This window comes from Silene latifolia, chromosome Y (genome assembly GCF_048544455.1).
Source record: "Silene latifolia isolate original U9 population chromosome Y, ASM4854445v1, whole genome shotgun sequence".
In the NCBI taxonomy this organism is placed as follows: Eukaryota; Viridiplantae; Streptophyta; class Magnoliopsida; order Caryophyllales; family Caryophyllaceae; genus Silene; species Silene latifolia.
In genome coordinates, this window is record NC_133538.1 from 404,621,238 (window position 1) to 404,693,326 (window position 72,089).

Here is a 72,089-nt window from a genome sequence, read left to right on the forward strand (position 1 = left end):
GTCACTTAATTTGATTTAAATGGGTGGTTTGGATAAAATTAATCAACATAATTAAGGAATTGTGTCATGTATGTTAAATTTATTTTTAGTTGATGCATTTTTTTAGTTGAATGAATCGATTGAATGGTTTAATTTACGTATTTTTGCAATCGGTTGTAAATTGTAATACTTAGTGTGGCCTTAGTCAAATTATGTTTTCGTAAAGAAGGAAACATGATTTTTTATGTAATTATGAGATCTCGAATCTCCTTTATTTTTTATTTAGTTTTGGGTTTTGAAATTAGAGTGTAATAAATAGGTTTATTATGTAAATTTTATTTATTGTATTTTTCAAAAGAAGACTAAAGATGGAGATTGGAGCTCACTCCCGCTACATGGATCAAGATGGAACATCAAGACAAGCTTCACGGGTCCAAGGATGGATTCCAAACTTGTATTTAATGTTCATTTTGATAGGATAGGCCACAATAGGACTTTTATTGTTTTACGTTTTTATTCATATTGCTCTTCATTCACATGATAGTTTATGCATCATATTCCGTCTAAAACCAAACCACTTACTACTAAAATGCATGAAAATTGACTCATATAGGTTGTATGTTAGTTTTCATGGACATACATTTGTCACTTTTTATTAAGCCATCACCTTAGTTTATTCATTCTCGCATGCTAGATATTAGTTCACTTAAAATGAATTAAAAAAAAAGGTTGATGGGATCTTCCTCTAAAACGGAAATTGAGATTAGTCTTTATAAAGGCAAACAACTATGAATCCCTTCTTCGTCGGTAGGCATAATATGACCCCTTCTACGTAGGGTAAGTAGTTGTGTTGACTTAGTTTACCTCAACATCATAGTCCGAAGAGTTTCTCGTGATTATGATGGACTAAAGATTGAATTTACAGAAATTTATCGACCGAGAATTCTAACGGTAGAATTTTCTAAAAGGTTAGCTTATCAATTTACAAAGAATTGAGTCTTGGGATCATTTATATAATTCTTGAGGGAGGTCAATTGTATAAATGTTTTGAGTCTTCGCGTTATGACAGAAGTTCATTAGACTTAAAAATATAAACGATGCACATGCTTATTATTTTTATTCTTCTTCTCGCAGTGTAGAACACGTTTATTTTGATAATACTGTTACAACAAAATGTCTGGAAATAACGCAATCCAAATGCCTAGTGCCACACTTAGACGCGAGTCCTGGCTGAAAATATTCATGGACCAGATGAATCAGTTCACACGTCTGAAATGTAGGAGTCAACGAGTCACTCGCTTATAGTGACTTCGTTATGGAAGCGGGTGCGATAAAGAACGTACTCATCTTTGCAATGGAAACCAATTTGCAGAGACGCTTCATTGCCCAAGGTGCGAACAAGATTTTCACCACGCTCACTAACGAGTTGTCTAAAGCACCGAGAATCGTTACATATGAGCATACCTGTCGCTTCTTTGATGCGAAACTCCAGAAGGGCCAACCGGTTAGCGCACACATTCTTCACATGATTGAGAATGTCGAGAAGCTGGAGGCACTTGATTGCAAAATCAGTGAGAGCATTGTCATTGGCCGAATGCTTCATTCTCTTCACGATGGTTTTGCCCTTTTCAGGGCGAACTACTACATGAATGACTTGAAAAAGAGTCCTCATGAGCTACACTCCCTTCTCGTACAGACCGAGAAGGATATGAAATTGAGTGGGAGGATGAAGCAGGATGTTCTCACGATTTACAACAAGGATAAAGGTAAGGGCAAGGCTCATGGCGACCTAGCTGTAGGTAAGCCAAAGTTTAAGAAGCCAGGAAACGGTAAGAGTGCGCCTGGTGAGACTAGTGGCTCACCGGGCAAGGCAAAGAGCAAGGGCGGTGACATTGAGTGCCACCATTGTCACAAGACTGGACATTGGAGGAGGAACTGTCTCGTCTACCGTGAGGACATCAAAGCAGGCCGCGTCGTTTCTGTTGGTATGTCATCTTATATTCATATGATTGAGATTAACCATGCAAGTTTCGGAACTTGGGTACTTGATACTGGTTGTGGTTCTCATCTGTGTAATCATTTGCAGGGCCTAAAGAACATCATACCTCTCGAAAAAGGTGATGTGGACTGCGAGTCGGGAATGGAGCACGAGTTGTCATTGCTTGTCTCGAAGGAAACATATGTAATCCAACTCCCTAGTGGTTTTGAGTTATTTTTAAATAACTGTTACTATGTACCCAATTTGTCTAAGAACATTATTTCTGTTTCCGTACTTGCTAAAGACGGTTTTACATTTTCAATAAAGGATAATAGCTGTATTTTCTCTTTCAATGAAATGATTTATGGCAAAGCAGTTTCCATGAATGGAATTTACATCTTAGATCAAACCACGGAAGTATTACATATGAATAATAAGAAATTAAAGGTTGGTGACAAAGATCAAACCTATCTATGGCATTGTCGAATGGGACACATAAATGAGAAACGCGTGAAGAAACTCGTCGATAATGGGACTATTCCCGCATTCGATTTTTCTACATATGGCACGTGTGAATCATGTCACATTGGCAAAATGACTCGAATTTCCTTCAAAGGTATTAGAATGCGCGCTAGTGACCTATTAGGACTCATACATACTGATGTTTGTGGACCTATGTCAATTACCGCTAGAGATGGCTATAGATATTTTATCACTTTCACGGACGATTTGAGTAGATACGGATATGTCTACTTAATGAAGCATAAAAGTGAGTTCTTTGAGAAATTCAAGGAATACCGAACAGTGCTGAACCAACTAGGAAGAAAGGTTAAAGCACTCCGTTCAGATCGGGGTGGCGAATATCTTTCAAATGAGTTTGATCAACACCTTAAAGACTGTGGAATCGTTCTACAGTTAACTCCACCTGGAACACCTCAATTAAATGGTGTGTCCGAACGGAGAAATCGAACCTTACTTGATATGGTTCGATCCATGATGAGTCACACGGTAGTGCCTGATTCATTATGGGGTTATGCTCTTTGTCACCGCTCTTATACTTAACCAAGTCCGACTAAAGTCATGCGACAAGGCTCCATATGAAATGTGGAAGGGAACGGTCCCTAACTTGTCCTTTATTCGGGTTTGGGGCTGCGAGGCTTATGTCAAGTGGAGACACGAGGATAAGCTCGCCCGATCGATCGAAGACATACTTTATAGGTTATCCAAAAGGAACATTTGGTCATTACTTCTATTCGCCTACCGAACATCGAGTTTTTGTTGCGGCTAGTGCGACGTTCTTAGAGAAAAAAATTCTCTAGAACAAGACGAGTAATAAAACCTTCGAGCTGTCGGAGATTCCAGAACCAACAACCGAGGAACGGATGGAGGAAGTTGTTCCTCCAACTGATGATACGGTTAATATTCCTGAGGAACCTAGGAGGTCGGGTAGAGTCTCTCATCCTCCGGACAGATACATTGGTATGGTCGAGGAGAATGACGTCTTACTCCTAGAGAGTAATGAACCCGTTACCTATAAAGGTGCTATGACCTGTTCCGACTCAAAGCTATGGCTCGAAGCCATGAAATCCGAGATGGAATCCATGTATGAGAATGACGTATGGGATCTAGTTGATTTACCTAATAAGGTAAAACCTCTACAGTGCAAATGGCTTTACAAAATAAAGTGTTCTGTAGACGCGCAACCAGATACCTATAAGGCACGACTAGTGGCAAAATGTTTCACTCAAGTGCACGAATTACATTATGATGAAATTTTTGCACCTGTAGTCATGCTACGTTCTATTCGGATAATCTTAGCGATTGCCGCTTTTCATGATTATGAAATTTGGCAAATGGATGTGAAAACCGCCTTCTTAAACGGTTATTTGGAGGAAGAGTTGTACATGGTGCAACCCGAAGGTTTCATAGATCCTGAACATCCTAAGAAAGTATGCAAGCTTAAGCGTTCCATTTATGGACTTAAGCAAGCTTCTCGGAGTTGGAATCATCATTTCGACCAGGTGATAAAAGAGTATGGTTTCACTCGATCGGTCGAAGAACCATGCTTATATATCAAGTCGAGTGGGAGCAAGATTGTATTCTTGATATTGTATGTCGATGACATACTCTTGATTGGGAATGACATTCCTCTCCTATCTTTGGTTAAAGAATGGTTGAAGAACCATTTCCAGATGAAAGATCTGGGTGAGGCACAACGCATTTTGGGAATCCGTATCTACCGAGATAGATCACGACGGACGTTATCACTTAGTCAAGAGTCTTATTTGGATAAGATTCTTGAGAAGTTCAAATGACCAACTCCAAAAAGGGGAACCTTCCAATGACGATCGGGATGCGATTGAGCAAGTCTCGATCACCCACGACGCTGAAGGATTGAGCGCATGAGTCGTGTCCTTATGCGTCTGCAATAGGATCGATCATGTATGCCATGATATGCACACGTCCAGACGTGGCATATGCATTGAGTATGACGAGTCGGTACCAAAAGACTCCAGGTGAAACACACTGGATAGCTGTCAAAAACATCCTCAAGTACCTACGGAGGACTAAGGATTGGGTATTGACTTATGGAGGCGATACTAAGCTATGCGCAATCGGTTACGTAGATGCTAGCTTCCAAACGGATCGAGATGACTCAAAATCTCAGTCCGGGTTCGTCTTCACTCTTAATGGTGCTGCGGTAAGCTGGAAGAGTTCCAAACAGAGTGTTGTAGCAGATTCTACTACTGAATCCGAGTACTATGCCGCTTCGGAGGTAGCAAAGGAAGCGATATGGATGCGTCAATTATTACAAGGAATTCCGGTAGTTCCTAGTTCGAATGACCCGATCACCATCTATTGTGACAATAGAGGTGCCATCTTCCAGGCTAAGGAGCCAAAGTCTAGCAACAAATCTAGACATGTACATCGGAAAGCTCACTTGATCCGTGATTACGTGGAGCAAGAAGATATAGTGATTGACAAGATTGCGACGGATCATAACATCGCGGATCCTCTCACTAAACCGTTGAATTATGATAAGCATGTAGGGCACGTTATTTCCATGGGAATTAAACATGTTCCTGAGTTGTAGTACTTGATTATGGATTTGATACATTATCTTTTTCATATATTATTTATAACTTCATCGTTTTATTATAATATTTTGTTTTTCATGTGGATTGTACTGACAACATTGAACGCCACAAAGTGAACTGAATTACATTATATTTGTTTTTGGTCCTTAATCGCCAATGTGAGTTGATAAATCCGGCTATTATATTGTGCAGGCGATTGATGATGGGTTCAACGAGCCATAAGTCAAACGGTTGACTAATCGATCACAGATGCGAGATTATAACGATACCTCGTAGGACAACTTTTTGTGACAACGTAATGGAGTCCTAAATGTTTAAAAACATTTGGTGCCAGGTCGTGGATAGGACATCCATTGTGTTCCTAGAGTCGAGTCTTTTGACTATCGACTGTCTCTTGAGATTAAGGCAGTTTTTGGGTGACTTTGGTTTCTTTCTCACGGTCTGCTGTAACTGGAGGCTAAGTAGATTTTTTCTAGGTCATTTCATACTGTGCTTACATCTGCAGAATTCGAGTTGAGGAAAATATCCAACCCTTATCAGGTATAGTTATTTCTCAGGGCCACTCGAGGAGTTGTAACTGAAATGCATGGCCATGCTCGAATGTTGATTCGTTTATCAGTTAAGTTACTCTCTAGTCGGGGAAACCACTCTTGATAATGATCGCTTGTAAAGTACGACCTTTGTGAATACTGATTTGCAAATTGTTTTACATTGAGTGGGAGAAATTTTAGGATATGAGAATTGGTTATCGCACATACACTTGTGAGGACAAGTGGGAGTTTGTTGGAGCTTGTGTCCTCCACAAATTAGTGTGATAACATTTGTAAATCTCTTACAGGTTCACAAGGGTATACTTCGTATTTTAATCAGTTGATTAACGATTACCTAATAACGGTTGGCTTGCTAGAAAGTTTGACGTTATTATCATACAGATGGCGGTGATCAACTGGTCCCTAAAGGTCACACCTATAGGATGTGTTTGAGAGATGTGGTTATAGAAATATAATTACATTGATGCCTTATATGACTAAACAGTTAGTCAATGTGTTGATGAGACAATTATTTAATGAAGATTAAATAATATTAGTTGAGACGAATTAACTGTCAATTCGTAAATTGAATATAATAAGTTATATTTAATTAAATGTATGTAATGTTAGCTTGGACGAATTAATCTGTTAATTTGTAATTAAATGTAATCGGTTATATTTAATATCAACAAGATGAATGTGTCATAGTGGTAATAGTGAGGGTACTCAAACCAAGAGGTCATGGGTTCGATACTCACTAGATGACAATTTACACATTTTATACATTTTTGGAATAACCGAAAATAAGAAGAAAATTATCATCTTATTTTCGGATATGAGCCGAGAAAAAAAAAAAAAAAGAAAATCCTACCCTAATCCATTCCTATACACAGTTTATAGGGGAGTGGGGAGAGGATTTTCTAACCTAATTTTTTTTCTTAAGCCATTCTTGCCTCCCTCTCATCAGAAAAAACACAAAAACCTAAGATTATTTAGTTAATTTTTGGATCGATTCTAGCATAATCAAAGGGCATATCTCATATCGTTTTGGGTGCAACTAATAGGCGAATATCTACTTTGATATTGTTCTTAGGCCGTGTTTGCTAGGACCGAAGGTTATTTCTAAATCCTATATAATTTTGTTTATGCAATTTAAATTTTATGACTAGTTTCATCATTATAATTCGTTATAGTCCTTATATTTAAAGGGATGCATACAGATAAATCCCACAGCAAGTGACTCCACACAGCCAGGGACGCACCCCGAAGAACACAGACAGATACAAACAATCACAACTACTAATCAACAATCAAAACCAACAACGGTCACAAGACTCGTATGATAACAATCAACAATAAAAAAGCATCACCAACACATTATGGGACTAATACTGAGTAGGGAAACCCTACCTGGAAAGCAACACAGTCAGACGATCTCAACAGCTTTTATCAAAAAGCCTCTTCTACGAATCCTCCTCCTAACATAACATCACATACATCACTAACCACACAAAACCAACACAAATCCCCAATTCCCAAAATTAGGGTTTAACAAGACTTAATTAAATATAACGAATTCGGTACGTAGATCTTACCCTCGACGCAAGGATCACAAAGATGTAAAGAAAGGTGAATTCCGACCTTCCAAGCTCCGGGATTTGTCAATAATGCAATGAATGCGAAGTACGTAGTTGAAATCTCTTTTGAAATTAATTAGGTTTGTAAAAGTGTATTATGAAAGTGACGGAAGTGTTTATATAGTAAATCGCATTATTAACAAAACCCGACAAATCATCCCCCCGTAAACCGGCTACTCGATCGAGTAACTGACGTACTCGATCGAGTACCAAGGCTACTCGATCGAGTACCCAACAGGTCAGAAACTATTTTAAAACGCAAAACACACTTACTCGACAGAGTAAGGCCCACTCGATAGAGTACCCAGAGACTCACAAAACCGTAGTATTACATTGGTATCCCTCCCACCTCACATCTTTCAGCCCACAATCATCCACAGCTGATTGGAAATTGTTCATCTGCCATTGTGCTCTACTTCCTCCTTTCATCTCGGTCGAAAAGAGAATCTCATTAAAATCACCCACACACAACCATGGTAAATCGGATTGCCCACTAAGGAGGCGAAGCAAATCCCACGATAAAAGCCTATCTGTGACCGCCGGCCACCCATAGAACCCCGTCACTCTCCACTCCCTCTCACCCTCACGGACCACAACAACAATATGATGGACTGAGGCCGATTTGAAGCTGCAATCAACTTCTTTTTTCCTCAAAAGAGCAAGCCCTCCCGCTCTCCCCATACTATCAACCTCAACCCCAAAATACCCATCTAATTTTTCCCGAACCGTCCGCATCTCACGACCACACAACTTCGTCTCGCACAAGAAAAGTATGGCCGGGGCTTCCTTTCGTACCAAGGCACGAAGATTATTTACAGCGTCGGGATTGCCCATGCCTCGACAATTAAGGCTTAGAAGATTCATTGGGCCCAGCGGGGTTGAGTGTCCTCAACCTCCGCCTCAGATATAAAGATGTTCCCGTCAGTAGTAAGCTTTAACTTCTTTCTTCCCTTTCCATCAGCTCCTCCTCACGTACTCTTTTCCTTCCCTCCGGCATCACTTCCCCACGGTGCTGTTTTATCACCTCACTTGCCCGTCTAGTCCATTTCTTGGGGCCTAATTCAGAACCTTGGACCTCACCTAACATATTACCCCTACCCCCATCATCATAAAACCTATGCTCAGGTTGAGCAATCACCGGGTCAGAACTCACTTCCCCCTGCACCTCACTCTCCCTCCTCGCCCCTTCCCCCTCTTCCAGTAACCCCCCCTCCTTTCCCTGATCAGCATTGTCCCTCTGGAAATTAGCATCATGGCACACCTCCTCTCCCTCCATGGAACGCATATTCATTATCCCCATATCCAGACCCTCCTCGTCAGCTCGTTGCAACCCAGCAGGCCTCCCCTCTTTTTTCATCCTCAAGTCTATGGCGATAGCTTGAAGTTTATCGATCATAGAGGCAATATCCATCTCCCTATTACTCCTACCCTCCGCCTCAAACTCAGCATTTAAGTCTCTCCTAGCACGCCCTGGTCCCTCAGCCGTATGTTTAGACACCTTCCACGGAGAGGCACGCAACCATTCGCCAAACCTCAACTCGCCCTCCCCGTACGGACCATTGTCACAGTCCTTCTCACCATGCCCTATCAGACCACATCCGTAGCATTAAAGCGGTAATCTCTCGTATTTAACATCAAAGTTAATCACCCATCCTCCCCTCATCCTAATTGGCACTATAGATTTCAACGGTTCACGGACATCGTACAACACCCTTATACGCACAGCTCTATCGATCTCACTGATAGGCCCAATATCCCTCGCAATATAGGTTTCTAGTGACGCCCCTACCTTTTGTAAATTCGACTCACTTGACCGCCCTACAATTGGTAGGTCATAGACCCGTGTCCAAATAGGTAAAAGAGAAAGAGGTACGTTAGTAAGTTTGCCTTCTCGATTCGGCTCGTTGAAGCACCATAGAAATTTGTCGAAGTGCCATGGTTGGCCCTCCAAAACCCTAGCTTTATCACATTCCGTTCCAAACCGAAAAACAAATAATTTCTCCTTGATATCAATCGCATTCCCTATTATTGGCTTTGTCGGATTCCACAGCCGAATCATTGACTCAATCGCAGCCTTCGCATTAATCGATTTAGTCACCCAAATTTTTCCAACCAGAAGCAGCCGTTCGTTCCCATGGCTCTCATCGAAACCTTCCTCCCACTCGAAAACCCCACCCTCATCTGAGATAAATTCCCCCACCGGTTGCTTCCCTTCTCGAATTTGGCCTCGCGTTGAACTACCTACCTGGCCCTGCATAGAAGAAAACAAAGCAAACAAAGGAAACAAGCAAAAGAAAACGAACCCACGATCGAAATCGTGAGTAGAGCCTCGAAACTAGAGGATCGACGCTATGAGGAAGATAGACAAACCCTAGGAGACTCTAGACTTGTTAATCTTCTGCGTTTTTAGAGGCGTGGATTAGGATTGATATTGGGATGATGTTTTATGGAAATTTCATCTTAAAAGTTCTTCTTAGATTTTCGAAATATAGGGTGTTCATACCCAAATTTTGATTTTTCCATGCATAAAACTTGGCTTGTTTCTCTTATAAAACTACTATCTTCACTAGTAGAGTGGTACATTGTCTTAAAAACAAAGATTTCATCATCAATTTTGCCCAAAATTTTCGAACCAAGTGAGGAATATGAACAATTTTTGATTTTATCTTAAACATGGTTTAATAGTATGGTAAGACTATAATATTATTTGGGAATTGCTATAGAATGGTGTGAATCAAAATTTTTCCGTCTTAAAGGTTGACAAATATCTCGAAAATGTTGTGACAACTGTACATAAGCTTAGCTTTGATTTTACGCTCGTGACGTACTTCACTTACTCCTTATTGTCCTAATCTTTGATTATAATGCCTTGTGAAGTCGTACATGAGAGAATTATTCGTCTTAAATTTTCAGAAAATGGGTAGTATACCTACCCGGATTTTGTTTTTTACAAAGTTAGGTTCTTATCCTAATTGATTCGTAATACCTTGAACTTGGCTTATAGTGACATGTGCCATCTTATGTCGGATTATTTCATATTAAATTTTTTTAAGAAATTTGAGACAAATCATCGTTATGTTAGAGTTTTAATATAAGAATTCACAATTTAGTCAAGTTTGAGTAAAATTGCATAATAGGGAAGGACATTTTTCAAAATTGGTAAAGTTGCTAGAGCTGATTTTTTAATTTGCACCATTTTACAAAGTTTATCTTATTTCAAGTGTGCTATTAAAACAAGTTCGTGGTTTGGTTAAAATACAAAGGAAGCCATGCCGTAATTTATTTATTTCCATTCTTCGGGTTAAGTAAACTTCATCTCAATGACAAGCTCGTGTCAAGGGTTTATTTTAAAAGTGTTGGTCATTGATCTAAAGCATTGGGAAAATTTTATATCCATTCCAAGTTATTTGATTTCATACCTCTTCCATATCCGTTCCGGATTGTTTTAATTCTCGTCACTCCTATCCGGAATTTGACATGTGAAATGGTTCCGCGGCGTGCCGAAGCCATCGAGGAACGCGAGGAGCAATCAGGCATGGGAAGTTCGCCAAGAGTCGGTGGTACTTTCGATGATTAAACCCCCGGGATTTCCCGGCATAGAATTTGTGTGCGAACCCAATAGATTGATTTCCTCACCCTAGCCTTAGGTTTATGACCCCGATAAGGTACATGGTATTGGATATAGTCATCGAGTTTAAGAATTTGGAAAAGCTAGGAAGACATGTTAGCCAATGCAAAGTTTTGAGTTGATTGAGTTGATCATGAGAGACAACCTATCAATAATGAGTGGAGTGCGATCAAATTAGATACTTAGCGTTTGTTTGAACTCATAGATAGTGAACGCGATCTAAGGACATGTGAGAGTGACCTTATTGAGCACGACTCAAGGATTTTGATTATCTTATGGTTGAGTTTTAACTTGTAGAATGATGAGGGAATAACTGGGGTACCAAGAGTAAAAGTGAGTGATGACATAAGTTGATAAAAGTGTTTGGAGGGTGTGAGATTTGACTTGAGGAATGGTATGAATTGAACAAATGGTGGCAAAGGTTTATGAAACTGGGAAATGAGAGTGAACACTAGAACGAGAGATGAGGTTGAGATTTTACAAGTTTTGTAATCCGATATTCAATAAGGAACTAGTTTATATTTAAAATGAATTAGTCTAATAATAATAATAATAATAATTAATTAATAAATTAATAAATGTAGTAGTGTCACTATATAATTGTTTTTGCAACAATAAAGACGACTTAACATCTTAGCTTAATGTTTAGTTTATTGTTTTTGCAACCCTTTATGGCCGGTCTCAATCAAATCTGTGTTCTCCATATATTATTAGGGGTTGTTTGTCTGTCCTCTTAAATCATGGAAAGCAGAACTTCCCATGAATTGATTAATTGTGATGTTGTTTGGTTGCCCATTTTATGAGAATTCAGTTCAGTTCAGATCATATAAGTTCAGTTCAGTTCAGATCCGATAAGTTTAGTTCAGTTCAGATCCTATAAATTCATTTCAGATCCTATAAGTCCAGTTCTGATAAGTTCAGATCCTATAAGTTCAGTTCAGATCCTATACGTTCAAATCCTATAGATTCAATTTAGAAAAGTTATATACGGAGTATTATTTTTAAAAACCGATGCAAAAACATTTGACATTAATTATTCGAAACATATATACATTATTATTTTTCAAACAAAATTATCACTCCTCTCATTATTTTTTATCATAATGTAATCGTAGTATTGTGTATGAACAAACCAATGTATATAATGAAGAAAAATGTTATTATCTTACCTTGTGTTTTAGACTATATTTTTTTATCACTGTTCTCTCTTGCCTGCCCGCTAATTTCTTGTAAAATTTTTGTAATTTTGTGTAAAAGTTTTGTTTAATCTCAATAAAAGTTTGCGTTTTTTCTACAACAACAACAACAACAATAATAATAATAATAATAATAATAATAATAATAATAATAATAATAATAATAATAATAATAATAATAATAATAATAATAATAATAATAATAACAATAACAATAATAATAATAATAATAATAATAATAATAATAATAATAATAATAATAATAATAATAATAATAATAATAATAATAATAATAATAATAATAATAATAATAATAATAATAATAATAATAATAATAATAATAATAATAATAATAATGTAACACCCCCAATATCCGGCCAAGACAATTGAAAGCGTTACCATCTCGGTTTCCCGAGGTAGTGTTTCAAAACTCCAATCAAAGAACATTTTATAAATAATATGTTTAATGAATTACATAACCATAAAGAAACGAATGAATGAAATACAACTCGTCTATGACTATATCATCCACCTAGTGGCTATGTACTTGACTCCAAAGTCCGTAGCGCGGCCCGAATCCCGATAACATCAACATGCAAAACCTATACTCAACCTGCTCCCATAAGATAGGAAATATCATATGGATCGACACAGGCCACCCTGGAAATAGGTGACAATTACACAGACGCACACACGTCATTTTCAATAAAAGACTTGACACTATATACAAAATGCAATACACCAATAATATGAATGAGACACCATTATCCAATCACCACACCGGTACCGGGACACGCCCAGATGTACCCACAGCCACTGGTGCCAGGGACACGCCCATGACACCACATCTCACAAACAGGTACCGGGACATGCCCAGACGTACCGGGTCCGAAAGCCAACCGGATCCCCTGCCAGACGTCGTGTCTCAACCACACAAGTCCCTCCGTAACTTAAGCCATTAATGTGCACATCCCTCTTGGAGTGGGAAGCTCCAAGAGGCGACTCATGCGGAAGACGGTCTCCAAACCGCCTTCCGTCTCCATAACAATCACAATATCATCACCAACCTCCAACATATACAACCATCACAATATGCAATACACAATATACAATATGATATGCCAAACATGCTATAATTGCCAATTCCTCAATCATCCCGACTCCTCGAGTCGTCATAAACCAACATCATGTTATAATGCAATTCCGACACATATGAGACTCACCATATCCTCAAATACCAATATGAGTTACAATACTACTCATCCAATGCAAGTAATGACAAAAGACCCATTAACAAATATAAAATATCAAAACTGAGTAGGATAAACCTACCTTCAGCATATACTCTATAAGCAATCCAACATAAGCAAGATCCGTCTCATAAAACCTTCTCACCAAGGTAGGAGGAATGAAGAGGAGGATGAGAAATCTCCCAAACCAAGTTGAATCCCATGGAAGTGTGTTTATGGAGGTTTTATAGAGAATGAAGAGAGTTTGGAGAGATAAGGAAGAAGATAGAAATGATTTGGATTTTGGATAAGAAAAGAATCCATACGAGTTATCGCGGGTTCTAACGAGCTTCACTTGGTCGAGTAGAGAGTTCACTCGCCCCAAAAGGTCAAGCGCCAGGTCAAACCCACGGTTCCAATCTATAATCCCATAAATAACTCTCAATTCATGTTGGTTATATGTATACGTATCTATCACAAGGTATAACTCGATTTTTATTACGTATCTATATCACGTCAAATCTCATACCTTCACATGTATGCACATCAATCACGAATATGCGGACTACAGGAAATAATCAACTAGTGCAAAATTTCTCGTTATGTGACTCAACAATATTCAACATTCCCATTTCCGGACATCATGCCACGCATATACCGCGTCAAATCCACCACATGATCACACATGTGTTTCCACATCCGTTTCCATCCATCCTCAATACTTCCATTATTAGCATCATGAGACTCTGATTATGCATTCAAGATTATTATGCGACACACACATTACGATAAAAACTCACATAATACGGACATGTTATCATACCAAAAATGAGTTCACGACAATTAATGTGTACCACACACAATCGTCACATCATTCTTGTCATCCAATTACACATGTCAATTAACAACTTTCATTTAAATTTCACTCTTAAATAGAAAAAGCCACATAACGTAAACAATCCATATGGGGTCAACATATTCATCCGGCACGAGCCAACCATTATAATTCATGAAAATAAGGGTATACACCCAATATTTGGGTCGAGTATTGACGAAACAAGGGTCAAAGTAGACCATACAGTCGAGTGTAGGAGGCCACTCGGCCGAGTAGGCAGCCACTCGGTCGTGTGCATCAAATAACCGAATTTAAAACAAACTCTTGGCCTTATGGCCCTCATTACTACACAAATAAGATATAATGTTCGAGACACACTACCGACACAAACATGCTATTTCAAAGCTCTTTTCGTAACCGTTCCATGTCCTCCACCACCACCGGCAATGGTTGATAGGCTATCGCACACCTAATCAAAGATAAATACTCTAGACACAAATAAATGTAGTAATAGGGGTCGAACACAAGGAGACGGGAATTGAGTTATGAAATGCTATGAGTAGAATTCTATCTAGGTCGATTTCAATTGGTTGATTCGTTTGGTTTGATAACTTGCAAATAGAATGATGTTAATAAAATATGATAAAGGAGTCTAGGGGAGTCGGGTCACACATGCAAATACGTAAATATTCATGTCAAAACTAGGAATTCTTAATAACAACAATTGATTAGGTCTTGTGACAACCACCTCTCGGCCTCATTGTCAACTATAGATCGGGTCCTAGAGAACTCTCGTTATGACTAGATCGTTCTACTAACACATGTTTAGTATAATTCGATTCCGTGCTTCTCAACTTATAAAACGAACTAACAAACTTAATCCATGCTTATGGCCACTAAACAAAGATTAATCAAAATAAGGCAAACTTGTGATAGAAACAATGTATTGATACTATAACATACTAATTTTAACATTTACAAATACTATTTATGCATGGCTTCTCTAATCCCTAGACATATGAAACTACTCACTCATGAAGGAAATAAAACTAGCGATGTATGAAATAATAAAATGATTATAATAAAAATATAACTAAATGAAATATTATAAATTGTGAACAAACTAAATATTGATAACATATGAAATAAGTGAAAATGCTAAAGATGAGTAATGAAATGCTAGAATTATACTATGGTGATATTAACTTGATAATGAAATGTAACAAAAAACTAATATTGTAAAGCTAATAATAATAATGCAAAGACAATGAAATAACGATAATGAAGATTGAAATAACGAAATAAACGAGAAATTTAAATACCGTAACAAGAGAACTTGGAGCTTGGATAAGAAGAACTCAAATAACAACCCAAATAACTTGAATAAGAACTTATATTATAAATAACCAAATGCTTAATGTAAATTGTTTAACAAAGGAAATGCTTAACAAAATGTAAACTAATATGAAAACTAATAGAAATTTTGTTGCTTAGAGTGTATGAAGAGTATGAAAGAGTGTAAAAAGATATCCTACAATGGCGGATTAAGGCCCCTATTTATAGTAAAATAGGGGCAAAGCGTAAATAATCATGGACCAGGCAGCCCCGATCGGGAACAGGCCACCCCGATCGGGGTCATAGTAATCCGGGCATATTCTCTTAATTCTTGATTAATTGCTTAAAGGGATCCAAATTTCGTGATTAATGCCCCTTAATTCACCCGGTTAATTGCATATATCGGCATCCTAAGAGCATCTCCAAGCCTGACTTTTCCATTTGCTTGACTTGGACTTTTGCTTGGGCAAAATTCATTTCTTCATTTGTTCATCAACCCAAGCTCCATACTTCTTTCTCGGGCTTGGAAATTACCAAAGTACCCTTCCGAGGTCATGCTTAGTCTTTTAGCCTCGTGAACTCGTGTGCTTGCTACTTTGACGGGAAGAAGCTACTAAAAGCTTAATTTCCCACAAAACACAATGAAAACAAGCAAAAACGACTAGAACACGGAATTAGCTCATTAAATCACTAACATTAGTGCAAATGACATGTGAAATAGAGCTAAAATAGGGGGTAAAATCATATATAAAATGGACACATCAATGGTATCCATAAAACTTACACTATCTCATGGACATGGCCTAACCACTCATTATTCTCAAGGAATAATAACAACATCATCACTCAAATAGACAATACAACAAGATCACGATGTATACCATGGACGCTTTACCTAACGATTGGGAGGCAACTTTACAAACAACATCTATACTACCACTTATAGGGTCGGAGTTCCACACAACCACTTTCACACTTCATGCATACATTCTTAAATTAAACGATTACACTACATAATACAAATGATCAAATACCTCAACAATATGATTGAATCCTCAAGCATTACATGCCACACTCTTACTCTCATGACTGCGAAAACCAAGCTTGGTAATACTAAATCCACCATCATATATCTCAATAATTAAAACTCAAACTCATCCCTCTTATGTCACGGCCGTGTCAACGCGGCCTCGTCACACGGGTTCACTGGAAACCAATAACAAATTCCTTATTAAATGTTGGATTAAAAAAAACTTGTAAAATCTCCAACTCGTCTCTCGATCTAGTGTTCTCTCATATTCCAGTTTCATAAACCTTTGTCACCATTTATTCGATTCAAACCATTCCTCAAGTCTAATCTCACACCCTCTAAAAACTTTTATGAACTCGTGTCATCACTCTCTTTTTACTCTTGGTACCTAACTATTCCCTCATCGTTCCATAAATCCCAACTCAAACATATGCTATCCCAAAATACCCGAGTCATACTCAATAAGGTCATTTTCACTTGTCCTTTAAATTCCGTTTGCTAACTATGAGTCCGAACAACCGCTAAACGTCTAACTTTGATCATACCCCACCCATCTCCTATAACTTGTCTCTCATGATCAACTCACTCAACTCAAAGCTTTGCATAGGCCAACATACCTTCCTAGTTTTCCAAATTCTCGAACATGATGACTATATCCAATACCATACACCTTACCGGAGTCTTATGCCTAAGGGTTAGTATGAGAAAATCGTTCTTTCGGGCTCACACATAAACTCTATGCCCAGAAATCCCGGGGGATTCAATCACCGGAGGCACCACCGGCTCTTGGCGACCTTGTCTTGCTTGGTCGCTCCTCGCGTTCCTTGATAGCCTTAACATGTCACAGAACTCATTTCCCATGTCAAATTCCGGGTGGGAGTGATGAGAATTAAGACAACTTGGAGATGAATTCAGATAACCAACACTTGAAATTAAATCTTTGACACTGTTTTCATTCAAATAAAGTTTACTTGACTCGGAGAGTAACAAACAAAATTTTGGTGAAATAACGTCGCCACCTTACTCCAATTAAAATGATGATAACATTTACCAACTTAACACTATTACCCCAAAATAAATATAAGAGTCAAAATCGTTTGGTTTACTTCTACATTTTTTGAAATTTAAGAAACTTTAAAACAAATTTTCTAATTCAAATCAACGCCACACATTACTAACAAGAACGGGAGAGTCAAAAGACAATCTAAGCAAGAACTAAGTATGGAAATAAAATTCCGGGTGTATTAAGTACCCAATTTCGGAAATTGGAGTGTTTTAAGACGGAAAATTTTCTCAACTTACGGCTTCATAAGTCATTGTAGTAAAAGATTAACACTAAATGAGACAAGTAAACCATGTTAAGAGCATAAAAATCAAAACTCTAGCAAAATTGTCATTTGTTTCGAAATTCATGGAAATTTAAATTACCAACCAAGTTTGGACTTCGAAAGATAATCAAGACAACATATAACTCGAAAGAAACCGAAATCCAGGCACATATACCACCCATTTTCAAAACTTTTGTGTCCTTAAGGCGGAAATTCTAGCAGTGTAAGGCTTCACAAGACACTATAGCGAAGAATTCAACTCTCATATGAAACAATTAAACCATGTTTAAGATGAAAAAAAATCGAAATTTAGTCACGACTCATAGAAATTTCGAGAGTCTTAGTCAAAATTTTAAGCCGAAATTTTCGTTTTAAGACGGTGAGTAGATTTACTAACAAAGAAAGTAGTCTTATAACATAATTAAACCAAGTTTTACACACGAAAGATCAAAACTTGGGCATGGTTTCCCCATATTATGGAAATTTAAGATGAATTTTTAAGATGGAATTTCCACATGCAAGACAAGATCTATCACTAACAACAAAGGTTAGGCTTTTGTTGGTCAACTACATCTAACAACTAGCACCAAATTTCAAGCATTGACTCAAGAACACAAGCTTTCAAGCTCATCCATGGTGGAGAAAATTTTAACATAAAAATTTAATTTTTGACCATATTAATGATGTAGAAAGTTAATTACTATAACGAATTGAACAAAATCATGCAATTAATTGATAAAACTTGAACAAATAAGTGTAGACCTAACCCAAAATCAAATTGGAGAAATAAGAGAAAAGATGGTTTACTCCCATTGCTAATTAAGGAGAGATTTAAGACGTAAAAATGAAGTAGAAAATTCAACCCAAGCAACAAATTACAAAAATGGAGTTTTGGGAATGTATTTAGAGGAATTTTGATGTTGGAAGTATGAGGTTTTAGGTAGAAATGAAGAAGATGAGATAGAGAAAAAGGAAATTTTACACGAGTTTCTCAGCCCGTTAGACTCACTCGGTCGAGTACTGAGGGCACTCGATCGAGTTACATGTTACTCGATCGAGTGACCATTTTCCAGAAGTTTACCAGTTTCTGGAATTTGCCCACTCGGTCGAGTAAGTGGTCCACTCGGTCGAGTGTGGCCTCGAATTCACTCGAGTGATCCTAGATGGCTTTCAATTCTCGATTAAATTGAACGATGATATCCGTGCATCACAAAGAAAGATTCGGGAGTCCACCGACTATCGGTGATCCATCTCGAGTTAGCTCATACGGCATCAAACTCACCGTCCCTCATACACTATTTTCATACTCGCATTTACTCTACCAACAATCGTCAATATTCACACTCTAATGATAGTACTAGCAAGTTCAAACACGCATACGATATCAAGGGCCAAAGAATGGAACTATTATCCTTCACACTAATATGCATTAACCGCTTCAAAAACATGTTACACACATAAATCCACTCATCCAACTTCACATGTTATCATATTCAATGTCATATACAAACACACACTATAATAATGCATCCTTTACCCCAACATATATGTAACCACAACATGATTTACATAGCGTTAGCCATACTCATAACCACCTACATAGTGAGCAACCGAGAGAATAGGCACTAGTTTTGATATGAGGGCGCCTACTCATCCAAAACCGACCTCCTATTGTACTCATGTCGGGTTCATTTTACTTGACACTCCTAGATTTATTTTGGTTCATTAGTTTAGGTTCCAAAATTCTCGCTATGATACCACTTTGTAACACCCCCAATATCCGGCCAAGACAATTGAAGGCGTTACTATCTCGGTTTCCTGAGGTAGTGTTTCAAAACTTCAATCATAGAACATTTTATAAATAATATGTTTAATGAATTACATTACCATAAAGAAACAAATGAATGAAATACAACTCATCTATGACTATATCATCCACTTAGTGGCTATGTACTCGACTCCAAAGTCCGTAACGAGGCCCGAATCCCGATAACGTCAACATGCAAAACCTGTACTAAACCTGCTCCCCATATAATCGAAAATATCATGTGGATCGACAGAAGCCACCCCGGAAATAGGTGAAAATTACACAGACGCACAGACATCGGTTTCAATAAAAGACTCGACACGATATACAAAATGAAAAAAACCAATGATATGAATGAGACACCATTATCCAATCACCACACCGGTACCGGGACACGCCCAGACGTTTCCACAACCACTGATGCCAGGGACACGCCCACGACACCATATCTCACAAACAGGTACCGGGACACGCCCAGACGTACCGGGTCTGAAAGCTAACTGGATCCCCTGCCAGCGTCGTGTCTTAACCACACGAGTCCCTCCGTAACTCAAGCCATTAATGTCCACATCCTTCTTGGAGTGGGAAGCTCCAAGAGGCGACTCAAGCAGAAGACAGTCTCCCAATCGCATTCCGTCTCCATAACAATCACAATATCATTAACAACCTCCAACATATACAACCATCAAAATATGCAATACACAATATACAAAATGATATGCCAAACATGCCATAAATGCTGATGCGTGCATTTTGTATAGTCTTTTTAGCCTATTTTAGCACGTATTTCTATGTACTTTCGTACTGTTTATATTGCATTTTGCCCCGAATTGGCTACTTTGGTTCGTTTTGTCCGTTTTGTAGGAATGGACGTAAAAGTACTGGAATCGTACCATTTTTGTCCCTTTTTACATGCATTTTCAGAAGACGGGATTTTTCAGAGTGAGATCTTGCATTGGGATACGTGAAGGAACGGTCTACGGAGCAGTCGATCACGAGTTTGAGCTGTTTCGGAGGAAGAATACTCGATCGAGCTGTTTTATTGGTCGATCGAGTGGTTTCTATGGCTGGAAATGGTCGATCGAGTAGTATATTACTCGATCCAATAGAGCTGGAATTAGGAGTTACTCGATCGAGTAGCAATTCTACTTGATCGAGTAGATTACTTGGAAAAGTACTCGATCGAGCTGTTTCAGACTGCTCGATCGAGTGGTTTTGTCTTTCATGGGCTTTAATTAGTCCGTGAACTTGTTTTTAGCTTATGGACTTAGTAATTTTTCTATTTAAACGCATAATAACTAGGTCATTAGCATTCAGTTTTTATCTTATCATTCATCTTTCACTATAAACACTACGTTGCTTTCTCTTTTTCACTGTAACTTTTGCTTTCGGATTTTCTCGCTCGGATTTAGTTGTTCTTTACGCCGGATTCTTGCGATTGTAATCTCTTACTCTCTTTTATTCTTAATCTTTCATTTTATTCATCTTAATTACTTGTTTTGTTCTTTTAATTTTCTGCCTTAATATCTTTTATGCAATTTAATTATTGTTTCATTATGTTTAATGTTGGTTTATTCTTTGTTATTAGTTTTGACAATATTAATAGCATGAGTAGCTAATCTGTTTCATGTTAGGATTAGGGAATCTATGGTAGAAATGCGACGATATAGTAAATAGGTTAGATGAATTAATTGTGAGACTATGTCCCCATAGCAATATAACTGTATTTACCGACTTAGATGAGTGCACGCTTCTGAGTCACCCTTTTAATCTGGTTAGATTTAATCCTGGATCGGAAGATTGGACTAAATAGGCCTGCTGTGAACAGTAGACTACCCTGACGAGGACGGAAGTTAAGTTAGTGGGAATTTAGGGTAGAAAGTGGACCGGAAGGACCTTTCCATATCCGTCTCGTAGTAATTTATCTAAGTTGTTTACAGTTGAGTCACTGGACTACCGTAGTGAACCGAAATCCTGACATGTCCCCTCTCTATTGATAGTTTATTCTCATTTTATGTCTTTATTGCTCTTTCCTTTCTTCTCTTCCTTTAAACCTTTTAGTTTAGAAAACCAATTACAAACCCCCCATTTGTGACCAAATAGACGGACTGTTACAGATATCTTGCCTCCCTGAGGAGATAGACCTGACTTCCCTAGTTATATAGTTAGTTTAGTTAGTTATTTTTGATAGGTATACGACAGCCCTCGCAAATTTTGGCGCCGTTGCCGGGGAGGCAATTGCCCTATCTGTCTTTGTTTCGTTTATTTTATCCGTCTCATGGAATTCTTATTCCTTGAGTCAGTTCTTATTCATTTTATTTCAGTGTTGTGTATGCCCAGGTCAAACAGGTTGGAGTTAGTTTCAGCTGATTCTGAGCCAGAGAGACTGTTCAGGCATAGACTCCATCTGCAAAGAGACTCACGAAAGGAAGCCTTGAGTACTTTCGAACCCAAACTTCAGCATTTCCTATTTACAAAAAACCCGTCTTTTGAAGAAGACGCTTTCAGTTCTGTAAACCAACCAGTAAAGATGCCTAATATTGCAAGTCATTCGGACCTTAAAGCATCATCTATTCCCAAAGGTTTCAATCTCCAGACTGATGATGGAAATACTTTTGACATCCGTCCGTCCTATATCAATCTGGTGGAGAGAAATCTCTTTAGAGGTGTGGTAGGTGAAGACCCGAGGAAGCATATGGAGGTCTTTACGGACTATTGTTCTACTATCCCCGCCACAAAGGGGGTAACTCAAGACAAGATTAAGGAGGTGCTGTTTCCTTTTTCTTTGACTGACTCAGCCAGGTTGTGGCTGACTGACTTGAACCGTACGGTCGCGGGGATCGCAGACTGGGAGACCCTTGCTCTTGCTTTTTATAAGAGATATTTCCCTCCGTAGCGCACCAATCAGTTGAGGGCCAAGATCACTAGTTTCAAGCAGGCATCGGATGAAACGTTCTATGAAGCTTGGTGCCGGTTCAAGAGGTTGGTGAGGTCTCTTCCTCACCATGTTTTTGACCAGTGGTTTCCGTCCAATCAGTTCTACAATGGATTGTACGATGACCATAGAGCTATACTTGATGCTTCATCCAACGGAAGATTTTAAAAGAATACCGATGATGATAAGGGATGGGCGATTATTGAGGAGATGGCGACCCATTTTGCCGAGTATGGGAACCCGAGGGATGGTATTCGAACAGTTCACGTGGTTTGCTAAGGCAGTCGTGGCTCAGCAGGAAGCCATGAATGCTCGTTTTGATAAATTGGAGCTACATTCTGTTTGAGTCGTGGTTTGCTTACTGTTGGCTGTCTTACAGAGAAGGAATAGGTCCTTGCTTTTCAACAATACAGGCAAGGAGGGGGTTCCTATTATAATAACCAAGGGACAGTCCATCCCAATTTGAGGTGGACAAGTCAAATGTGCTCAATCCTACGCCTCCACCGCAGCAGCAGCCGTATGTCCCAGCTCACAAGGCTCAATAAGGCTTTCAAAAGCCTCCTTCCTTTCCTCAACTTAATCACGGTACATCCTCCTCAGGTGGGGTAAGCAAGTTAGCTGAATTGAAGACAATGTTGCAGTCTTTGACAAAGCAGTGGCAGCTAAGTGACCAACAAAAAGAAGCCTCTATTAAGTCACTTGAAACTCAAGTTGCCCAGTTAGCCGCGAACCAATCTACGAGGAAGCAGGGTCATTTATCGTCACAAGCTGATAAGAATCCACATGAAACGGTAAATTTAATTAATTTGAGGAGCGGTTGTTCATATGAGGGACCGGAATTGCTGAAATCAGACCCGAGGAAGGTAATTACTGCTGATGAACAATGTTCTGTTGAAAAAATGAGCTGATATCGACTAATTTCTGGGGGTCGATCGAGTAAAAATGCTGAAGAAAGGACTCGATCGAGTGGAATTTCTGCTCGATCGAGTGAACAGGAAAAAGAAGAGCTCGATCGAGTAAATAAAACTGCTCGATCGAATGATTTTGTTGAAGATTCTACTTGATCGAGTGATATTTTTGCTCGATCGAGTGCTGCTGACAAAGAAGACCTTGATCGAGAGCCGGATAGTGCTCGATTGAGTGAAACATCGCCTGAAAGACCTCGTTCGAGAGGAAAGAAGTCTCGTTCGAAGGATTTAGAGCTTGATCCGGCTGATACATTGGAAGAGAGGAACAAAGGGCTCGAGATACCCATCACGGTGCCTTTCCCGAGGCGTTTGCAGAGTACTAAGGCTAATCAACAATTCGGCAAATTTGCCGAACTCCTGAAAGGCTTGCAAGTCACTATGCCATTCGCCGAATTGCTGACACAGGTACCCTCTTACCTTAAATTTATGAAAAAAAATTATATCACGTAAGAGGCACATTAACGACCATGAGACGGTAGCTTTGACCGAGGTAGGGACGAACCTAGTTCAGAATAAGTTACCTCCTAAACAGTCAAACCCGGGTAGTTTTTCGATTCCGTGTCATATTGGTACCCACTTAATTGATAACGCGTTATGCGATCTTGGCGCTAGCGTGAGTGTTTTACCGCTGTCTCTGGCTAAGAGACTTGGTTTGACCAAGTTTAATTGTACAAATATGACTGTTCAGATGGCCGACCGTAGTATATCATGGCCACTAGGTGTCATAGAAGACATACCTGTTAAGATCGGGAGATTCTTTATTCCCGTTGACTTCGTTGTACTTGACATCCCCGAAGATACCCATACCCCTATCATTTTAGGGAGACCATTTCTTTTTACTGCCCGTGCAGTGATAGACGTCGGGGGCAAGACATTGACTTTCCAGGTTGGGGACGAGGAATTGATATTCCATCAGTCTAAGTCCCGAAGGGCTCCCATGCAAGCTCAGCCTTGCAATACCCACTCTTCTACTTACCCTCTTATTGACACTCCAAATGAAAATTTGAAATATTGTGCTGCTATCGTGACCCCTCCGCCTCAGTTTGAGAGCAAAACGGAGGGAAGTTCGTCTAGTTTCCTTGCTGCAGGTACAGATGAAAATAATGAAGGAGCTGTCAATGGTTATTGTGTGATTAATGTCTGTCAAAGTGGGAGCAATGATGTTAAAGCTAGTGAGAAAGGAGTAAGGACGAGAAAAGTTCGCGCGTATGTGGACGTCAACTATTCTCCTCCTAACAATTCAAGTTCAAGCTCATGGAAATTGAAGAGGACGATTAATGTTGCTAAGGTGACGTCCTCCAGTCAGAAGTGTGACACCCCCATACTCCGAGTGCCTTACCAGGACCACTCAGGTATAAAGATGTCACCATCTCGGTTTCCCAAGGCAATGATAATCAAAAGACAATAAAGAAACAACATTTAAATAGTATAAAGTTTAGTGAATACAATCCAAAACCAACTGATAAAAATACGGTTACATGTTCTTAAACCAACTGATGATCAACTAAATAAAATGTCTGACAAACTATCAAGCTACAGCGGAAGACTCTTATCATCTCGTGGTGACTAATCCCAGCTAGCCCATATGTCTCGACTCGTACCTGCTCAACAACTGCTCACCATCACCGCATGGATCACCACAGTTTTTCAAAACAAAGACGAGGTCAGTACTAATCACACAATCAAATATATAAGCACTATAAGACATAAACCAACACATCTCAACCGTCACATAACCCAAACTCCATAATCACTCCTCATCACTGACTACACACTAAAGTGTGTAGTCCTGCCAGAGTACCCGTCGCAACAGGTTACTCCACTCCAACAGTGGGGGACCGCAACCGTTCCCACCTAAGCCCCGCTCATACCATAGAGCACATAACCCAAATCCATCAATGTGCACATCCCTTCTGTGGCGGGTTCCATAGAAGGTGAATAATGGGCGTGAAGCCACTCCCGCAAGTGATCCCACTCAGCCAGGGAAGCACCCCGAATACCACAGACAGATACAAACAATTACAACTATCAACAGTAACCAATTCCAACAACCGTCACAATACGAATACGAAATTATACAACAATCACAACCAACAACCAACACATTATATGACTAATACTAAGTAGGGAAACCCTACTTGGAATGCAACACACGCAGACGATCTCAACAGCTGTATAAAAAAGCCTCCTCTATGAATCCTCCTCCTAACATATCATCCTATAATCACTAACCATACAAAACTAACACAAATCCCTAATCCCCTAAATTAGGGTTTAAACAAACTTATAAAATTGGTACGTAGATCTTACCCTCGACGCAAGGATCACAAAGATGTAAAGAACGATGAAATCCGACCTCTCAAGCTCCGGAATTTGTCAATAACATGGATGAATACGAAGAACGTAACTTAAATCTCTTTTCAATGTAGTTAGGTTTGTAAAAGTGTATTATGAAGATGACGGAACGATTTAAATACTAATCCGTGTTATTAACAAAACCCGACAAAACATCACCCGTAAACCGAGCTACTCGATCGAGTAGCTGACGTACTCGATCGAGTGCCACTTACTCGATCGAGTACCCAGGTTGCTCGATCGAGTACCCTACAGGCATAATACTTTTCTAAAAATCAAAACACCCTTACTCGATAGAATAAGGCCCACTCAATAGAGTACCCTGAGGCTCATAAAACCGTAGTATTACAGTCTTCCCTCCTTAAAAAGAACTTCGTCCCCGAAGTTCAAACCACAACAAAACAAAACATACCACAACGCTCCTGACACAACAACCATATAAAAACTCAACATAAAAACATGCTACCAACCAAACTCAACCCGACTCAAACCAAACTCAACCCGACTCAAACCAGTACAAAACATACCGACACAACACAAAAAGGGTGTAAAAACTCTTTGCGATCATCTCCTACCCCCCTAAAAGAAACAAGGTTACGTCCCCGTAACCATACATACCTGATCAAAAAGGAAAGGGTAATGCTCTCTCATGGCCTCCTCTGCCTCTTACGTAGCTTCCTCTACCTCATGATTAGACCAAAGGATCTTAAGCAAAACTGTCTCACCACTCCTAGTCTTCCTAACCTTCCGGTCAAGAATCTGCTTAGGCACCTCAAGATAAGACAAGGACTCATCTAGCTCTATGCTCTCTGCCTCTAACACATGTAACGGATCACTCACATACTTGCGCAACTGAGATACATGAAACACGTTATGTACCCTATCCAAAGAAGACGGTAAAGCCAAACGATAAGCAACCTCTCCAACCCAGTCTAGGATCTCATATGGCCCTATGAACTTCTGACTCAACTTGCCTTTCTTCCCTAATCTCATAACCCCATGCATAGGAGACACCTTCAGAAGAACCTTATCCCCAACCTGAAACTCGATATCCCGGCGATGTAGATTTGCATAACTCTTTTGCCTATCCTGAGCTGCTCTCATCCTTTCCCTGATCATCTTTATCTGCTCAACCATCTCATGTACCATCTCTGGTCCTAAAACCACTGCCTCTGCATTGTCGTCCCAACAAATCGGACTCCTACATCTCCTCCCATATAAGCCCTCAAATGGCGCCATGCCAATACTAGTGTGATAGCTGTTGTTGTAAGAAAACTCAATCAAATCCAACCTCTGTTCTCAGCTACCACCAAAATCCATCATACAAGCTCGTAACATATCCTCAAGAGTCTTGATTATTCTCTCGGTCTGTCCGTCTGTTGCAGGATGAAATGCTGTACTCATATTCAACGTCGTTCCCAAAGATTCCTGCAACTCTTTCCAAAACCTTGAGATAAACCTTGCATCTCTCTCAGATACTATGTCTTTAGGCACCCCATGTAACCTTAACACATGGTTCCGATATGCCATAGCTAATTGTGCCTTAGTCCATGTATCTTTCATTGGCACAAAATGAGATGACTTGGTTAGTCGATCCACTATAACCCATATCATGTTGTTACCCTGTTGACTCTTTGGCAAACCCACGATAAAATCCATAGAGATGGATTCCCACTTCCACTCAGGTACATCAAGAGACTGAATCTTACCTTGTGGTCGTCGCTGTTCCCCTTTAACTCTCTGACATGTCAAACAAAGGGCCACAAACTCAGCTATTTCTTTCTTCATCCCAGGCCACCATAACGTCTTCTTTAAGTCCTTGTACAGCTTGTCACCACCTGGATGTACTGAATATGGTGTACAATGTGCCTCTGTCATGATTGTCTTTTTCAGCTCCTCATTATTAGGGACACACCACCTCCCATCAAACCTCAAACTACCGTCTGTATGAATAGAGAATCTAGACGCTGTCCCTTTCTCTACTCCAGCTCTCCACTCTACCATCTTAGGATCCAACACCTATTTACCTCGAATATCATCATATAGATCAGGCTGCGCTGTCAAATCTCCCAAGGCATCCCCTCTCCGCATCATATGTATCCCAAACCTCCCAATCTCATCTCTCAACCTCATCAAAGATATAGCTGTGCACAAGGAATGTACACTCTTCCTGCTCAAAGCATCTTCAACCACATTGGCTTTCCCTTCATGAGAGATAATATCCATGTCATAGTCGCTAATCAACTCCATCCACCTCCTCTGTCTCATGTTCAACTCCTTTTGAGTGAAGATATACTTGAGACTCTTGTGATCTGAGAATACCTTAAAGGTCGCCCCATAAAGGTAATGTCTCCAAATCTTGAGAGCAAACACCACTGCACCCAACTCTAGATCGTGTGTAGGATAATTCTCCTCATAAGGTTTCTATTGCCTAGAAGCATAGGCAATGACTTTACCGTTCTGCATCAACACACACCCCAACCCATTCTTCGAGGCATCTGTATAAACCTCAAAGTTCTCACTCCCTTCATGCAATGCTAGGATAGGAGCAGTGGTCATACGCTCCTTTAATGTTTGGAACGCCGTCTCACAACTCTCATCCTAACGAAACCTGTTCTCTTTCCTCATCAAAGCCGTCATAGGTCTAGCAATCTTGGAGAAATCCTTCACGAACCGTCTGTAGTATCCAACTAAACCCAAGAAACTCCGGATCTCAGCTACATTCTTCGGTGCTTCCCACTTGGTAATCGCCTCAATATTTGCTTCGATCCACGACTACCCCATCCTTAGAGATCACATGTCCCAGAAAAGCAACTTTCTCTAACTAGAACTCATACTTGGATAGCTTAGCATACAACTCATGCTCCCTCAAGGTCTGCAACACAATCCTTAGATGTTCCTCATGTTCCTCCTTAGTCTTGGAGTAGACTAAGATGTCATCGATGAAAACCACCACAAACTTGTCCAGAAACTGACTGAAAACTCTATTCATCAAATCCATAAACACAGCCGGTGCATTAGATAACCCAAAAGGCATCATCACATACTCATAATGGCCATACCTCGACGTGAAAGTTGTCTTTGGTATGTCCACCTCTCTAATCTTCACCTGATGGTACCTCGACCTCAAATCAATCTTGGAAAAGACTGATGCACCACTCAACTGATCAAACAGGTCATCTATCCTTGGCAAAGGATACTTGTTCTTCACCGTCACTCGGTTCAGCTCCCTGTAATCTATGCACAACCTCAAACTCCCATCTTTCTTTTTCACAAAAAGAACCGGTGCTCCCCACGGTGATACACTAGGTCTAATATATCCCTTCTCTATCAGATCATCTAACTGTTTCCTGAGCTCCTCCAACTCCTTATGACCTATCCGGTACGGTGCCTTAGAGATTGGCCCCGTCCCCGGTTTCAGCTCAACCGTGAAATCTATCTCCCTCTTCGGCGGCAACCCCGGAATCTCCTATGGAAAGACATCTGAAAACTCCCCCACCACTGGTATCTGATCAACTGTCAGACTCTCTATCCGGTCATCTCTCACATGGCGCAAGATCAACGGGCACCCCTTCCTCAGATAGGACTTCAAAGCCACAGCTGCAATCAACTTAACTTTGGGTTTGACAACAAACCCACGATAAGACACACTAATGCCCTTAGGACCTCTCAAAGACACTTTCTTTTGATGACAGTCTATCTTTGCTTTGTACTTCCCTAACCAATCCATCCCGACTATCATCTCAAAACCGTTTAAAGTAAACTCTAGCAATTCTACAGGTAGATCAACTTACCCAACTATCATAGATACATCCCTAAACAACCTCCCACATGTTACAGACTCTCCCGAAGGTATAAAAACTTTCTCACTTACATACTCATACTCTCTCAAACCCAACTGTTTAACATGACTCGAAGATACAAACGACTGCGACGCCCTTGAATAAAAAAAAACAAAGGTGTAAACACCATTAATAAGAAAGGTACCAGTGATAACATGTGCGTCGTCCTCAGCTGCTTGTTTCTCCATCATAAACAGCTTTCCACTGGTCTTATGCCCACCTCCTTGGCCAGTACTGGCAGAGGTCACTACAACAAATCATCTCTTGCGCCACGAATTATGCCACGGGAATTCATAATTCGTGGCAAAAATTTGCTTGGCCACGGAAAAAGTGGTTTTTCTCTTTGAAAATTAATTGGTATGAAAAACTATGCCACGGGAAAAATGAAACCGTGGCAAATAATTGATTTTAGCCACGAATTAAGCTATAGCCGTGGCTAATAAATGTCATTAGCCACGAAGTAAGTCACGGCCGTGACTAATAATTATGATTAGCCACAAAATAAGTCACGACCGTGGCTAATAAATGTGATTAGATACGAGGTAAGCCACGTCCGTGGCTAATAATTGTTTTTAGCCACGACCGTGGCTAATTATTGTTTTTAGCTAATTATTATTTTTTGCCTCGAGTAAAAGTACATTGTGCCTAATTATTGTTCATAACCACGAGCAAAAATACATCGTGCCTAAGTATTTTTATTTATTTTAAAACTCATTGTGTTTCTAAAATGAAAACTTTACGAGTAAGTTAGGACCCTAAGTTTTCTTACTTTAAACAAGATATCTTTTTTTTTTTTTTTTTTTTTTTTACAAAATTTGGGACGTTAAAGCGTAAAAGTGGTAATTAAACCTCTTAAATTTGTTTAAGTGTGAATGTTAAAGTTAACAGTAAGTCTTGTTTAAGACGGACACTATCCGTCTTATGCTTAGGACGGGTCACATACTACAACATAGACCTGGCAAAACGGGTCAACGGGCCAGGTTTAGGTCGGGTCAATTCGGGTCGGTTCAGTTCGGGTTTCTCATTGATTTCGGGTTAACTCGGGTCGGGACGGGTCATTTCGGGTTTCGGGTCTGTTTCGGGTTTGTTGTCGGGTCAGTTCCGGGTCAAGCGGGTCGGGTCATTTTCGGGTAAATGAATAATAGAGAAATTGTCATTTCAAGTCTTTTCGGTTCAATTAGAGTTATATTTTGTCGGGTCATTTTCGGGTTTGGTGGTTTCAGATCGGGTCAGGCCAGTTCGAGTCAAGAAAGCTCGGGTCATGTTCGGGTCGGGTCGGGTCAATTCGGGTTTTCGAGTCACATTCGGGTGATGTGGTTCAGGTCAATTCGGATCTTGGGTCAGCTTTTTCGGGTCGGGTTGGTTTTGCCAGGTCTACTACAACATGGCGGTAAAGAAAACAAAAAATTTTGTATTTCCTAGGCAACAAGCGGGTGATTTCTAATGTTCTTGACCCGTTTTAAGTTTAAGACAAAATTGTATAAAACTAATTATTGCAAGACGTCTCCCCATAAATTATTAGAACAATTAAAAAAAAACACACACAACTCAATATGCCACGTTCATATACTCCGTATGTTTGCCAAACATAAAGAACTCTCCCAACACAAAAGACTGTTAAACCCTATAACTTCTCTGACGCATTTTGGCTTCATCGGATTACGGCTTCGGTGAAGACACGAAGATCCTGCGGATTATTAGTAAGTCGTTTTTTATTTAGTATATTCAATTAAATTTACCTTTAAATTATGAATTAATTGATTTTTGTCAATTGTGAGATGAAAAGTGGGGATTGCGAATTCTGTATTGCGTTTTTCGAATTGTCAATTGGATGTTGGGGATTGGGGATTGCGTGAATTTGTTATATGTTTTACTTTTCAATTTAATTATATTTTCTTATGAAATTTGGTGTTCTTAAGTTCATGACAATGATAATGGAACACTAGGGAAAAAAAAGTTGATGATTATCTGAGTTATACTAGTATTACCACGAAAGGCTAGTATGCATAGCCCAAACACTACCGTCTAAGTGATGAATTAGATTTAATTTATGATAGGTGATCGTGATTTATTGGTAATTTGGGAACTAAGAAGTAGTTTGTTAGCTTAATTAATGAATGAAGAAATAGAAAAAAAAATAGAGAAATAATGAAAATTAAAAGTTGCAGGCTTACAACATTGAAAAAGTTGTAAAAAATGAAGTAGAACGAGGGTAAGGGTGAGGATAGTTTAATTAATCAATATGAGAACCTCCTAAGACATTCTCAAAATTATGTCTTACCTGATTAAAAATGTCTTAATCTAGTGGTTAAAACGGATTATTATAGACAATAGGTTCCAAGTTCAAACCTTCTTCCCCTCTTTTCGCTACCCCACATTTAAAATTGCAGGTTCGCCTCGGCTCCGATACATTTTTTTAGTAGTAAGATTCTCGATTTCATACTATGAGCTACGACCTACATAATATTTTATAATTTTGACATTGTTAAATTGCATCCGCATTGAAACTTAGCGGTGTCGGTTGTTCAAAAATGACTAAAACAAAGAGACAAAAAACTTTTGATGTAGGCTTTACTCTTACTTTTTTTTCTTGGTTGGTTTTTTCAAAAAATTACTCACTAAATTGTTTAGTACATATTTATGACTTCTAATAAACTTAGTAAAATTATTTATCTCTTACTTTTATTTTTATAAATTGTGTACTTGTGTACATCTATTCTCTCCATCCCAATCACTGTGTCCTCTGTAAGGAGTATTTTATTGAAGGTAAACAAATGATTTGGACAAAGGGAGTAGTGTTTTTTCTTTCTTAATTTTACTTATTTAACTCCTTTAGATATGGATACTACGGATATACTGGAAAAAAGGGTTGAATGGATGCAATGCAATAATAGAACAGATTTAGTTGTATATAAATGGAGTCAAAGAGTTTCTTGATTTCGCGTTTTCTAATGCATCTTCAAATCATGATACCAATGATGAGAATGAGGAGGTCACCGTCCCTTGTGCTTGTTATACATGCAACAACAAGCGGCATAAGAAAAGAGATGATATATTTGAAGATTTAATGGTAAATGGTATTGTTCGTGGATATATTCGTTGGGTTTATCATGACGAATCTAAACCCTCTCTTAAAAGGCCTAGGACTGAATTAGGTGGAAATAATGATGATATAATCTCCATGATTCGTGAGTCTCATGATCCTATAATGTTGGTTGATGCACTAGATAAGGAATGCGAATATACAAATGATGATTGTCATGAAGAAGAGCCTCATAAAAAGCATGTCAATGAAGCGATTATAGATAAATTAATAAATGATGCACAACTTCCCTTGTATCCAGGCTGTGAAGAATTATCAAAACTGTCCTTTATTTTGAAACTATTCCAAATAAAATGCATGGATGGGATGACAAATAAGGCATTTTCTAGTATTCTTAAAATGTTTAAAAATACGTTGCCGAAAGGAGCTGATGTTCCGTCCTCATATTATGAAGCAAGAAAAATGATTACTGATTTAGGCTTCAATTATATAAAAATAGAGGCATGTGAAATGACTGTATGCTCTTTTGGAAAGAACACGTTAATCTTGAAAAATGTAGAATATGTGAGAAAAAGCGTGATAGGAGTTCTCCAAAGGTGTTACGTTATTTTCCAATAATTCCTAGGCTACAAAGGTTATTCATGTCTTCTAAAACGTCCGCTGACATGAGATGGCATTTTGAAAGGAGAAAGGATGATGGAGTCCTTAGACATCTCGCTGATAGTGAAGCATGGAAACATTTTGATAAGTTGTATCCATCATTTGCAGAAGAGTCACGAAATGTAAGGTTAGGCTTAGCAAGTGATGGGTTTAATCCATTTGGCGGATTAAGAAGTGATTATAGCATCTGGCCAGTAGTGATAGTTGTGTATAATCTACCGCCATGGATGTGTATGAAACAACCTTATTCTATTTTATCTTTACTAATTCCTGGAAAAAGTGCACCTGGAAATAATATTGATGTATATTTAGCACCTTTAATTGAGGAATTACAACAATTATGGGAAGTTGGATATACAACTTTTGACGTTGTTACGGGCGAGTATTTTAACATGCGAGCCACTATTATGTGGACTATTAATGATTTTCCTGCATATGCTAACTTATCTGGATGGTCTACTAAAGGTTATAAGGCATGTCCTTATTGTATGAGTGACACTAACTCTATGCGTTTGCCTAATTGCTCAAAAATTTGCTTCATGGACCATCGTTGTTTTTTGCCTATTGATCATACATGGCGATATAGTAAAACTTTTAATGGAAAGGAAGAGACAAGAGCATCTCCATCACAGTTATCAGGGCATGAGATTCTTTCAGAGGTTCATGAGTTTGATGGTATGAAGTATGGGGAAACTATTAGTCATACAAAGAGAGATGATAATTGGAAAAAGAAAAGTATTTTCTTTCAATTACCCTATTGGAGTAGCTTGTTGATACGTCACAACCTTGATGTTATGCACATCGAGAAAAATGTTTGTGACAATATTCTAGGCACTTTGTTGGACATCCCAGGAAAAACTAAAGATAGCATAAAAGCTAGACATGATTTGAAACTTGTGAAAATTAGAAAACATTTAGCTCCTAAACTTGTAAATGGGAAATGGCATATGCCACCAGCTCCTTATACATTGTCCATGGATCAAAAAGAAAAGGTTTGTAAATTTTTGGAAGGCATAAAGGTTCCTGATGGATACTCGTCTAACTTTTCCAAATGTATAAATTTAGACAAGCGTATGATATGGGGACTCAAATCTCATGATTGTCATGTAATTTTGGAACAACTACTGCCATTTGCGATCCGTGGAGTATCTCAGCCTAAGGTATATGAGGTAGTTTCTAAATTAAGCATATTTTTCAAGGAGCTATGTTCAAAGACATTGAAATTAGAAGTGTTAGATCACATGCAAGAACACATCATTCTTACATTGTGCGAGATGGAGAAAATATTTCTACCTTCTTTTTTCGATATTATGGTGCACTTGTGTGTTCACCTAGCCGTGGAAGCAAAGATAGCGGGACCTGTGCAATATCGTTGGATGTACCCACTAGAAAGGTATAAACTTTTGATAACTATTAAATACATTTTTTTTCGTCACTTTAAAATAAACTAACTCTCTAAATATTATTTTTTAGGCTTCTGCGCAGGTTGAAGTGTTACGTTCGCAATAAGAATAGACCAGAAGGTTCCATTGCAGAAGGATATATTATTGAAGAATGTATGCTTTTTTGTTCAAAGTACCTGTGTGAAATTGAGACAAAATATAACCAAACTGAAAGAAATGCGGATATCGAAATTGATGGTTATAAGGGTTTAGCGATATTCAAACCATCGTGGCATCCCTTTAGGTAAAGCTAAAACACGACATCTTACGGATATAGAGTTAATGCAGGCTCTAGATTACATTCTTAAAAATTGCGAGGAAGCCGAATCGTATATAAGGTCTGAAAATATTTTTAATTAATGAAACACTTGAAATATTATATATGTATGTTTTTTTTGATAATGATGCTTTTTTTTTTCTAGTGAATACAACGAAGGTGTGTTTGATGGAGATTTATTTGAATGGTTTCGTGATAAGGTATAGTTATTTCAATTACTTAGTCTTATTATCATATTTTCCAATAATAAGCATATTAGTTAACAAACATTTTTCTAATTAGGTGTCAAGTCTATCCAATGACGGGGGTGACCAAGTGCTTACGGATCTACAAATATTGTCTTGAGTCCTTTCAAGGAGTTCAATGTTACGGTGGTTTCTTAGCAAATGGTTTCCTAAGTTTCATACAAAGGACGTTGAAAAAAAAAGGAGAAACCAGAATAGTGGCATTATGGTAAAGGGGTCTGGATGTGACTACTTTGGGATTCTAACAGAGATTATTTGTCTTATTTGGATGGAAAACGTGTTAATTTATTTTGTTGTGATTGGTGGGATGTTCATAATCAAGGTAGAGGTGTAAAGGTTGACAAATTTGGCTTTGTTAGTGTCAATGCTAAAAAGAGATTGCACACAAATGAGCCTTTTGTGCTGATGTCTCAAGCTGAACAAGTTTTTTATGTTAAAGATGGGATTGATCCAAACTGGATCATAGTCATCAAGACTCATGCACGACATCATTACGATGTTCCGAAACGAATGTGTTCATGATGATGGAGATGCATTGCAACAAAGTCATCCAGAATCTACACTCGATGAGTTTTCAGCTTCAATAGGGAAGGATGATATCCATAATATATCAGATCTTAGAGATGACATAGGAGACATAATAGTTGATTCAAATGATCAAAATCAACCTAAAGTGGCTAATGGCACCGAGACGAGATATGATGACGTCGATGATAACTTTAACGATGTAGATGATTATAGTGATTCGAATGGTGATGAAGAGAGTGGCGAAGATACGATATATAGCATAATAGTCCTTTTTATAAGTATTTTGATACCGTATTGATATATTTTCATGTTAATTGGATTTTAAGTACTCTTTGCTTCATTAAAAACTTTGTTTGATTAACCCTAATACTTAACATTTGTTTCTTTTAAGTTTCCTGTTTTTTTTATTATCTAACATTTTTTTGTTGTGATAGCGGCAAAATGTCACAAAGAGGAAAAGATCACAAGCGGATATGCCTACGGTTGTGTCAAATATGTATGAACAACAAAGGCTCTTGAATATCCAAGCCAACAAAAGAAAATTAGAATCATTGAATATCAAAAACATTGGCGCTTCGTTGTCAAGCTTAGTTGATTCTACTATGGAGAAAAGAGGAAAGGTAAGCAAAGAACAATATTAGATGAAGATGAAGATTATGAACTTAATGTTGATGAGGATGATCAACTTTTAGGAAAAGAGTCCGAAAAAAACACAAAGCTTGATCTTTGGAAGAAAGGTATTAGTACTTTAATGTGTATTCTTAAGTATATGGCTTATCAATACCTTAATCGCTATTGTTAAATTCCATTATATTGAACACGATAAATTTATTTGTTATATTTATTTCTAGAAAAAGCAAGCTGGAATGAAAGGAAGTAAGAGAGGTATCTACATCCAACCACAATTGCTTGCCAACCTTTTAAAAATGAACAACAGACAACAAAGGGAAGTGATAAGGGATGATGAACTAAGATCGGTTTCTACAGCTATGAAAGTCGTCAAAGAAGGTAAATTTGATATATGTTTTTGTTTTGAAGAAAATCAGCTTCTCATTAATAAAAGAGAAAAATTTTCTTACAAAGCAACCCTCTAAAACCACGAAACTACTTGAATGATAAGATCGACTACCTCGTCTAGGAAACTCTCGCTAACAACTGTAGGCAAACCATTTTGAGCAGCCAACCAAGTAATTAGAGCATGTCTAGGCATTATCACAAGATCCAGCAGAGACTTTGCCCATTGGAGATTAGGATATATGCCATGAAAAACTGAGTAAATCTTCAGTGACATCAGCCAACAACATTCCCCATTTATCCTTACTCAAGCAGTTCCCCTCTAAAATGATTTGCTCATCAATAGCTTGTATCTCAGGAGCAGTCCCAAGCAAACCTTTGTAATAGTCCAGAAAAGCCTCGTAAATCCCCTCAAAACCAGTACATTCAGTCCCTTCAATATTCCTAATCTTACTGATATGACAGCTACTTCTTTTAGCAGACCAGACTTAGCAAAGAAAAAAGAAGTACTGGCATCCATCATTTTACATCAAAAATTTTTGCTCTTTGATAGACCATGCTCAATTCAAAGATTTTTTAAATTCCAATAATTCTGAGATAAAGTTTCCTCTAAATGAAGGAGTACAGAGTTCGAGGGGTCCCTTTGAATCTGAAGCTGATATTGAGCCAACTCATTTTTAACAGCTTTAACTCTATCACCACATTAAAATAAGCCTGCTGATGCGACTTTTTAAATTCTCTCTTGGCATCTTAAGGTGATCTGACCAATTTGTACATGTTTTTTTTTTTTTTTTTGGTGAAATGTGAGAAATATATTAATATGAAAAATATAATTACATTATGGTGATCATACAAAAGATATCATTCTATAAGACGCATTTTAGTCAGCCAATCTCGTTCTGCAAGATTCATCACTGTTCTTTCCCGGGTTCGAACTCTTGATCTCATATTCTCCAATATAGCACCTGCCACCCTTTCAGGCCTAAGCAAAATCATCTCATTCCTACTTCTATTTCTCTGTTTGCCATACCTGTACATCAAGCTCATCACTATGGCATTTTGTACTCCCTTCCTCAAGCCCCGTGCTGTTCTACTACCGCACCACTCAACCAAATCCCTGATAGGGAATGTCCAGGCAGTGTTCCTGTTCAGCTCCAACACCACTCTTCTACTGTAAGGGCACTCACAGAACAAGTGCTCAATTGTTTCATCAGCTATGCCACACAGGTAGCATTTCTCCTCAATGATCACCCCAACCCCGACTAGCCTCTCTCGTATTCGGTGCCTTATGAGCAACCATCCATCCCATAAATTGATGTTTAGGGATTGTCCATCCATTCCAAACTGCCTTATCCCACTGAATTCTTGGCCTTGTACCTCTGAACCGGTCATAGCAACAACCACAGGAGAGTACCCTCCTGGTTGAACACTCCACTCTCCATTGACATAACCATTCCTCATTTCTTCCTTAACCTTGCATATTCTCCTCCATACCCAACTTGAGTTCAAACTAGGCTTGTATTCCATCCACTCCTGACCCTTAAGATAGTTACTTTACACCCAGTTAACCCAGATAGAGTCTCTTTGTGTAGCAACCCAGTCCACCAGTCTTCCTACCATTGCCTTGTTCCAAAATTCCTGGTCTTTGATCCCCAAATCACCTTCCTCCTTAGGTCTGCAAATTGTGTCCCATCCCACTAGGGGAGCCCTCCTGTAGTCTGCTGAGTTATCCCAGAGGAAATTCCTACAAACTGCTTCAATCCTTTTGATGATTCCTTTGGTGAGAACAAACATAGATGCCCAGTAAGAGTGTAAAGAATTAAGCACACTCTTTACTATGACTAACCTACCTGCATAAGAGAACTTTCTTGCCCCATACCCATGTATCCTTGCACATATTTTATCCACAAGACACTCACAATCTTGCTTCCTGAGTCTTGTAGTCTGGATTGGCATACCAAGATATTTAAAAGGGATGCTCCCTTCACTGAAACCTGATATCTGCAATATCTCAGATTTAAGTTGCTCATACCTGAAGTAGGCATTAGATTTTGAGGCACTAACTTGCAGTCCAGAAGCATTAGAAAATGTAGAAAATGATTGTAACAACAACATCATAGAAGTGGCATCCCCCTTACTGAAGAGCATGACATCATCAGCAAACATAAGACTAGTGAGTCTTTGTTTCTTGCACATAGGATGGTAGTGAAAATCAGGCTTTGAGGAAGCATATTGCAAGGAACGAGTCAGGTACTCCATACACAATGTGAAAATCAAGGGGGAGAGAGGATCCCCCTGTCTTAAGCCCCTCTTCCCCTGGAAGTAGCCAAACATTTCTCCATTTAAAGAGAGGGAGAAGGTAGTTGTAGTAATGCATTGAAGAATCATTGCTTTAAAATCAGATGGGAATTGGAGCTCCTCTAAAAGATTCTCAACAAAGCACCACTCTACAGTATCATATGCTTTCTGCAAATCTATTTTAAACATACATCTTGGTGAAGCATGAGTCCTTTCATATAGCCTGATCAAATCTTGACAGATTAAGATGTTCTCTTGGATGCTTCTTTGCTGAATAAAAGCTCCCTGGTTCTGTCCTACAATGTGAGGTAACACTTCAGCTAGTCTGGAACAAAGCAGCTTTGAGATGACTTTGTAAACAACATCAGCTTTGAGATGACTTTGTAAACAACATTACAACAGGCAATTGGTCTGAATTGGAGCACACTTTTTGGCCTGTCACACTTAGGAATTAGTGTAACATTCGTGGAGTTAAACTGCTTGAGTAGTTGCCTGCTTTGGAAAAAATCTTGGACTGCTCTTATAACATCCCCTCCTATCTCCCCCCAAGCATCTTTGAAAAACTTACTCGTGTAACCATCTGGCCCTGGTGATTTAATATCAGGAATACTAAAGAGAGCTTCTTTAATCTCCTCCCCAGTCACAGGTTTCCTTAGCATATGCCAGTGGTCAGCAGTACACACAGGTCCTTGAGCAATGATTCTTCTATGTATCTTCTTAGTCTCTTTACTTGATCCAAGTAGAAGTTGATAGTAGTCAATAAATGCCTTCTGAATTTGCTCCTGAGTCTCACACACCTTGCTTGTCATGTCCTCAATCATAGCAACCTTGTTCATATTCCTTCTCCTTTTCAGCAGACCATGAAAGTATGAGGTATTTACATCCCCATCCTTTATCCAATTATGGTTAGATTTCTGAACAAGGAAGCTTTCCCTGGCCTTAGCTAGCTCCTGCAGCTGAATAGAGGCTTCATATTCTTCAGTGATCTTTTGCACATTAGTAGGATCCCTGTTAATCCCTTCCTGCAACCCCTCCACCTTTTTCTGTAGAATAGCAGCTGCATTTTCAATATCAACAAACACTCTTTATTCAGCTCCTTAAGGACAGCTTTCATACCTTTCAAATTCTTTGCCAGTCTAAACATGGGTGTACCCGTGAAGCCAGCATCCCAATTCTCCCTCACCAAAGGAATGAACTTCTCTGAACCACCCCACATGTTGTAATATTTGAAATTTCTTTTACCCTGACTGTGACTAGTGCTCTTTAATAAGCAAGGTGTGTGATCCATCAAACCCTCAGGCAAAAAATGAGCATATATATCAGGAAAGGAGTCACACCAGACTTGATTGACCAAGAACCTATCAATTACGCTATATATACGCTCCTCGGGCTTCATTTTATTGTTCCAGGTAAACAAGGCTCCTCAAAGAAACATCCACCACCCCACAATGTGCATTACATCTTCTAAAGGTTCCATTTCACCAGGTGGAGTATTACCCCTACTCTCTCTCGATGCATTCGAACACGATTGAAGTCTTCTCGCAATTGCCCATGGTCCATTAACCAGGTTCGAAATCTTCCTCAAGCTATCCCACAGAGGCTCTCTCTCATGTTGTCCATTGAAGGCATACACCATAGTTAACCAAAAACTCCTCCGATCCACCAAAGAATCAACTTTCATATGAACAAATTGAGCATTGTATTCTATCACATTCACCCTAAAGCAACTTGGCTTCCAAATGATCCAAATGCGTCCTCCAGAATGATATCCCGAATTTGTAGTGATGCACCAATTAGAAAAACTATTCGCAGCCTTTTGAAAGGCTTTATTCTTTATTTTTGTTTCAAGTAAACCAAATAAACCTATATTATTAGCTTGCAAAAAATTATTTATATCTCTTTGTTTGCCTACTCTATTCATTCCTCTTATGTTCCAGAATCCTATCCTATCCATTCGATAAAATAGTATTTGAAGCATTACCCATTTCAGAACTGATCTTCTTAGGAGGGAGGCAAAGCAACCTCCTTATAAGAGTAAGCTCCAAAACTCTCATTCTTTGTACCCCTCCTTTGGTCTCTCATTACTATGCATCTTCACAAACCTCTTTCTAGGAGTATGAAACCCCACAACAGATCTCCCCTCCACATGAGTAGTGTCTGAATCTGCTGGCTCGGGAGCCTAGCAGGGGCATTCACCTTCTGCACTGGCCTCCATTCCTTCCTAATGAGTTGCTGGTTTGATTTCTTTGGTTCCCCCTTCCTACAATTCTCCATTTCATGGCCCATACCCTTGCATTTCATACAAATTCTGGGTTTCCATTCATACTCAATATCCACCTTAACCACATCTCCATTCTCATCTTTAAACGATACATTCTTTGGCAATGGTTGGTCCACCTGCAACTCCACCATAACCCTAGCATACCCTAACCTTGTTCTTTCCTCTGTGGCCACATCACATTTCACATACTTGCCTACCATATTAGTAATCTTAGGAAGACCTTTGCCCCAAAATTTGATAGGCAGTTTATGAATTTTAATCCATGCAGGCACAGTTTTCACATTTTCCTTACTCATCTCCATGTCCTTCTCCCATGGCTTGACAATCATGGGTTTATTATCAAAGAGGTAATGCCCTGAACTTAGAACTCTATCTTTCATCTCCAAGGTTTTGAAACGAACTAGGAATATCCCATTTGGCATGAATGATATTTTGTCGATGTTAAACTTTGTCCAAATTCTCCTTATGAAACCTTCCACAATCTCCCATGGCGGGTTAGCACCTAGGATAAAACACACTACTGCTTGCTTCCAGTACTCTACCTCTTCTTCAACGTCCTCTATTTGGATCTGTAACATCTCCTCTTGCTCATCCTTCTTATCATCTTCAGTATTTTCAATCTCCTCAGTCTCTGTTTCTCCATTTTGTTCAGGGTTTTCTAGGTTTACTATCCCCTGTTCCAAACTGTCTTTCACATATTCTTCCTCCTCATCACTTTCCTCTATCTCCTCACCAGTTTCTCCCTCCTCTTCCGTCTCCACAACCAATTCTGGTATTCCTACTATGTCATGTATCTTTTTGGATTTGCCTATCTCATCAACATCTGGTCCTTCTAAAGCAGCGTTAGGGTTACTCTGTTCCATGTTTTCAATTTCTTCTACTACTTCTTCATCGTCCTTCTTCTTTGCAATGATACTCCTTCCTCTCAGGTTCATGTCACGCTGACGTTGTTGGCTAGTTTTCCTAGCCATACGCACGAACAATGGCGGCACTAGTCGTTCATTCTCTTTCTCTCTCTAGGTTTTTGTTTTTTTCTGATTATATCCCAATTTGTACATGTTACATCCCCTAATATCTTCCCTCCATATCTCCCTAACCATGTCTGCAAAATTAGTATCCTGACCCCAACAGTTTAAGTATCGACCTGCTTAGGCCTTTGAGTCTCGGTAGTAGGCGGGGTCACAGCCAATGGAGAATGATCGATATCCCAGCCACCTGGCATCAACAAAAGAGAGGGGGAAGCTACTTGCCAAACAGAATTGACCAACAATCTATCCAACTTCATCCACTTCCTATCCACCTCCTCCTGCTTATTCGTCCAAGTGTTGAGGCAACCATGTGTAGTGAGCTCCTCTAACCTGCACAAAGAAACAGAATCATTAAACTCCTCTATAGCCCGAAGATTAGGTGGATTATTACTGATTCTTTCCTCCAAGCTCCTGACACAGTTGAAATCTCCCAGCAAACCCAAGGACAAGTAGGTTTACATTCTTTGCATAAAAGACCACAACCTACTTTGCCATCCAAAGAATTAAGACCATAGACAAAAGAGACCTGAATCAAGGGACAACCAGGAGCTTCACATTGCTTAACAACTTTATTCATACCTCTAATATTCCAAGTCCCTAACTTCATGGAGAAGGTAAAGAAGGTGGATCAGCCTGCTCACTAACATCCTGTTCCTCAAAATGGAGTTGCACTCTATCCCCTACCACTACACTCAAAATGGGAACCACTCTTTTGGTCATCTGTGTGCTAATCAGAGAGCTATCTGAATTAGAAACCTGGGCCACTTCATTATTTGCACTGAGTAATTCAAGCTCCTCATTGGGTACAACCTCTCTGGCTTTCTCCTTAACTGCCTCCTTAGCAACCTCTGGTACAAGATCAACTGTCACTCTGCGTTCTCCTTAATCGCCTCCTTTACTTGTGCCTGAGCAGGCTTAGATTTTAATAATCTGCACTTATCCACTTCATGTCCCAACTTCTTACAATGAGAACAATAATATGGTAACCACTCATACACTACCCTTTGCAGAACTTCCCCAAAAGGAGTATACAATAGAACATCATCAGGTAACCCGAGATACATCCACTTTCACCATAATCTGAGCAAAAGATAATCTCTCCTTATGTGTTGTAACTGGGTTAGCATATAATGGAGTTCCAATCTTACTAGCAATTTTACTCAAAGCTTTCTCACCGTAAAATTGGATCCAATTCAGGAAAGGTAACCCAAGCTGGCACCCGAGAAACACTATCCAACTCCTTTGAGATTTGAGGAGTCCATCTCTTCAACACGAGAGAATGATTTGATATATGTTAACATCTCCTTTGACATATTTTTCATTTGAGTGACTCTATTTTGTTTGATACAGTCATTTGCAGTCAACAACAAATTAGTATTAGTGAAGACAGTGAAGACATTGATAACAATGATGGTATATAATACGTTATCATACACTACTGTCATTTGTACCACATATATTTGCAGTTATTCATATATTTATATTTTCTTTCTACATAATATAGATATCAACAATGAGGAATTTGAGCATTTTATGGCGATGGAAAGAGGTACTTACAAATTTTTAATATGATAATAATTATAGACTATGTCAAGCATTAAATTTAGCTTTTTAAAATAATTTTTAGTATTAATGCAAATCTATCTTTAAACTGTAGAGAATAATGGCCACATTTACAATGGTGATGAAGAGCTGATCCAGGTGGAAGGTAGAATTTTTAACCAAAAAGTATTTGTACCGTGATATTATGCTAGAAATACATACACGATTTTTCTGGGTTGAAAAGTGATTTTTACAAGTTGTGAATTGAATGCATTTCCTTGAATAAGAAGATTCTTTTGACTGAAAATTGTAGTGTAGTTTTTATGCGCTCACACGATTTCTGGAGCTGAAAATTGATATCTACAGGTTTTAAATTTGATGCTTTTATGCTGTAAGATTATTTTGTGGACTAAAAACTAATACTTTGTTGCTTATTATTTTTTTTATAATCTTATCATTTGATTTCAACGGAGATCGAAAATACTTTACAAAATCTTGCTGGAAAGAGGCCAAGTGGAGATGATGGTTTTGGTAATGAATCTGAACGTTACGCAAATGGATTAGTTGCTTATTTTTTTTATAATCTTATCATTTGATTTCAACAGAGATCGAAAATACTTTACAAAATCTTGCTGGAAAGAGGCCAAGTGGAGATGATTGTTTTGGTAATGAATCTGAACGTTACGCAAATGGATTAGTTGTTTATTTTTTTTTTTAAATCTTCTCATTTGATTTCATCAGAGATTGAAAATACTTTACAAAATCTTGCTGGAAAGGGGTCAATTGGAGATGATGGTCTTGGTAATAAATCTGAATGTTACGCAAATGAAGACAAAGAAATGATTATTGTTGATAACGAGTTAATTTATCAAGGTATTTTCAATTTTTTTAAGTAATTTTTCTTCTTGCTGACATGCTAATATGATATTTATACTTCTTGCTAATATGGAGACAAAGACATGCTAATATGATATTTATACGCAAATGGTATATTGAATTAAAAAATCTTATGATATTTATACTTCTTACTGACATGCTAATATTGCCTTGTATATTATCATATCATACAAAACTTTAAAACAAAAATAATCATGTTGTTTAGGTAAGGTGAAGAAAACAAGAGGCCCTGTTTATTGTAAAAAGCTTACTGAATTAGCTCCCGGGGAAAAGGTTTTTATAGAGTTTAATGAAGATGGTATTGCCGTTGGTGATTATAGCAGAACATTTTCATATTTTATTGGGGAACAAGTTAGGAATCGGAGTGTTTGTCCAGTACAAGTCTCTGAGTGGGAAGACTACACATCTGAGACACTGGATCACCTGTGGAGATGCATTATGGTAATATGATTTGTATATATATATATACACATATATATAAGTTATTAATTTTTTTTTTCGTACTGTGTGTTTTTGTACATTTAGGAGAAATGTGATTTTGACAACCCATATTTAAGAAAAGAAGGGATAATGAAACATGCTAGGGAGTTGTTTAGAGATAGTAGGCATAAATTGAGGCGCAAATATATTATTGAGCCAAACTTCACTACAAAGGATGATCAGTTGAAAAATAAGCCTAAAGAAATGCTTAACGCGGATTGGAAATATTTGGTTGAACTTTGGCGCACACCAAAATTTCAGGTAATACAACATATTTTGGTGCTTTTAAATTGATAATTATCTCATTTTACATATTTCTTATTGATTGTCTTTACAAGAACTACATTAATTAATGTCTCTAAACAGGAAAAGAGTGAAAAAGCTAAACGAAATAGGTCTTTTCAGAAAATGCCTCATTAAACTGGTTCTAAAAGTCACGCACGGGTTAAAGAGGATATTGTAAGTGTTTTTACATTTTATATACAACTAGTTTTAAAACCTGTGAAAATTCACGGGATTTGTGCTGGTTTCCTTTTTTTATCCAAATATATTAGTGCAAAGTAGGAGGGCGTATTTGATTTGGTTATTCAAACTATACTAAGACTCGAGTTAAGAGTTGTGAACTAAGTTTACCGAATTACCGCAAAACTGCAAAATTATACCTTGACATTAATACTGATCAATATATAGCATGTTATAAATAGATGGATGTATTCTTTTAAGCTGCCATATGGTTTGTCATGTGATGCTTCATCAGCTTAAAGCCTTAAAAGTTCCGCTCGCAAGCGCTCCGCCATCGTCAGACAAAGTCAGTACACACTCTGCAAGTGAGAACCAACTGAAAGAAATTGTTAGCATAATCATCACACTGACATTGAATTCATGACCAAATTTTTTCAGCTTTGTGTGTTATTCATCCTCCAAGGTCTGGTAACACTAATTTTATACTTCACTTAATAGGGCAAATTTATAAGGGAGGTGACTTTCTGTTTTCTCTCAATTGAATGACAACTATAACCGATGCCATCAATTGAGGGGAAATAGAATAGATACCGAAAGGTTTTGAAATGGAGGAGAATAAGAAAATGTAGTTTAACTGTTGAAATAATGGTGTCGATTTTTTTAATGGATACGCAAGAAATAAGGTGAAGCCTCCTTTGAGTATAGTATGCATTAGATATGTTGTCACGTGGACTTGGCTGTCATGCTTTTTAATTATATTTATAGATAGATATTTATCCTTATACAATTACTGATATTATTGTGTTGTAATTGTAGAAGAAGAAAAATGGAGGAAAATGTTCAAGAGTAGATATGTTGTTGGAAACTCGTCAAAGGACATCAGATAAACCTGTCAATTCTACTAATTTCGCTTGTAACATGCATGCAATAGTAAGGAAACTTAGTATCGCGTTATTTTATAATGTTTACAAAAAATAAATTCACTAGCTAAATTTTTTTCATCATTGCAGGATGAAGTAAAAAGGCTAAAGAAAGAAAGAGATGAAGGACTTAATCAAAAGACAGATGATGAAATTATTGCAGAAGTTCTTGGAAAAGACAGTCATGGATATTTGCGTTGTTATGGACGCGGTAGAAGTATCACCCAATATTTTGGAGTAAAACCTTCACGGTTAGATCTTGCTAATGAAGTTATGTTAGTTAAGAGAACCACGACGGATACCTTGGAAGAAGCTAAAAAAGAGTTAGAGGCTGCTAACAAAAATGCCGAAGAAGCTCGGAAAAATGCTGAAGCAGCCAAAAAAGAAGCTGAAGCAACAAGAAATGAAGTCGATGAAAAAATTGCAGCTAATAACAAAATTTGGGAGGAGAAGTTTGCTCAATTGTCGAAAGCACATGGTATAGGATCGTCTCGCCAAGGTTTGTACAAACTTTACAGTTTTTAGGTAAATATAATAAATAATCTCATAGATCATAAATAGGTGGAAAGGATAGAAAAAGTAGCCTCCTCCGTCTTAGTACTAAAACGAAAATAGGGTCAGATATAATTCAATATGGTTTAGTAGGACAAATTTTAGGTTTTGCGTTTTTCTATGAAATTTACTTGTGTCTTATTTATTCTATATGAGTATATTGGACTCGTCTTAAGCTTAATCTTAAATGACAATTTGTTTAGAAAGAGCGACGTAGAAATTCGTATTTGTAATTTTTTTTAAGTTTACGAGTTTTTTTTTGCAGGTTAACATTTTACTCTCACAAAGCTGACGCGTTGCATCCACATGAAGCAGGCACCTATATTAGATTATTTCAAGCTACATTTTTAAGTTATTTACAAGAAAGAATAATTTTTTTAATAATTTGAGATGTAAATTTTGGTTTGATTAAAGACATATTTTTTATGTTTTACTAAATACTTTGGTAATATAAACATATTGTTTTGCACGTATTCCTCTCATTTGTTATTTGTGACAAGTAGTTTCATAATGTATTTGCCACGCCTTTATTTGTAATTAAAAATTGTTTAGCCATGTGATATAAATATTCAGTCACGGAATAGCTACATCGCTTAACAACATTTAGCCACGCAAACAAATATTCTGCCACGGAAAAACGACATCTTTAACAACATTTAGCCACGGAAATAAATATTTTGCCACGGAAAAGCTACATCTCTTAACAACATTTAGCCACGAGACTTTTTTTTATTGTCACAGTAGTTTCACTTGTTAGCCACGGGAATATTTGTTTGCCACGAATTTATATGTTGTGGCTAAAAAGGTGTTTGCCACGGGAATAATAGCTTGCCACGAAATTTAGCCACGTAAAAATCCGTGGCAAAAAAGAAAAACATTAGCCACATATTAATTTTTCCCATGGCTATTTGATAGCCACGGCCACTTGGGCCACGAAAGATTTTCCGTGGCAAACAGCTTTAGCCACGGGAATTTGACACTTGCGTCACGGATTTAAACGTGGCGCAAGTGGTCAATTGTTGTAGTGGGTAGTCGGCTTAGCACCCGACCCCTGGTTGTTGTTGGTGTTCGTAGCTGGCTTCTGATAAGAATTACCGCCATTGCGGTTACCTCCCCCGTTGTTGCTTTTGACCTCCTCAGTTGTTCCATGACCCAGCCGATCTGTTGCTCGCAAAACTCTGTGCCGGTCCCTAAGAAAAACTCCCCTGTCCCGACCTCTGGTAACCCCTGTTTGCCGCACTGGTGCACTCATGTCTCTTGTGGCCTACACCGCCACAGTTAAAGCAGGTCACACCCCAACTACCACCACTACTACCACGGCCACTCCCGTATGAAGCCCCAGCACTAAACCTTGAACCAGAAGAATATACTCTAGCCTGAGTGTGGTTGCCCTTCTTGTAGCTTGATTGGCCACCACCCTCGCTCTCAGCCTTTCTTTTCTCATCACCTCTCTCCCGGGCCATCTCTACTAATCTCTCAGCTCTCCCAGCCCTCTCATAAGCTTCCTTAACATCAGTAAGGACTCCCACGGGTAACTTATCCATTATCTTGGGGGTTAACCCCTTCTCGAACCTCAGAGCTAGGTTCTCCTCACTCAATCCCATATTCACAGCATATCTAGACTTCTCATTAAATTGCTTGTAGTACTCAGCCACAGACATCTCAGAGGTCATCTTGAACCCATCAAACTCCTCCCTTAACTTACTCCTCACATGCTCCGGCACAAACTCCCTCTTCATAGCTTTCCTAAACTCATCCCAAGGGATAGCAGGCAGCCCCTGCTTCTCATACATCTCTCTAGCACTCACTTTCACCTTATCCCACCACTCTCGTGCTGCCTCCCTTAAGTAGAACGTAGCTTGTTCTACCCTCATGTCATCCTGACAATGTACCAGATCCAGAATATTCTCCATCTCACGATGCCAATTGTCAAGAAGAATTGGCTCCCCGGTTCCCTTATACTCTTTCGGGTTAAACCTCGCTATATAGAGACTGATCTTAGAGTGATCAACCTCCTTATATTTTCCCACTCTCTTTAGGGCCTCCGTAAGAGCGTGTTGATGCTCCAACATCTTAACTATATCGTCAACGTTCATGCTCTCAGCTCTCGCATAAAAAGCGGTTTTCTTTGGCGGTATCTTGAAACTATATAAGAAAAGGTAGATATAAACATACATACTATAACCCAAAACACGAAAACAGCCTGCCCAGAACCCACTCGATCGAGTGCCAAAACCTACTCGATCGAGTTGAGGCTACTCGATCGAGTGCCCAACATACTCGATCGAGTGCCCCGACTCCAAACCTCAAACAGACCTTCTGATCTCTAACATACTCGACCGAGCTGACAAGCCACTCGATCAAGTGCCCTCTACTCGATCGAGTGCCCTATGTACTCGATCGAGTACCCCAAAACACGGTTCTGACCATAAAAACGTCAACTATCCACTCGATCGAGTCAGACCCACTCGATCGAGCACCTCACCCACTCCGTGCCCCCCACTCGATCGAGTCATGCAGACTCGTGAATTCTACCCGCATGTTATCTCACTTCCCAATCTTACATATATTACCACACTTTCAATACTATCACAAATACTCATGTTTTCTAGCGATTCTATACACAATCAACGAACAATTCTACTCATGTTATCAAAATGCCACGTTATAAACAACCAATATGCTTTTCATTCAATTTACATATAAAACGTATCTCTTCTCTTTAAACCATACTTTCAATTCTCCACTTCCAACATCCAACAGTTTACAACACACACCGTTATGCACACATTTGAACCAACAGACAACACATACGACCTTGACACATACCCCCCTGTGACCGGTTCAAAATTGCAGGGCGAGTTCGCGACTTTAGGACGTCTCCCAAGCCTTTCCATTAGCTCCTACAACTTTTACCCCGGGTTCATTTTAATTGACTCCCTATATTCATTAAGTTCATTAGTTACAGGTTTCAGGATCGTCGCTCTGATACCACTTTGTGACACCCCCATACTCCGAGTGCCTTACCAGGACCACTCAGGTATAAAGATGTCACCATCTCGGTTTCCCGAGGCAATCATAATCAAAAGACAATAAAGAAACCACATTTAAATAGTATAAAGTTTAGTGAATACAATCCAAAACCAACTGATAAAAATACGGTTACATGTTCTTAAACCAACTGATGATCAACTAAATAAAATGTCTGACAAACTATCAAGCTACAGTGGAAGACTCTATCATCTCGTGGTGACTTATCCCAGCTAGCCCATACGTCCCGACTCATACCTGCTCAACAACTGCTCACAATCCCCGCATGGATCACCACAGTTTTTCAAAACAAAGACGGGGTCAGTACTAATTACACAATCAAATATATAATCATTATAAGACAGAAACCAACAAATCTCAACCGTCACATAACCCAAACTCCATAATCACTCCTCATCACTGACTATACACTAAAGTGTGTAGTCCTGCCAGAGTACCCGTCGCAACATGTTACTCCACTCCGCCAGTGGGGGACCGCAGCCGTTCCCACCTAAGCCCCGCTCATACTATAGAGCGCATAACCCAAATCCATTAATGTGCACATCCCTTCTGTGGCGGGTTCCACAGAAGGCGAATAATGGGCGTGAAGCCACTCCCGCAAGTGACCCCACTCAGCCAGGGATGCACCCCGAATACCACAGACAGATACAAACAATTACAACTATCAACAGTAACCAATTCCAACAACCGTCACAATACAAATACGATATTATACAACAATCACAACCAACAACCAACACATTATGTGACTAATACTAATTAGGGAAACCCTACTTGGAATGCAACACACGCAGATGATCTCAACAGCTGTATCAAAAAGCCTCCTCTACGAATCCTCCTCCTAACATATCATCACATAATCACTAACCATACAAAACTAACACAATTCCCCAATCCCCCAAATTAGGGTTTAAACAAACTTGATTAAATAATATAAAATAGGTACGTAGATCTTACCCTCGATTGAAGGATCACAAAGATGTAAAGAACGATGAAATCCGACCTCTCAAGCTCCGAGATTTGTCAATAATACGGATGAATGCGAAGAACGTAACTTAAATCTCTTTTCAATGTAGTTAGGTTTGTAAAAGTGTATTATGAAGATGACGGAACGATTTAAATACTAATCCATGTTATTAACAAAACCCGACAAAACATCACCCGTAAACCGAGCTACTCGAACGAGTAGCTGACGTACTCGATCGAGTGCCACTTACTCGATCGAGTACCCAGGATGCTCGATCAAGTACCCTACAGGCAGAATACTTTTCTAAAACCAAAACACCCTTACTCGACAGAGTAAGACCCACTCGATAGAGTACCCAGAGGCTCATAACACCGTAGTATTACAAGAAGCCCTCCGATGGGCTTTTGAATTGCTTTGAGAAGTGAGCGGGGAAATGCCTCGTGTAACAAATTGTAAAGACAATTTTTTATTTCTTTTGGATTTGTTTATTGCATTCAATTAGGACAATTAGAATTTAGACATTTTTAGCATAGATTAGAAGACTATAGACTGTTACTTTTTGTATTTGGTATTTTGGGATATTTTTGCGAGTGTTTTTATGCAGGTTTGGGGAGTCATACGCAAATTCAAAGGCTTACACGAGGAAAAGAGCTCGATCGAGTACTTTTTGTACTCGATCGAGTGAATTTTATTCGATCGAATGATCCCATACTGCTCGATCGACAAAAGCTGAAGAGGGAGTACTCGATCGAGTAACTTTTTACCCGATCGAGTAGATGAATACAAGAAGCTCTCGATCGAGTAGTTTTAAACAACTCGATCGAGTGATTTTGCAAAGGATACGCACGGAGTCTCTTTAACTTCCTTCGTTTTCTTATTACTTCTTATCCCGTTTATTATTTCGTCCCTTCTCCTTATTTGCGATAACACCCCCCCCCCCCCAAAATCCTCCATTTTCTTGCCCATTTACCAAATCCACCACCTATATTTTATTTCTTGCTAATTAATCGTCCATTATCCTCTATTTTCCCCTTGATTCTTGTTGTTTTACGCGGTTAATTAGAGGAATTAGGGTTCGCGATTTTTCGATCAAAAATCGCCATTCTCGCTTGTTTTGTCGATTAATTGCTATTTGTAGGTTCCTTATCATCAAGTAAGTAATTCCAATACTTCTTTGCATTTTAATTTCATTAATTTTGTTTTTTATGAAGTAAATTAGGAATTAGGGTTCGGTTTTCATCCTGGGTCAAATTGTTTCGACTATCATTGTGATTCTTTGCCCAATTTGTCTTACTTGATGATTAATTCCCGTACCTCATTGATTTTCACATGTTTACTTCGAATTTTATTGGAAATTTGCGATGAGGTTTCCTGTCAGTCGAAATATTCGACTATGAATTGGGTTTTTCCTGCTGCCATATGCTTTATTGCTTCAATTGTTGCTTAATGTGCTGCATTCGTCATCTGCTACCCTTACCCTACCGCTATCTATCCGTCTTATTCGAATTTGTTGAGGAAAATTTGGGAATTTTTGGGCTGATAAGTTGAATTTTTCGACTGTCTTTGGGAATTCTCTGCTGTTTTCTTATCAAATTCCCCTGCCCTATTTTTTTAGGATGGATTCTAGCTCTGTGCCTTCTACTAGCTCTCCTGTCAGTCCGTCCTTGCCTGAGACGGTGATCCCTGCTATCACCACCGCCTCCGTACCTGCTAGTACCACAACCACTGCTTCTGTTTTTCTTGTTAGCACTGCCGGTACTGTTTTTGCAACTGCTAGCACTGCTGCTAGCCTTTCTTCCTCAGTGGCGGTCTCTCGCTTGCATCTCTTCACATTGCGGCTACGACTTCTACCTTAGCCACGGTGAGCACTCCTGTGGCGGACTCACCTGCAGTCACAGCTGCCTTCAGAGCGGGCCTAGTTCACCGTACCGTCACTGGACGGTCTTCTACTTCAGATTCTAGAGGCCGCGGTCGTGGTCGTGCTACACCTGTTGCTGGCCGTGTTACGATTCGAGTAGACAACATCCTCGACTCCCACCCTGAGTTCCCGCAGGTAATTTTTGTTGATGGTGTACATTGTGCTAGATTTTATAACTTAGTTGAATATGACTTTCTCCCTACGCACTTTCTTTACCGTACGTCACTACAGAGGCTCGGCTTCTATGAGCCAGTCTGTGAGCTTCTACGAGGCACGGGGATGACCGGACTTACGACTCTGAGTGGCCACACCTTTAGGGAGCTGAGCCGTAAGTTCTTCAGCTCCTTTACCTTCTCCCCCGGGGCACACGATGCTGTCCCCACTAGTCTTTCTGTGTCCTTCTGGTTATTTAACCGAACATTTTCTATGACACTTAAAGAGTTTGGTACCCGTTTCGGCATTTCCTTCAGGGGTGACAGTTCTGGCCCTAGGAAGGTCATTAGTCTGCTTTGGCATAGACTCCTTTTCACGAGCGAAAGCTCGCCCAGGTCCACCTTCCCCCCGCCCGTTACTTCCTCAGACTGATGGGAAGTACTATTTTTGGCCAAAAGGAGCCAAACAACATCAACAACAACGAGCTTTATATCTTAGGCGGTTACCTGAACATCGACGGCGAGGGTCCCTTTACCCTCAACATCACTTATTCGACCGCCAAGTACTTCCAGGCTCAGGGAGAGAAGGTCATGGGAACTATCATCTGCGGTGGCATAGCCACCTTTCTTGCCCTTTCTCTTCTTACTGTCTTGCCTCGTGACTTACCTTATATTGTCGGTGATAGGTATCTGAGCCTAGCTGCCATGCACTCTCAGACTTGGCTGACCACAGACTACCGATCCGACCTCCTACTACTTTACCCGCCGCTAAGAAGCGGCGTAGACTTGATACCGGAGAAGGGTCCACACCTATTGCAAGTGGCCAGCCTTCCACGACCACTCCTATCCCGACTCCTACTCCTACTCCTACTCCTGCGCCTGCTGACCAGACAAAGACACAGCCGGTCCTACCGACTAATTTCGTACCTCCACCACCTTTTGAGGCGTCCTCGGTCATGGACCAAGGGCGCCCTGACGGTTTGTTGATTGAGATTGCAGAGAGACATGCTCGTATGGAGCGGGATATAGCTTTGACTTTGTTCCCTCTATACGAGTATCACATGAGGCGACACCGTCCGATCCCAGAGGGTTGGCCACACCCTTACTTCTACCGGTTCCCAGCTGAGGGGTACCCGGATTCTGCTAGTGAGGAGGAGGAGGAGGACGAGGACCCGCCAGCGGCAGCGGAGAGAGCTCGAGCTAAGCAGAGGAGGAGGAGAGAGCAGGAGGTGGATCCAGATTACACGGTGACGGTGGAGGACGTGCATGACGACGAGCCTGACGAGTAGCTACTCGTCTACTCACTTCCCCAGTTTTCTGGCTGGTTTGGGGATGTTCGTATTTTGTATGTCCCATCTCACTCTTTTATTTTGTCTCCTTTCTTTTTATTTTTCCTTTTATTTTTCTTTTATAGGTTGTATATTCCCATTCCCCTATATATATCTGCTGGTGTGTGCTGGAGGACAACGAGAGCGTTGTCCGTTTTGGTTTGGGGAGGGTATTACATCCTTTCGAGTCTGCATTTGCATTTGTTTTGCATTCACGTTTATATTTCAGCTTGCATTGTTTATTTATTTCAATAAAAATCAAATAAAAAAATCCAAAAAAAATTAGAAAAATTTCAAAAAATCAAAAATATTCACGTTTACTTTTGCATATAGGTTGAGTCGGAACGGTTGATTTCTGTGATGATACTGCATTTCAACCTGTCATTTTACTTGAGCCTTGCACTTTTATTGACGGGTATTAGCTTTGTCATACGCATAGTCTACGAGTTTTTGTTCAAATATAGCTGTCTGTTTAGACTTGACCTGATAAATCGGCAAGCTACTTATAATTTCTGAGTTTTTGGTCCGACTCACTTGGAGGTTTAGTTTTCGGTACTTGTCGTTAGGAGCACCTAGACCAAAACAATATTTATAACTTCACAAACAACTCTACTATTAGTAAAGAGGGAAGTAAAGGTCAGATCCCAAGGGACGGGTATTAAAGTGAGATTTTCAATTGTAAGTAGCGGTGTCTAGGGGTGTCACAATAATTTGGGCTTGGAATAGAAGATCACTAAACTAAATAGCAATAAAAGTAAACAAACAAGATGATTAAAAAGGGGTGTAAACAATTGATAAAAGGCATTATGGTGTCATGGGGTCATAGGGGATTCATGGGAATTGATCATACAAACATATTCTCAAATTATAAGCAAGCAATTATTGTTGTGATGGATCGAGTTGGTTTATATCTTACAATCCCAGGAAAGTTTGGGTCCCGCAGCCGAATCGATTAGATTGTACAACACCTATAAGTCGACTTAATCTTCCCTACTCAACTATATTCATGGTCTAATGAGACTCGAGTTGGTTTATGTCTTACAAGTCTCATTGGAAAGTTAAGTGATGGGTAAAAATTGCAAGGATTCATAGGCTCACATTTAATCAAACATAACATGTGCATAAGTTGAGATCACAACAAGCAAGCAAATAAACTATGAAAACATATTAAATTAAGCATGAATCATCCCCCATGTTGGTTTCCCCTAATTACCCATTAACCCTAGTTAAGGAAACTACTCACTCATTATCATGTTGAACATGCTAGCAAGGTTGTCAATCATACCAACAAAGTAAAACATGATGAATAAATGAAGATGATTAACAATAATTAAAAAGGGATTAAGAGAATTATACCTACTAATGATTCCAATAATAAAGAAAAGAATAATAGAAGTATTTGATGATTGATTGGACGGTTGTCAATCTCCCAATAATAACCCAAATAATCTTCAATTACCCAAAATGAAAGATGAACAAAAGAGAGATTAAGGAAATGAGATTTGTATTAAGACTTGATTAAAAGTTGATTACAAGATTAAGAAGATATTAGATTGATATAAACTACACTAAAGATTGATAAGAAGAACATGGTTATCTAATTAGACTAATGGGGTATTTATAGTGGGGATTAGGTACACAAATTAGGGTTTACTAAGGGCTTAAATGACGATTAAGTCCTTGAGGAATCGCTCCTCTCAGAAAAATATGCGAGTCTCCTTTTTGCGGTATTTCCGAGATATGCGCATCCTTCATAGAACAAGAAGAAAATGGAAAGATGCTGTAACACAATCCGAGCGTCCAAGGAACGGGACGAGGGGATTGTGGCCTTGTTGGACGAGCGGATTCATTGGCTGGATGGGTGGATTGTGGCGTTTTTGGACGAGCGTCCCTCTGGCAAAGACACTAGGATTTCTTCCTTCTTCTTCCTACAATCCTCGGGGATTTTGTCGGAGATGCAAGGATCTTTTCTCATCATTGCCCAACTACTATAATATGTACAATGGCCTTCTAGTCTTGTCTTCTCTTTGATGCTTGGTCATTGAATTCAATCAATTTAGCTCTATTTTGCCACGAAAATGCAAGGTTTTCACTCCTTTCCTGCCAAGGGGATAAAACCTCAAAGAATATACAAAACAAAGGACTAAAGACAATAAATGACCTAAATATGCACTAAAAAGCATGGGAACAAGGCTAATTCGGGGACTAAATATGCTCAAATAATGGTCACATCAAATATCCCCAAACCGAACCTTTGCTCGTCTCGAGTAAAGAGGTGACAAAGACTAGGACCGTTATTTAAACTAACCTAATATCATAGCCGATATGAGACAATTAGCGGTTCTCACTCCGCCCCTTCAACTCACAACAAGACAACCATGAGGTAGGATGCCTTCTTGCAAGACAAGGTGGGTCTTGCCAAAATGGCGACACATCCAAGCATTAAAGCACATAAAATCAAGTAATGGATGCATCTACAAAAGAATAGCCACTTTCCTCATCTAAGTGGCGGAAATTATCTACAAGGGAAGCAATTAAAGGGTACACACTCCTTCATAGATGCAATTTCTTCAAACTACTAAGCCTAAAAGGATACCAATAAATCTAATCCAAATTGTGTCAAGCTAGGGTACCTTTGTCCTCAATCGTTAGATGCTTTTGTCAAGAGTAGACTCCTTATGGTGTTAAAAACACTGGAGGATCGCGGAATTCCCCTTCTTGCCTAGACAAGAAGAAGGGTCGTCCCCTCTCTATCATGCAAAAAATGGATACGAAGGATAAGGGATTGATAATATTTGAGTTTCATTTGAGAGTTTGCTTTTGTTGTTTGTTTTTCCCCCCAATTTCTTGTGGCATATAACATTTGAGAACACTTTCTTTTTGCCATTTCTCTTTTGGTTTTTGGCAATTCAACACTTGACAACTTTTCAACTTTTTGCATTTTCTTTTTGAACATTTTCAAAGTCACCCCATATGTAATGAGGGTGCCTTATATTTGAAGCATAGGAGTTTTCATTTTTGTTACTCCTCTTTTCTTTTGATGCATTTTGCAAACTTTCTTTCACTTTTCATTTCATTTCTTGAACTCAAATCAATTTCTTTTTGTGCCCATTCCCTTTGACGAAAAAAATGTATGGTAGAACATGGATGAATGATGGTTGCATGGTTTCAAGGGTCACCTTGGAATAAACGGTAGCCAAGGAGTTATCACACCACAAGGTACTATTGACTAGGCCTTAATCCATGGGTCAAAGGATACTAGCATGACACATCCTAGGGTGTTTTACAAGTATTCTAACAAGCAAAGTATTAAGAAGAAAAAGCATCTAATAGGGCCTATATACACTTGTCAAGCTTCCCAAGTAGATGGTTTCACAAAATTTTTCTAACATGCAACTACATGCCATGATGCAACTAACATATATACATCCTAATGCATATGATTCTACCAACTAATATGCCAAATAATCTAAATGCAAGTCCGAAATTCACATTGTTTATACCGCATCAATCAAAATAAAGCCACATAGTCATTAACATAGAGAGGAAAAAGGAGATTGGAAAGATCATACCATGCGGTCTTCAATATCTTCATGTCTCGGATGTGGCGTAGTCGATCAATGTGAACAAGGATAGACAAACATAATATATACAAACAATATATACAAGACTACACTACAAAGGAAATGAACATGTTTTTGGATTTCCAATTTTTCAATTTTTTCGAAATTTTTGATTTTTTTTTGATTTTTGAATAAAAGTCAAGTTAGAATTTCCCATCCCCACACTAATATGGGCATTGTCCTCAATGGCCAATATGATAGGAAATTATGCAAGTATGATGCATGATTTCTAAACTAAATGCAAGCTATACTAAGCTACACTACATGATGCATGGGTTTTTGTTTATGGCGGAGAGCGTAATTTAGATTACCTCCCGTTGCGTATGCATGTACTTCCCCAAACCGAGATAGACATTATTTCTAATGTCTTAAATTTCGGGGTAGTTCATGCACACGAAATGCAATGCATGAAACTATATATTGTCATTTTGGATTTTTCAAGTGGGAACAATAAAATGAACACCTTAATGGGTCCAAGGTGTTAGTCCTCGTGTTGCTAGGACTCTCCAAACAAAACAAAGACAAACATTGTACAAGTTAACAAAACATTAAATTCTTTCATGAAAATTGAAAATAAAGAGAGGGGATAAGGAAACTTCACTTAAGCTTGAGATGGGTGCCTCATGCCCGCTCCATCTAGCTATGAAGAGATCTTCTAAAGATCGCCATCATCCCCCTCTAGGTCACTATACCATATTTCCTTGGATGCATCACTTGTATTAGGGTCCATGAACTCATCTTCTTCGCTATTAAGCTCCGCCGTATCCCCACCGCAAGATTTGTCGCTCCCTTCATCTTGTTGCCCATTTGCCCCTTCATTTGCTCTTTCCGAATTTGGGAAGAGTATATCCATTTGTGCCCAAGAGGGAAACAATCCCTCCTCACTAATCTTCCCTCGTTGAATCATTTCGTGGAATTGAGGGTAAAGTGCATAATAGTTATCCACCGTAGCTTCATATTGTCGGAAGTGCAAGTCTTGGAGAATTCTCGTTACAAAGTCATCACGGGGAGGATAAAGGGGTTAGGGTGGTTGTATGGTTGATATGGGAAAGGGTAGGGAGGTATCTTGAATTTCTCATCTTGATGTTGTTGCTCTTGTTGTTGTTGTTGGGGATTTGGGGGTGGTGGTGCTTGCCTTGCTTGGGTTGGGTTTGCGGGGATGAGGTAGGATGGGATCGGTGATAGAGGACCCCTTCTTGGTGAGATTCTAGGTAGACCGGTCATTGGTAGGTAGATTGGATCACTCCCCTTTGTTATCCACTTGATCCTTTTATCAACCCCCTCAAGGGTTATCCAATGATGATGCACAAGAAGGAGGTCTTCATTTATCCTTGTATTCCCGGAGAGAGGAGTGTACTCATTGTTCTCATTAAATTTTGGATTGAAATGCTTTGCAATCTTTGTAATGAGCTCTTCATTAACGATATGTTTCATCCCATCATCATCTCCCTTTCTAAACTTAGCCCACTTCTCAAGTAGTACAAGGGGTGCATTAAATGGTGCCCACCCTTTCCTTGGATATCGAGATAAGACTCCATGAACACAAGATCGAGTTCGTTCAGAATTGCCGGGTCTCGGCGAGCAAGGAGGGTGCCGGAGAGGAACCGGTAAGTGAGTCTCAAAATAGGGTTTTGAATGTGGAAAGCTAGACACTCCTTGATGTACATGAAATCTCGGCCGGCCATGGCTCTCCATAGGGGTGCAACACTATATTTCTTCGGTTTTGATGTCCGGGTAGGCGAGTCATCAAGACCAAGCACATTAGCAAATTCCACTAGAGTCATCATTCTTGAAACACTTTCCAACCTAAATTCTTTGCAAATCGTTCTATTCAAGGTTGTGATTTTCAAGAAGCTTAAAAATTCAAGCACAAGGGATCGGTAGGTTTGCTCGTGCATGCAAAATAGGGTAGAGAGACCAAACAACTCAAATGGGGCTTCCATTTGATGGTAAATCCCAAGCTTCCTTAAAGTTCTATGGCATAAAAACTTAGTAGGGAGAATGTTCTTACGAAGAAGTCGGTGAAAAATGAGCCTTTGCACATCATTTACGAATTCAACATTAGAGAAGTCATCAAGCTTGATAAGATCCACAATTTCTTCATGCTCCCTCCTTAGAGTGTTGATGTGAAAAGTAGAAGAGCTTCCTCTTACTCTTGGTCTTCTTCTATCCCTAAATGAAGATCCCTTTGGTCCCATTCTTTGATTGTGGAGTTGGAATTTTTGATTTGTTGAAGTATGGAGATGCTCTTTGTGGATTCAATCTTGCCTTTGAAACCCTAGAAATTGGGGGTTTTTGTTTTTGTGGAATAAAAGAGTGTTTGGGATATGCTTTGGAGTCATAAGAAAGTGGGTTTTTATAATACAAGTGGAAGGAAGGGCGATGTGTCACAAATTGTGTGGTGGGGAGAATTAAAATTGTAAAAATCGGGAGTGAAGGCCGCAGGGATACGAGCGGATTCGGGCCTGGAACGCTCGGATTTCCTTGATTTGGGACGAGCGGATTCCTGGGAAGATGCTCGGATTCTCTTACAACGAATTTTTCCAAAAATTAAAGCAGCCAAGACGAGCGGATCGAGCTTAGGACGAGCGTCTTTTCTGAGGTAGGACGAGCGTCTTTTCTTAAAGACGAGCGGATTCTGTTACAGGAACTTTTCTTAAAGTGTTGCAGCAAAAAGACGAGCGGATTCTTCTTCAGACGCTCGGATTCCTGCTGGACGAGCGGATTCTCAATAAGATGGGCGTCTTTGTACAAACCGAGCGGATTTCCTCCTTAGACGCTCGGATTCCTTGCTGCGGATTCTCCTTGATTTCCTTGACTCCGATAAAAAGCTTCCCCACACTTGAAAACTAGTTCCTTCCTTCATCAAAAATCATTAGTAACCCTCCCTCACTTACTCTCATGGAAAGAATTTATATTTATGATAAGAGGAATGCAACAAAATTATAAATACAAGTTAGAGGGGTTAGTATATTTACAAGTGGTGGTTTAGGGAGGACTCCACCAAACTCTCCCTTTGATGATTCCTTCAAGGATGAGGAGGCCCGAGGTAGGTGACCTCGACCTCTCCAATAAATTCTCCCTCATAATATGGCTTTAATCTTTGACCATTGACCTTTAATTTTCTTCCATCTTCCGCCTTGATTTCAAAATCCCCATACTTTCCAACCTCAGTGATCACATAGGGACCCATCCATCTAGAGTTCAACTTCCCGGGAAAAAGTCGATATCGGGAATTTAATAGGACTTTATCCCCTTTGTGCAACGCTTTTTGCTTGATCCTCTTGTCATGGAGCAATCTTGTCCTTTCCTTGTAGATCTTGGCATTCTCATAAGATTGTAGTCGGAATTCTTCCAACTCTTGAATTTGTATCATCCTCTTTTGACCACTTAATTTGAGATCAAGGTTAAGGGCTCGGATTTCCCAAAAAGCTTTGTACTCTAATTCGATTGGCAAGTGGCATGCTTTTCCATAAACAAGCTTGTAAGGAGAGGCTCCTATGGGAGTCTTATAGGCCGTCCTATAAGCCCAAAGAGCATCATCAAGCTTTGTGCTCCAATCCTTTCGGGTCTTGTTTACAACTTTCTCAAGAATTTGCTTGATCTCTCTATTCGAAACTTCAACTTGACCGCTTGTTTGAGGATGATATCCTAAGCCGGTTCTATGTTGAACACCATACTTGGTCAAAAGGGATGCGAGCTTCTTTTCATGAAAATGCGTTCCTCCATCACTTATGATTGCTCTAGGGACTCCGAATTATGGAAAGATTATTTTCTTGAAGAGCTTGGTGACCGTCTTTGCATCATCGTTTGGGGTGGCAATTGCCTCCACCCACTTTGAGACGTAGTCTACGGCCACAAGGATATACTTATTCCCATTGGATGTCACAAACGGCCCTTGGTAGTCGATCCCCCAAACGTCGAAGATCTTCACCTCTAGTATGCCCCTTTGTGGCATTTCATTCCTCCAAGAGATATTCCCCGTCCTTTGACAAGCATCACAATGAATGATAAATTCCCTTGTGTCTTGAAACATCGTAGGCAATAGAAGCCCGATTGAAGAATTTTTGCAATGGTCCTCCTTGCTCCATGGTGCCCTCCGTAAGGTGACGAGTGGCATCCTTCAAAGATTCCTTGGACTTCCCATTGAGGGATGCACCTCCGGTAGAGCCCATCACTACACTCTTTGTAGAGATTTGGGTCATCCCAAAAGTACCTTTTTACTTCGAATAAGAACCTCTTCCTTTGGTTGTAGTTCAAATTTGAAGGGAGTACTCTTCCGACGATATAGTTGGCATAATCGGCAAACCATGGGGTGATGTTCCTTTCAAGTTGTGTTTGAATGGCCATCAAGATATCGTCGAGAAATGGGTCATTGATCGGCATTTCTCCTTGTTCATCATGAAACCGGATCCTTGACAAGTGATCCGCCACTACATTTTTGGCTCCTTTCTTGTCTCTTATTTCCATGTCGAATTCTTGAAGAAGCAAAATCCATCTCAACAACCTTGGTTTTGCCTCCTTCTTTATCAAGAGGTGTCGGAGAGCACGGTGATCCGAAAAGACAATCACTTTGGATCCAAGTAAGTAGAAACGGAATTTGTCTAAAGCATAGACAATGGCAATAAGCTCTTTCTCGGTGGTATCATAGCTCACTTGGGAGGGATCAAGAGTCTTGCTTATATAGTAGATGGCATTAAGAGCTCTTCCTACCCGTTGGCCAAGAACCGCTCCAACGGCGTAGTTACTAGCATCACACATAATCTCGAACGGTAGTTCCCAATTTGGAGGTTGAATGATCGGTGCCGAGATTAGTGCTTCCTTGATTTTATTAAAGGCTTAAACACACTAATCAGTGAAATGGAATTGGGCATCTTTAAGTAAGAGTTGAGTGAGGGGTTTCAATATTTTTGAGAAATCTTTTATGAAACGGCGATAGAAACCCGCGTGACCGAGAAAACTTCTCACCCCTCTAACATTCACAGGAGGTGGGAGTTTCTCTATCACCTCAACCTTAGCTTTATCGACCTCGATGCCTTTTTCCGAGATTAAAGGACCCAAAACAATTCCTTCATTGACCATGAAATGACACTTTTCCCAGTTTAAAACAAGACTAACATCTTCACATTTTTGCAATACAAGAGAATGATTATGCAAACATGAGTCAAAGTCTTTTCCATAAACGCTAAAATTATCCATAAAAACTTCCATTATGGTCTCTAGGTAATCGGAGAAGACACTCATCATGCATCTTTGGAAAGTGGCGGGGGCATTACACAAGCCAAAAGGCATCCTCCTATATGCAAAAGTACCATAAGGGTATGTGAAGGTGGTTTTATGTTGGTCATCCTGGTGTATAGGGATTTTAAAGAATCCCGAATACCCGTCAAGGTAACAAAAGAATTTGTTGGAGGCTAACCTCTCAAGCATTTGGTCAATGAATGGTAGGGGAAATGATCCTTTCTTGTTGCGGAATTCAATTTTCGATAGTCAATGCACATACGCCAACCGGTGATCTTCCTTGTGGGTATTAGTTCATTCTTTTCGTTTGTCACCACCGTGGTACCTCCTTTCTTAGGTACCACTTGAATGAGGCTAACCCACAAAGAGTCCGATATGGGATATATGATTCCCGCATCAAGTAATTTCATAACTTCTCCCTTGACAACTTCTTGCATGTGGGGGTTTAATCTCCTTTGAGATTGGATGGTAGGTCTATGGTCCTCCTCTAGATGAATTCTATGCATACAAAAGTTGGGACTTATCCCCTTAAGGTCATCTAGACTATAAACTATAGCCTTTTCATGCTGCTTCAACACATCAAGCAATTTTCCCAATTGGCTTTCATCAAGTCTATCATTAACAATCACGGGTTTGGTCTTTGATTCATCAAGGTAAGCATATTTCAAATTTGGAGGAAGGGGTTTTAAAGTAGGGATTTGTACGTCACTTTCCTCCTTTGAAGGTTCATTGAGAATTTGCTCCATATCTATTAGACACTCCATTCTCATTGCATGTTTAACTTGTTCTTCGGTCTCATCAATCTCGTCATACTCGAATTCCACGACGAATTCCTCTTGGTCTTGGGCTTGTAAGATGTCTTCTAGGATTGATTGCTCATGTTCTATAGGTTGACATGCTTCCACAAGGATGTTATGTACTAATTCGGATTGCTCATGAGTAAGTTCTTTGTTAGCTAGAGCGGCCTCAAAAAGATCTATCTCCAACTCCCAATACATATTTTTAGCCTCACTTGCTTCCAAGGCTTCCAATGCTTGCATGGGGTCTTTGAAGAAAGGTATACTTAAGTGGTCCCCTACAAAACAATCTATAAGATCCATCTTGCAAAATATCGAACAACTTGAAAACAATTAGAATAAACCTTGAGGAGTTTTACTTCCCCAAGGCAAAAGAAGACACAACTAATAACAATCTAAGAAAATCTAAATCAAGTTAACACCGTCCCCGGCAACGGCGCCATTTTTGGTCCGACTCACTTGGAAGTTTAGTTTTCGGTACTTGTCGTTAGGAGCACCTAGACCAAAACAATATTTATAACTTCACAAACAACTCTACTATTTGTAAAGAGGCAAGTAAAGGTCGGATCCCAAGGGACGGGTATTGAAGTGAGATTTTCAATTGTAAGTAGCGGTGTCTAGGGGTGTCACAATTTGGGGTTGGAATAGAAGATCACTAAACTAAATAGCAATAAAAGTAAATAAACAAGATGATTAAAAAAGGGTGTAAACAATTGATAACAGGCACTAGGGTGTCATGGGGTGATAGGGGATTCATTGGAATTGATCATACAAACATATTCTCAAATTATAAGCAAGCAATTATTGTTGTGATGGATCGAGTTGGTTTATATCTTAAAATCCTAGGAAATTTTAGGTCCCGGAGCCGAATCGATTAGATTTTACAACACCTACAAGTCGACTTAATCTTCCCTACTCAACTATATGCATGGTCTAATGAGACTCGAGTTGGTTTATGTCTTACAAGTCTCATTGAAAAGATAAGTGATGGGTAAAAAATGCAAGGATTCATAGGCTCGCATTTCATCAAACATAACATGTGCATAAGTTGAGATCACAACAAGCAAGCAAATAAACTATGAAAACATATTAAATTAAGCATGAATCATTCCCCATGTTGGTTTCCCCTAATTACCAATTAACCCTAGTTAAGGAAACTACTCACTCATTATCATGTTGAACATGCTAGCAAGGTTGTCAATCATACCAACAAAGTAAAACATGATGAATAAATGAAGATGATTAACAATAATTAAAAAGGGATTAAGAGAATTATACCTACTAATGATTCCAATAATAAAGCAAAGAAAAATAGAAGTACTTGATGATTGATTGGAAGGTTGCCAATCTCCCAATAATAACCCAAATAATCTTCAATTACCCAAAATGAAAGATGAACAAAAGAGAGATTAAGGAAATGAGATTTGTATTAAGACTTGATTAAAAGTTGATTACAATATTAAGAAGAGATTATATTGATATAAACTACACTAAAGATTGATAAGAAGAACATGGTTATCTAATTAGACTAATGGGGTATTTATAGTGGGGATTAGGTACACAAATTAGGGTTTACTAAGGGCTTAAATGACGATTAAGTCCTTGAGGAATCACTCCTCTCAGAAAAATATGCGAGTCTCCGTTTTGTCGGTCTTTCCGAGATATGCGCATCCTTCATAGAACAAGAAGAAAATGGAAAGTTGCTGTAACACAATCCGAGCGTCCAAGGCACGGGACGAGCGGATTGTGGCCTTGTTGGACGAGCGGATTCATTGGTTGAACGAGCGGATTGTGGCATTTTTGGACGAGCGTCCCTCTGGAAAAGACGCTCGGATTCCTGGTCTTGGACAGGCGTCCCGAGGGCAATCCGCACGGATTCTGAGTCAGCTTCTTCATTCTTCTTCCTACAATCCTCGGGGATTTTGTCGGAGATGCAAGGATCTTTTCTCATCATTGCCCAACTACTATAATATGTACAAAGGCATCCTAGTCTTGTCTTCTCTTTGACGCTTGGTCATTGAATTCAATCAATTCAGCTCTATTTTGCCACGAAAATGCAAGGTTTGCACTCCTTTCATGCCAAGGGGACAAAACCTCAAAGAATATGCAAAACAAAGGACTAAAGACAATAAATGACCGAAATATGCACTAAAAAGCATGGGGAAAAGGCTAATTCGGGGACTAAATATGCTCAAATAATGGTCACATCAGTTTTAGAGTCCATAACTGGTGACATTCATGACCGGTTTATATAAGAATTGAGAGTAGTACTCCTTGCATAGCATGTTTATCATTTTTGCACTTTTATGACATTCGATTTCATGTTAAAATGCACACATTCGGATTCGTGGTCGGTGTCACATGCAGGGAGGTGCTTGCAAATTTTTCCCTTTTCTTATATTTTTCACCCATTCAGCTCCACTTATGCCAAAACTTGCCTTTTTGACCCACTAGCTACATCCCAAACTGAGCCTCCCTAGTCAAGCTAGTTTAGTATGTCTTTTGTGGTATATTTTTCCGTCTGCAGTTTGGCCCGTGTCATTTTCATTGGAGTTGGTGTAAATAAAGGAAGGGAGAATGAAAAAAAAAAGAATTGAAATTTAAAGAAAAAAAAGGAACGACGTGTATATAAAAAAAAGAAAAAAAATGAAAATGAAAAAAAAGAGGAAATCATGTTATACAGTGAAGTAACCAGAGAAGGAAAAATGGAAAATCATTTGAGCTGGTTTGATTTTCGAGACCGTATACGCTTATTTTCATTCTGTGACCGTCTCACTCCTCCGCTTTATTCCATATTTTTGAGGAGATAGTGTAAATGGGTGGTGAGTTGTATGCCAAATGAGGGGCACTTGTACTCTATTTTTCAGTCGGTTGAGATTCGGACGGTCTTATATGGTCCTGTTAGGAACTAGCTTGACGCTTTTACCTCCACATTACCATAACTTGTTTTCCCTTTTCTCACCTGACCCTCACTATTCCCATATCATTTGTAAGCCCTCGGCTGTGACAGACATTATTGGTTGGATTGTGTGCATTAGTACTTGAATCGTCTTTTATCTTTGTTGCATACATGCTATGTAGGTCACAGTTAGGTGAGTGACTGCTTCTCTTTCTCTCTTTTACATATAATATTCACCCTTTGCTTCATGAGAGAAGAGTGACCAAGTGAGAGTCCGATTTTGTTGGTCTTGCAAGGTCGATAGGTCAGCTATATTTCTGAACAACTTATAATTCGTTTGCGTATTGACTGCTTAGCTATAACTGTTAATTTTTGTTGCATTAAATTGGTTCAAGTAGACAAGTTAAGTTAGCTCTGAGTTTTCATTTCCGTTCCATTAGATGCATTTTAGTTTACTCGAGGACAAGTAAAGGTTCGGTTTGGGGAGATTTGATACGTGCATTTTGTATAGTCTTTTTAGCCTATTTTAGCACGTATTTCTATATACTTTCGTACTGTTTATATTGCATTTTGCCCCGAATTGGCTACTTTGATTCGTTTTGTCCGTTTTGTAGGAATGAATGTAAAAGTAGTGGAATCGTACCGTTTTCGTCCCTTTTTACATGCATTTTGAGGAGATGGGGTTTTTCAGAGTGAGATCTTGCATTGTGATCCGTGAAGGAACGGTCTACGGAGCAGTCGGTCACGAGTTTGAGCTGTTTCAGAGGAAGAATACTCGATCGAGCTATTTTATTGGTCGATCGTGTGGTTTCTATGGCTGGAAATGGTCGATCGAGTAGTATATTACTCGATCCAATAGAGCTGGAATTAGGAGTTACTCGATCGAGTAAAAATTCTACTCGATCGATCGAGTAGATTACTTGGAGAAGTACTCGATGCTGTTTCAGACTGCTCGATCGAGTGGTTTTGTCTTTCATGGGTTTTAATTAGTCCGTGAACTTATTTTTAGCTTATGGACTTAGTAATTTTTCTATTTAAACGCATAATAACTAGGTCATTAGCATTCAGTTTTTATCTTATCATTCATCTTTCACTGTAAACACTACGTTGCTTTCTCTTTTTCACTGTAACTTTTGTTTTCGGATTTTCTCGCTCGAATTTAGTTGTTTTTTTACGCCGGATTCTTGTGATTGTAATCCCTTACTCTCTTTTATTCTTAATCTTTAATTTTATTCATCTTACTTACTTGTTTTGTTCCTTTAATTTTCTGCCCTAATATCTTTTATGTAATTTAATTATTGTTTCATTATGTTTAATGCTGGTTTATTCTGTGTTATTAGTTTTGACAATATTAATAGCATGAGTAGCTAATCTGTTTCATGTTAGGATTAGGGGATCTACGGTAGAAATGCGACGATATAGTAAATAGGTTAGATGAATTAATTGTGAGACTCTGTCCCCATAGCAATATAACTGTATTTACCGACTTAGTTGATTGCACGCTTCTGAGTCACCCTTTTAATCTGGTTAAATTTAATCCTGGATCGGAAGATTGGACTAAATAGGCCTGCTATGAACAGTAGACTACCCTGACGAGGACGGAAGTTAAGTTAGTGGGAATCTAGGGTAGAAAGTGGACCGGAAGGACCTTTCCATATCCGTCTCGCAGTAATTTATCTAAGTTGTTTACAGTTGAGTCACTGGACTACCGTAGTGAACCGAAATCCTGACATGTCCCCTCTCTATTGATAGTTTATTATCATTTTCTGTCTTTATTGCTCTTTCCTTGCTTCTCTTCCTTTAAACCTTTTAGTTTAGAAAACCAATTACAAACCCCCCATTTGTGACCAAATAGACGGACTCTTACAGATATCTTGCCTCCCTGAGGAGATCGACCTGACTTCCCTAGCTATATAGTCAGTCTAGTTAGTTATTTTTGATAGGTATACGATAGCCCTGTCAAATGCCAATTCCTCAATCATCCCGACTCCTCGAGTGGTCATAAACCAACATCATGTTATAATGCAATTCCGACACATATGAGCCTCACCATATCCTCAAATACCAATATGAGATACAATATGACTCATCGAATGCAAGTAATGACAAATGCCCCATTAACTAATATACACAATATCGAAACTGAGTTGGATAAACCTACCTTTAGCATATACTCCATAAGCAATCCAACATAAGCAAGATCCATCACATAAAACCGTCTCACCAAGGTAGGAGGAGTGAAGACGAGGATGAGCAATCTCCCAAACCAAGCTTGAATCCCATGGAAGTGTGTTTATGGAGGTTTTAGAGAGAAGGGAGAGAGTTTGGAGAGATAAGGAAGAAGATAGAAATGATTTGGATTTTGGATAAGAAAAGAATCCATATGAGTTATCGCGGGTTCTGACGAGTTTCACTTGGTCGAGTAGAGGGTTCACTCGCCCCAAAAGGTCAAGCGCCATAAATAACTCCCTTAGCAATAGCAAAGCTAAGTCTAGTAAAAATAAAAGCTGCAGTGCGAGCACCAGCATCCTGGGACACAGAAAAGTTTTGAATCCGCTTGAGTAAAGTAATGGCATATGTCCCCAATTCCCCCAAAGAAGAGAAAGAAAAAGGTAAGAACCCATAGCCAACTGCCTCACACAAGCTCTGATACTTGGCGTATTTGCGCTCTGCCGCATCAACTACCACACGTGCGGGCATAAAGTCAGACATCCCAGACTGAGTCAAATGAGATGATCCAGTCAAATCCACACACACATCCCATCCTCTATCCCAAGAATAAAGCAAGAGATCCGCCGGACGCAGGGGCCTATCATGCCCATCGATCAAACCAATATCCAACTCCTTACCAACAGAGATCCCAAAACGGAAGCAGATGTCAGAAAGGGTGTCACGAACAAGGTTATGTCGATGCTTGATAACAACAGTACCAGCACACGACACGACATGATCTCCATATACATCCCCATCAAAGACCCGCGAACAAGCAGAACAAGGTCTAGGAACAGAAAACAAAGGAATACCCAGTCAATAGCTAAGCACACACCGATAAGTCCTCCCGTTCATACTCTACCCTAACCAAGAAATAGGAACCGCCCGAAACCAATCAGAAGTGTAGGAACCATGCTGAGACTTCCACAAAGCTACCTGGCGAGAAGTCAAAGAGAACTCAGATTCTGCAGTAGCAGCAACCTTCGTGAAATATATGTCTACCAATTTCTTCATAAGTTTTGGGGCAGCGATCTCACTCGAGTTACTCAAAATGTCAGAACCTGTAGTCTCATTAAACAATCTCACGGCACTATCAAAGGTAGGTCCAGGTGCCAGAATACCATAAGGGTAGAGAAGCTTAGCCTGTAAACCAGCAGACTGCAAATGGGAAGCAAGGAAGGCATAATGAAGAACATCCCCAGCAGCATAGACACCAACCCCCCCCCCCCCCCCCAAAAAAAGGGGGAAAGTAGCAAGTCGCCACTGCCAGTCTCCAAAACCAGTCCCGGACGCAGTGATAATGCGTTCCAGGCTAGAATGGAGTGACACATCAAAGGGAAGCTGAGCCGACTGGAAAACCTGGGGAGAGCAAGTACGTAAAGCAAAATAGAGTTTCGAAATACCAGTGCAAGCACGGAGCAAAAGTAGCTCCGACTGTGGATCATCAATCTGGGCAACAGAATCCATAAGCTCTATGGTCCTGGTCACACGTTTCAACACAAGCTCGCTGCTGTAAAGAGGGCACACACTAACAGAACCACCAAGAACTTTGACACCATGCAGCGGCCTGGAAATATCAGGTGAGAAAGTACCAGTAAGCCGACTCCTAGGATCTTCCGTAGGCCAAAAAAACCTCGGTTTTACCCACATTAAGATGAAGGCCCAAACAAGGCTCATCCTCCATGATCAGCTCCAAAACCTTCCCCATCACCTCGGTATCGCCAACAATAGTGCCATCGTCCAAGTAGCACGCCTGTAGACACAAGTCAAAAGAGTCCCGGATCTTACACACCAAAGGGTGTAACACCAAAGCAAAAGCAAAGGACCCAAAGGATCACCCTGCTAGACCCCCTGACAAGACCATAAGGAGTGCTCCCTATAAAACAACCTAGCTGGACACGAATAATAAAACTCCACCCACCGGGAGAGAACAGGGCAACGACGACGAAACTCACATAAGATAACATCACGGTCAACCAAGTTGAAGGCATTCTGGAAATCAACCAACAACATGGAAAGCCCAACTTCGCCACCACGAGCCTTAACTAACTGGTTCAAGGCATGAAGAATAGCCTTACCTCCACCGAAAACCCCAACCCCAAACTGAAGTTCCTCAAAATAACCACACAAAGATGGTCCAATCATGACAGCTCCGACCTTAGAGACAAGACGCCTTCAAACAGTGCCCACAGCAATAGGACAAATACCACCACCTAGTTTAACAAGCGGGGTGAACGGAGCACTAGCAATAAACTCACCAAGAACCTACGAGCATCTACCCCCAAGGAGACGATTAACCACCTGAGTGATAGAGGTGATCAAATCATCTGAAATAGCAACTACAGGTCCACCCAAACAATCCATGAGATGCTGAGCACGAAACTCATCCCTCCCACATGCCGTGGCACGCGGGAAACTTCTAATCAAACCGAATAGCAACGAACAGAAAGTGATCAACAAACAAAGTGGGAGAGGGGGCAATGGGGTGCTTATCTCGCAGGGCAGCAAGAGTGGCATCGGAAT

General features: G+C 39.4%; 2 protein-coding genes across 5 annotated transcripts; both read left to right on the forward strand.

Annotated features, from left to right (window-relative positions):
* Positions 1–32,610: 32,610 nt before the first annotated feature.
* On the forward strand, positions 32,611–36,203 carry LOC141634289 (uncharacterized). The gene is made up of 6 exons (XM_074446513.1): positions 32,611–34,806; positions 34,887–34,969; positions 35,278–35,332; positions 35,415–35,521; positions 35,700–35,800; positions 35,844–36,203. Exons 1-6 carry the CDS (start codon positions 33,272–33,274, stop codon positions 36,201–36,203), a joined length of 2,241 nt encoding a protein of 746 aa, XP_074302614.1. The 5' UTR covers positions 32,611–33,271.
* Positions 36,204–36,760: 557 nt separating this feature from the next.
* Positions 36,761–47,847, forward strand: LOC141632936 (uncharacterized). 4 transcript variants are annotated; one of them, XM_074445434.1, is made up of 12 exons: positions 36,761–36,913; positions 43,877–43,939; positions 44,031–44,075; positions 44,184–44,233; positions 44,539–44,599; positions 44,674–44,733; positions 44,810–44,941; positions 45,171–45,406; positions 45,491–45,706; positions 46,724–46,837; positions 46,918–47,326; positions 47,645–47,847. In XM_074445434.1, the coding sequence occupies exons 1-12, from the start codon at positions 36,772–36,774 to the stop codon at positions 47,647–47,649; spliced, it is 1,533 nt and encodes a 510-aa protein (XP_074301535.1). In that variant the 5' UTR covers positions 36,761–36,771; the 3' UTR covers positions 47,650–47,847. The 4 variants fall into 4 exon arrangements, with proteins under 4 accessions (XP_074301535.1, XP_074301536.1, XP_074301538.1 ...); XM_074445435.1 differs by lacking the exon at positions 44,539–44,599 and having other exon boundaries at positions 44,184–44,234; XM_074445437.1 differs by lacking the exon at positions 45,491–45,706.
* The last annotated feature ends 24,242 nt before the right edge of the window (positions 47,848–72,089 follow it).

Bases quoted from the DNA above. Each gene is read 5' to 3' on its own strand.
- LOC141632936 (XM_074445434.1), top strand. From the start codon at position 36,772: ATGAAAGGAAGTAAGAGAGGTATCTACATCCAACCACAATTGCTTGCC. The intron at 44,600-44,673 runs GTAATGAATCTG...TGATTTCAACAG, and splicing joins AAGTGGAGATGATGGTTTTG to AGATCGAAAATACTTTACAA. The intron at 46,838-46,917 runs GTAAGGAAACTT...TCATCATTGCAG, and splicing joins CTTGTAACATGCATGCAATA to GATGAAGTAAAAAGGCTAAA.
- LOC141634289 (XM_074446513.1), top strand. From the start codon at position 33,272: ATGCTCTTTTGGAAAGAACACGTTAATCTTGAAAAATGTAGAATATGT. The intron at 34,807-34,886 runs GTATAAACTTTT...ATTATTTTTTAG, and splicing joins TGGATGTACCCACTAGAAAG to GCTTCTGCGCAGGTTGAAGT. The intron at 35,333-35,414 runs GTATAGTTATTT...TTTTCTAATTAG, and splicing joins TTGAATGGTTTCGTGATAAG to GTGTCAAGTCTATCCAATGA.